The sequence below is a fragment of the Onychomys torridus genome, chromosome 14, assembly GCF_903995425.1.
Source record: "Onychomys torridus chromosome 14, mOncTor1.1, whole genome shotgun sequence".
NCBI classification, from domain to species: Eukaryota; Metazoa; Chordata; class Mammalia; order Rodentia; family Cricetidae; genus Onychomys; species Onychomys torridus.
In genome coordinates, this window is record NC_050456.1 from 76759189 (window position 1) to 76829677 (window position 70489).

A 70489-nucleotide genomic window follows, 5' to 3' on the forward strand; every position below is an offset into this window, starting at 1 on the left:
TTTCCCTTTACAGACATTTCTGTTGAGACTAAGGAATCCCAAGACTTGATCTCAGTCCCCAGCTCTAGATGACCCTAAAATGAGTCGCAGTGTGTGGCCAGCTAGGCCTTTTTTCTGGGGTTCTCTCAGGGAGGACACTAACTTCAGAAGGAAATGGGGACAAGAAGGCCAGCACTGAAGCTTGGGGAGTCTGGAAGAGGTTGGACCCTAACATCCTGCACAATCTCTCTTGGCAAAGGTCAAAAGTTAAAGATCAAAAAGGTATGGTTAGAAATCACTGGATTCTAAGCACTCAATAACCCTCTTCTTGTTTTAAGAACCACTGTCATTGTCTCAAACTGGACAATCATGAGTGCAAAGAAGGATAATCAAGTAAAGAAAGCGGGGAATTTATCAAGCTAACATGCCCAGCACACTCCCCCACCCCCAGGGAGCCGCCACCGTTCCGAGAACATCCTAGCAAGGCAGACATTTATTTCAAAGGCTTCATTGGCTCACTGTCACCTTTGCTGCTCTTCCTGCACAGGATTCAGGATTATTTCCCAGTGGTGAGCAGGAAGACATTGTTGCATGACACTGCTATTGCCAAAGCACACACTCAACTGTGCAATTAAATTAAAACAAAATTGTGAAAAGAAATATATCATCGTGTTTTTAAGGAAGTTCACAGCTTTTTGTATTGGGCCACATTCAAAACTATCCTTACTGCATGTAGCTCATGGGCTGTGGGTTGGACATAACTAGTTCTAGGCAGAGCCCCAAGGAGGCCAAGGTATCCTCTCATGAGTTACACAACCCCTGGGATGTCTGTGGGAACCCTCTCTCTCCCCCAAGGAACAGGGTAAGAGGACAGTCTAGTCTCAGCAGCCAGCCCTCGTCACCTTGGTTTCTCTGCCTCTCCCACCATATTCCTCTCCCTTCCCCTGCTTTCTTTTAGGAGGTGGGAGAAAAGAGTTTGTATGGGTCCCCTTGTCACTTCCTGAGTTCCCCAGGGGGCTCCTCCATGCAGACCTACCCAGGCTTCTCCAAAGGAGAGCCCTGGCTCCAGCTGTGGAAATAGCCAGAACTGGGCCTGGGTCTGTGCCTGCTGGGTGGGGTGTGTGTGAGGCCCTGTGGGAACCCCCAGAGCAGGGGCCAGGTTATACACTGTAGCCTTTCAGTCACAGCCCTAGTCGGGAAGGCAGAGGGTTTTGCTTGGATTTCTGGGCTGGCCACGTGGCTGTGCATTCAACACTCCACGATTGCTGTTTCTGGAGCCAGACAGAGTGAGTTAGGGCTGCAAACAGGATCTGAACGCCCCCCCCCCCCCCCGCGCGCGCTCTGGAGAGGCCCCTCTGTGTAAACAGTATGAGTTTCTGGGAAACATATAGAAGACCAGACTGTCAGGAAAGGACGTGGCCCACATTCCTGAAGCTCCCACCCAGGCAAGGGTGCCAGCTCTTCATGGACATCCCAGCCCCCAACTCAGCTCTCCCTGTCAGATAAATGACAATTTCCCACTTGTTGATTCATCCTTCCAGAGGAGCAGGGGGCTCCCACCCACCCTCAGAAGCTAGGCTGTGCCAGCTGTCTACTGGAGATCTAGTCAGAGTCACCTAGAGCATAATCCATGCACCACAGTGGGGGCACAGTCAGCTCTCCTGGCTGCAAGCATATGAGGAGAGTCACTTTCCCTGGTGCTTGTCATTTTGTCCCTGGCACCTAGAGTGATGCCAGCCTCAGTGCCTTGTATGCTTAGTACGTGCTCCTATGTTCCTTGAACTGAGTGAATGAGCCTGTACATACGGCCCCCTGGCTTTCCTCGCAAAGTCTACAGAATCCAGGGTAACTACCTGAAAACTTTTGGGGTCTCCCAGAAGCAAACAGGCCTGAGTGTGGCCAGCCTGGCTTCCCTACCCATGTGCCACCTACCTTGTGATTGGGTCTGAGATACCCCCAGCACCCAGAGAGGGACAAAATCCCCTTTCAATTAGGTAATAGGGGAGGTTTTTCAAATCTAGTTTGTCTTATTCTGTGTTCCCAGGGAATCTGCAACATGGGTGTTGATTTTCATATTTTTGCAGACACAGGAGAAGTGACCAGATGTCTCTTAGTGGATGGGTCCTCAAGAACCACCATTTCCCCACCCACCCCAGGATGTCTGCTCCCCAAAGTTCACAAAGCCAAGGACAACCTATTGGGAGCTGGTGGGAACAAGGCCAGCCTTTGGAAAGAGGCCTCTGTTTGCTTTTCTTTATCATCAAATGCACAAGGGCAGCCCCGTTTACCTAATGGCAGCTGCCTTTAAGCTCATCCTCTGCACAAACACCTAAAGGGTATGTTGAACATTTGAGCCCAGGTCTCTGAGGGCGCCACGTTTGCACAGCAAAGCCTGAGCAACTTGTTAGATGGGGGAAGAGCACAGAGCGCCACAGTGACCTTTGGTCTTATCTAGCAATCCAGGGTGGCGAGATTACCCTAAAGGAAAGAAAATGAAATTTTGGGATCGGCTGCGAAATAACCTCCAGAGAGCTGCGAAATGTACATTCAATAAGGTTCTAGCCTGGAGGGGAAGTGGGAGAGCTTCAAGTCTTTGCCACTGCCCTGGTTCCAGGATTCTTAGGGCTGATAGAAGAACAAGAGATTCATAGTCTATAGCTGCTAGCCCAAGAGCTGATGTGCCTCACAGGGGCCTGTAGTAATGATTTCAGGTGCTGCATGCTTGGGAACAAGGTGGTGTTACCAGGTAAGTGGGAGAGCTTGAGCTGTCTGCTCAGTTGGTCAGGTATTCTGAGGGATTTTCATACATTGCCCTAATGAACCTTGTGCATAACTCTGGGAAATGGGTCTTGTGATTATCCTCAGTTTTTCCATGGGGAAACAGGTATGGTGAAAGAGACACATTCAAAGCTAGGCTGCTGCACATATGCCTCCACAGCTGACTCATGAGGTTGAGGTGAGAGTCAGGTAAGGAGTTGGGGGCCAGCTGCTACATAGAGACCATATATGTGTTTATATACATGTCTACATGAATAAGTCAAAGTGTATGCTTATAAAATAAGAGCATCAATCAAGATCAAGGTTTCCTCTTCACCAACCTTCTCTGTGTCCCCCCGCTGGGGACATGTGAACACAGCTCCCTAAGTATGTTTGGTGAGTCTACATTCCTCCTCTACCTAATTGTCTTCACCAATGGCGGATTTCACTCAAAGCATAGTTACCATGAGATAGAGGCTCAGAAAAGTTCAGCAACTGGTCCACAACCACAGAGGTAGTGAGTGTCCTTTGTTCTGTGTTGTGCTCTCAAGACCTCAGGGACCAAACTTTTGGCCAATACTGCAAGACTGCTCTACCTGTGTTCAGGACTGTGGTCGGGAGTGACACTTTGCTTATCACCCCTTGAATCAGGCTATGTGACTCTTACTCTCCAATCTAGCAGCATGTCGGCTGCCCAAAGTGCCCCCTCTCCTCACACCCCGTACTGTCCTCTTTTCTCACATCCGTTGAGTGCCCTGAGCTTCTCATCTGCTTTCTGGACTCTCCTTCAGGGAGCTGGGAACTGCTGTCTAGATTGAGAGGCGAAATCAGCAGTCCAAGCAGCTGCCTGTGGGTTCTGGAATGATCCAGACCCTGTTTAGAAGGCAAGCAAGCTCTACACGAACCCTTGTGTTAGTGAGACAATCTTCGAGGCCTCATGGTAATCTAGTACCAGTGACTTCTGCAGCGTCTTGAGTGGGGTGGCAGTTTTTCAAATGTCATCAATCTTTTTGTTTAAAGAAAAAGAAAAGGGCAAACTTTCCAGTCCCGTTCTACCTAGGATACACTTTCTCCTGGGGGTGGGGGTAGGGGTGCTCCCCTGGCCTGGCTGCCCTCTGTCAACACAGAGAGAGCCACCCCCTCCCTAGCCGCAGGCAGTTGAATGAAGCAGTTCTTTGCTCCACTGAAGGAAATATTTCCATGGAGCTGGGCCAAAAAAACCCCTTGCCTGAATCTGGGGCTGGCCCCCACCCAAAGCCAGGGGGATGGGTGGGGGTAGAGCCGGCAACGTGGCTGTCTCTTCCACGTGTCAAGATGTGAATTCTAAAGCCCACCCCAAAGCAGTAGCCTGCTTGGTCTCTATTCCTGGGTTTTCTAGGTTCTTCCAGAAGAAAGGAAACTTTAGAGCCCTTCCCTAGCTTCCTAGCCACTAAGAATTCCTTTGCTGAAGAGAGAGCCCTTTTAGAAGTGGGGTGCAGCTGTGTGCTGTCTGAATACCCTGTGTCCACTGCTCATAGGGAGTGTTCCTCACAGAAAGGGCCCTATGCTATGTGGCAGTGAACTCTGAGACCTTAGATTTTGATTTACTTATTAGAAATACATTTTACTTAGAAATAGTAGGCTAGGTTCCTTTCTATGAAAGAAGTTAAAATGTTCACCAGTCTTCTTGAGCTGCTGCATGTATTTGTGTAGGATCATGTATGTTGGACATGTGCATGAGTATGTGTGCACATATGTGTACATGCTTGTGGAGGCTAGAGGCTGATATTCTGTGTTACCATGAATAATTAGCTACCTTTTTATTTTGGAGACAGGGTCTCTTACTGAACCCAGAGCTCGCCTATCTGTCCTGCCTGGCTAGCCAACAAGTCCCAGTGATCCTCCACAGAACGGAGATACAGGCATTGGCTTCATTGCCTTGGTTTCTACATGAGCACTGGGGATCCAAACACAGGGCCTCCTGCTTGGCTCAACACTTGGCTGCAAGTGTTTTATCCACCTCGCCACATTTCCTCCTCAGCCCCCCAAATGCTGCTTTTACTTTTCTTTTCTTTTTCTCTCTAACTTTCTTTCTAGATTTATTTGTTTTTATTTTATGTGTATGAGTGCTTACCTGCATGTACGTATTGCGTCTCATGGCTGCCTGATGTCTGCTGAGGCCAAAAGTAGGTGTAAGACTGCGTGGAATTGGAGTGACAGGTTGAGGGGAGCCACCATGTAGGTTCCAGGACCCAAACCCAGATCTTCTGCAAGAGAAAGTGCTTGTGACCACTGAGCCATCTCTCTTGCTTCCTCCTCCTCCTCTTTTTCTAAAAGCACATTATAAATGTAACCCATGTGAGTTGAAAAACCCTAAGAGGGAAAAAATACACCCCAAATCCATTACCCAGAACAACTGTTGGTCCCTCACCATTTGGGTAGTATTGCTCTCTAACTTTCTCTCTGTGGCCCCACTTAGGAAAATGAGTCCTGAAGAACAAAGCCCCCCTCTTTCTCTCCCACATTGTGTACCCAATCAGATAAAAAAAAAGAGAGAGAGTTATCCTCCCCAGTAAATGATGACCCCAGGGTTACTGCTGGCCTTGGCCATGGCTCAAGCTGATATAGCTCAAACAGGACATGTACACAGGCCCTGCTGTGAGGTACAGCAGTTTGTCAGGAAGTAAACTTTACTCTTGTCCTTCTGTAGAAAGCAAGGGACTGATTTTTTTTTCCTACATCTACAATCTGGCCAAATCCTCTTTGCAGGGAGCTAAGGCTGCATCTCAGATCTAAATTTCAGGGAAGCAGGGTACTTCTGAGGTTTGAGATTTGGGGCTGGTGTGCTTTCTAGAAGAGAGTTCCAGACTGCTGGAAGACCAAGCTTCTACTGATTAATATTTTCTGAGTCCTTCACTTCCTGGTGGTGCCTAGCACAGTAGGAAAAACACATGTCCCCCAACTCCAGAAGAAACCCAGCCTCCTGCAAAGACCCTCCTAAGTGCTCTACAGAGCCTCTGGCTTTGGCTGAGGTATATGTGTGATAGGAGGAGGTTCAGAAACATGTGACCCAGAGATATTTGGATATCTAGAGGGCAGTGACATTTAGGGGAAATCTGGAGGGGCTATTCTGAGCAGGCGGCACTTATATGCCATCTTACATTAGTCCTCTGCAAGGTTTCACAAGTGTGCATCATTAACCTATGCTTGGCAGAGGGAAAATGAGATCTTGTGTTCACTGCCTCGCTAAATCTGAGGATATCTGTTTACTTGAGCACAAATATGTACATGTGGATAGGAGACTGCTCACGTAGCTTTATTTTATTTTATTGTTTTTAGAGAAGGTCTTACTGTGCCTTGGCTGTCTTGAATTCTCAGATTTATCTGTCTCCACTGGGATTAAAGATGCAAGCTACCACGCCTGTCTCACATAGCTTTTGAGAGTTCCCAAATATGAATTTTTAAAAGAAGATTTATTTATTTTATGTGCATTGGTGTTTTGCCTGCACGTATATCTGTGAGGGTGTCAGATTCCCTGGAACTGGAGTTACAGACAGTTGTGAGCTGCTATGTGGATGCTGGGAAATGAACCCGGATTCTCTGGAAGAGCAGAGAGTGCTCTTACCTGCTGAGCCATCTTACCAGCCACCCCCCCCCAATATGAATTTTAAACAAATAAAAAACAAACAAAAACTGCTTGAAACCCCCAAAGCCAAGGTGGAGGAATTGCTGTAAGTTTGAAGCTAGCCTATACTATAATGAATTTGAGGTCAGTCTGGGTTCCTCTGTCTTAAGAAAAGCATTTTAAAAAGAAGAAAAAAGTATCTACAGGGAAGAAGAGGAGGAAGAGGCAGAGGCTAGCTTAGCCTCGGGTCTGGACGCTGGCTGTCATCCAGCCTGCTGGAGAGCCACGTTGCAGCTCTGAGAGAAAGTGCTGTTTTTTCAAATGTGGATCTGGCCCCTGCTTTCCTCCATAGAGACCAATCTGAGCCTTCATATATCTTTTTTGAGCAGGGGAACGTGCTAGCATTGCCCAGACGGAGGAACAGTTCCCATCCAAACATTACCATAGGTTTGGCTTCTTCCAGAATTCTCCCATTGCTTTGGACCAATAAATATTTAAAAAGTTAGGTTCTGAGCCCCAGAAAAGCCAACAAAAACATTTAAACATATGGATTTTTTTTTTTTTTAAATTGTGGTTAAACTGTGCTCAGTAGAGATTCATTTACAGCAGCGCCCCCCCCCCCCTTTCTTTTTCTTCCTTTCTTTTAGGAAGCCAGAAGGATAAACATGTTGCCATGGAGTTCTGTTTAAAATAAAATACAATGGAAAGAAAAGCCGTGTGATGAAGTAACCACATGGACAGCAGGATACACCTGATACTAATTACTGTCATGAAGAATGTTCTGGAAGACATTTGACTCGCCTGATGTATACATTCAAATCAAGCAAAACAGGACTGGAAGGCTCCTTGGGGACCCTCTTGTCCAACTCTTTCCTTTTTCCAGATGAGGAAATAGGGGCCCAGAGAGGGGAAGGGCCTGGACCTTGGCCTCCCAGCTGGGAGGGAGTGGAGCTGAGATTCCAACCACTGTGCATTCGTCAGAAACACATCGCTTCCAGGGTCTGTTACCTTGGCTTGTCAGTAAAAGCTTTGAAGCAGAGGGATGGGGTTTGCTGCCAGGAACAGGCTTAGGAGCGAGGGGCCCAGGAAAAAAATGCAGAGGCTGACTTTAGCTGCGGAGGCCCTCCTTCCCTCAAGGGCACAGGGCCTGGAGGACGGAGAATGGCCGTTCGTGTCTGAGAGTCCATCAGTGCTCACCGGCGCCTCTTACCAGGCACCAACTCACGTTCTTTTGGGGTTGCAAGGCTGACAGCCTCCAGGGACCCCAAGTACATGGCTGCTGATGCTCTCTAGCGGCCGTTGTGATCCCACGCGTGGGCCGCGAACATGAGCCCCCATGACAATGCGCACCCCTTCCTCTTCCCCCAGAGGCTAGCAACTGGGCCTTCTGGTATCTGATTGGCCACAGGGGCTTGACGACAGGGTCTTCTTGCTGATGATTGGCCCCAGCCAGCTCTGGCTGTTTCCTAGCTATTAATACTGTGGGCTAATAAATGTCTCCTGTTGACTGGGGTGTTGGGAGCCATGTTTTTTTGCAGCTTCCGTGACGTCTGTTGCTGGTGAAGGCCTTTCTGGCTTCTCAGGGGCCCTCTTTTGGGGGGCTGTCTCCATATTCAACAGGCTGAAAATGGGGTGTTTTCTTTCTCTCAGTATCTGACACATTCAGATAGCTCTTTGTGATGCTCACAAAGCCCTAAATCTTCATCTCCCCCTCCCTAAATAATGCCTCGGTTCCTACATTAACAATCCGCCCGCCCAGGAAAGGCCTGAGTCATCCTAGAGCGGATGGTCGATAACCCGGGGCTCAGCGGTGGCCCTTCTCTGTGCCTCTCTGCCCCGGTCCTGTGTCACAGTGGTGTCCTAGGATTGCTGGCCATAAGGGGCTTATGCGGAAGCAGCTGCAGAGCCCCAAATAAGGACAGGGGGCTCTTCCAACCTCATGTCCTCCATGGAGCCTCTGATTCTCCTTTTAGGGTCTTTCTTTCTCGCTCCTTCTCTGTCATCAGACATTTCTTCCTTGGCCTCCCAGTTGCCACCCACCTGTCACCCTAAGATAGATCCTTCGTCCCTTTCAACAGCATTTTGACCTTTTCGAGAGGACATTTGATTGACGTGCTGCCCACTTTGCCACTTAGGGCAGGGCAGAGCAGCCGGAGGTACCACCTGTTAAGGATTAGCTCTCCTGTGCCAAGTCGCAGAGAGTACGCAGCCAGGCAGCTATGCGCCATAGCAACATGTGTCACTGTCTGTCTGCTTGGGCTGTGGGGGTGGTGGGGGTGTGGGTGTGCGCACTTCAAAGTGTGGGGAATCAACCCGATTAGGGGGTGTACTCTAAGCATTACCATATAGGACCCCGTTTTCACTCGTGAAGTACTTTTCTTAGAGGGGCACGGTTTGCGGCTATATTCATAGGTACGCTCCGGGTTGCAAGGTACCCCCCTGAGGGGCAGAAATGAACCCCTGGAAGAGGAAGGGATATAGTGAGCTTTTCAAGTGAACAGGTTGCCAGTGTTTGAGCCCAGGACTCAAAATCAAGGTCCTTTGATCCCGAGATGCTAAGTCTCCCGTATCGAGATAGCCCATCAAAAACGGGGTGTGCTAGGTGAGGGTTACAGCCACGGCTGATATCGGGGAATCAATTATTTTATCTGGGCTCTTTATTTTCCAGAGCAATAATAATCATCATCATTAAAAAACACAGCCTCCTCTTTTCCTAAGCCCGGAGCCTCCGATTGATGTTCTGAAAAACCTACGTAATCAAGCTGCGGATCCCCAGTTCCCGGGTACCCCACCTTTATCCTTAGCCCCCTGAGTACAATCATAATTTGGGGTGATTTCCCCCCAGACTGTGTCTACAAATCGCCCTTCCATCCATGATCAGGGCTCATGTAGGGAAAAAGCATCTGCGACCACAGGGTGTTGGTCATGGCGGCCAGGAGCACTGCGGCAGATTTTTTTTTTTTTTTTCCTGCGTTCTTTGCTGCAGTCTGGGTGCGGCTACAGCAATTTGTCATAGAATCTGGGGGGCTCATTTTTCCGGCCAATCACTTTTAGAGAAATGAGCGCATTGCAGCAGAATGCGCTGACGTCAAAGACCACCCCCTCTGCGCCTTTATATAAACCCCACCCAGCCAGCCCCTAGCGCAGACAGCGAAGAGCTGGGATGGAGCTCGCCTTGGCTCTGCTGGCCTTGGCTGCAGCTCTCCCGGAGAGCGGGGCACCCAAAGGAGAATCCCTTACCTGGTGAGTGGTTGGCCATCCTTTACCCGAAAGGATGTGCAAAAATGAAGACCACATGCCCTTCTGGCTCAAGCTCTGTCCTCCTGGACATGCCAAAAGGCCGAAGCTGGGGACCTTTTCCCAAAGGCAGCCTCTTAGTAAGCCTGGTCCCCAGCATCCCACACGAAATTCTGTCAGGAAGGGAATCCTGAGGCACATTTTTCTGGGGCGGGGGCAAGGTTCTTTTCTCACTTAGTCTTGGAGGGTGGACTGTGCGGCAGAGATCCTGATTAAGAATAACAGCAGTAATCAGAGATTTTCCCGTTCAAATCCAGTGTATTGCGGTTTCTGGGGTCTAAAAATCTGATTTGGGGGGTTCAGAGCCACCTTTAGAATTGCGTTAATGGTGGGAGACATGGCGGCGACGCATTCTGCAAGCCCCATGAATTAGGGAGAGAAGGTACCTGAAGGGAAGGGTCTTGAGCCATTTTTTTCTTATAGTCTTCAGCCAGGTTCTCGGTGGATCGTGGGCGTGAGGTTTAGAGGTTCATGTTCACCAGCGATTCCAAATCCAGATACTCAGGTTTAGCGTAGACCTGACCTCAGGCAAAATACAGAGAAAAAAAAATCATAACCGTTATAATTTGCTTCTCCCTGATGGAGCCACTTTAACGGTGGAGAGAGATGGTGTCAAAGGCAAATCTGCCTGGAGACCCCTAGATCACATAGGGAAGGCGGCAGTTGGCGCTAAGGTCAAGGAATCGGGGGTGCACAGGTAGAATAGAGGCAGGAGGTGGGCTGGGGTAGAAAGAAACCCATGTCCTTGTATCTAAGAAGAAGGAAGAGAGAAATGCAGAAAAGGGGGTGTGTGGAGGTGTGTGGGGGGGGTGATCTGAGTGCTGGAAATTGGGAATTTGGGGGCAGGGTTCAGCATTGCGTATGATGGTCGATGCAAGATTCTGACATGTTGAAGGCTTTAGACTTTTGGTAAATCACCTTTTACCGTTTTCTTTGTCCCTGTCAAGCCCCCCCAGGCCGCCCCCTCCCCATCTTGCGCTTGCTAGCTGGAGGGGGGGCGCCAGAGGGCTGCTACGTGGCAGGTTTCTAGAAGGTTCTTTTGATAGCCGCAAGAGGGCGCTGGCGGCACTGCGGAATTTTGGGGGGGGGGGGGGGGGGGGGAGGGGAGGTGGCCTTTGTTCTCCTGCAGGAGGGGGTCGCGCGCGAGATTGGCTGCAGGACTGTGGGTTCATTTACCCAAGGGGAAATGTAAGGAGATTCATGGGTTCACTGAGGAGCGCCTATAGGACTTACATAGGCCAGAGATGGCGTCATCTGCAGAGGCTGCGTGATTTAGGGTGTCACATACGCAGATTAATTTATTATCAGTAATTTTTTTTTCTGAAAGGTGTGGCTTTTTGAGGAGGAAGGATTGCAAAAAATGTTGATGAGGGGTCTTGAGATTTGACGTGGTAAATGGGAGCAAGGTTTTGGGGGAAGGGTGTTGATGTTGGGGGGACGCAGAGGGGTCTGCCTTCATTATAGCTGAAGACCTAAAAAATGGGCATGCTGTGTATTGAGAACTGGGTCTTTAAATTTTAATTATCCTTAATTGGATTTACTGATGGTGGGAAGCAGCTTTCTGTTTTCACTTATCAGATGTAGAATTGTGGTCTGGGGGGAGCCCCTTACTGCAGGGTCTCCTTATTGCCATGGCTCTGGTGTGAATTGGCTCCTAGGTGAGTGTGAGTGCTGCGTCATGTCTGCAAAATGGCTGTAGCTAGTGGTAGCTTGGAGGCGATGGGGGTGCAGAGCGACCCTGAAAGATGGCTGGTGTGGGCTATGCCCCCCTTGCAGGCTGAAACCTGTTGGGCAGCGCCCCCCTTCTTTCTGCGTCAAGTCTAGCTCTAGCAGCTGCGCCCTGGCGCCAGTGGGGGCGCCGCAGGTGGTTGAGCTATTCGACTCTTGGTGCGGGCCGCGCGCCCCCTAGTGGTCTCTATGTGCAAACGGTTCTTGGCCGGTTAGCTGGGCGCTAGAGTTGCGCATGCGCACTTAGCTAACACTTGTGGCCTGTCAATCAACTCATCTGTACCCCTCCCATTTCTGTCCTCCCCTCCCATTTCCCCTCCTCCTCACCCTCCCATTTCTCCTTTCCCTCCTCCCCCTCCCATTTCATCTCTCCCTCCTCCCCCTTCCATTTCTCCTCCCTCCTCCCCCTCCCATTTCATCTCTCCCTCTTTCCCCTCCCATTTCTCCCTCTCTTCCCCCTCCCACTTCTCTCCCTCCTACCCCTCCTCCCATTTCTCCTCCCTCTTCCCTCCTCCCTCCTCCCTCCTTCTTCCCTTCTCCCCCTCCCCTACCCATTTTCCTCATTCCTCTTACCCCTCCCTTACTTCTCTCGCTTACATTTCTGCTCCTCCTTCCTGATCCCTTCACACCCCTCCCTTTCTCCTCCCCAGCCTTCCCCTCCCTTCCCTTTCCCTTCTCTTGCCCCCTCCCTCTCTGTGCTGTTCTTGTGCTGGCCGATAGAGGTCCTCAAGATGGTTTCTAACGGCACCCCTATGCCATAAGCTCTCTCTTCAGGGATGACATCATCGGCTCACCGCAGTCTTCAAGGACCACCTTCTTTGGACGTCAAGCTTTTGCTCAAGTGCCTGTGGCGATACCTGCTGAACATCTCTACCTTCTGGTACCACAGCCACTCCTTCAAGTTGCTTGCATGTTTTACACACACACACACACACACACACACACACACACACACACATATATGTGGATATATATGGATTCCCCCTGCCCATTTCTCCTTCAACAACCCCATACCCATTAGCCTTTGAAGACAATTTAAAATGTTAAATAATTAGCTGTAATTATAATTAATTAGTTTAAATTGTAATTAACACCTATATCTGGGCATTTAGTGAATTCTCTAACCTTTGGTTGTTTGTAGAGCCAAGGAGCATGGATTCCTGGAACCCACCAGCATACAGAGCAGCCCCTCGTGGACCCCGAGACCATGACATCAAGGGACAAGGGACAAAGAGGATCAGCAGTGTCCAGTTAGCCTCCCTTTGGGTTCAAGCCTTGAACCAGTGCCCTAGTGAGGGGGCACTGGTCATGACCTTCGACCTTTTTTCTGCTTGTGCCTTGATTCTGAGCCCTTCCCTGTATGTCTCTGCTTGTGTTCATCTGCCAGTGAACTGGAGTGCTTCCCTCCCCAAGGGGGTGTCGTCCCTTGTGACTGACCATGTTATCCTAACAGTATCCTGAGCAGAAGGGTCCCTTTGGGAGCCTCTCAGGAGGGGGACCTGGGCCAGGGGCCACCAGCAATATGCTGGCAACTCTGTGGGTGGGGGTGGGGTGCTTCTGGAATGAGCATGTGGCTGACCCCCAAAGGCGTGCTCCCCCCCTCCACCCACCTTTTTGGAGATGTCCCTTCCTTTTGGGTTAATGGGACATTAGGAGCAACCTCCTAGGGTTGTTGTGAGAATTAAATGAGTTAGAGCAGCCTGAGGCAGGGCTGCAGAGCCCTCAGCACATGTTTGTTGAAAGGTTTGCAGGTGGATCTGTTCCCACCCACTCACTTGTCTCATCTGCTCTCCTGCAGCCCCCCCGCAGCCCCCCTCCTGCAGCCCCCCCCCCTGCAGCCCCTGTGCACAGGGCTCTCCTTGCACCAGGTAGGGGCTCTTAAAGTCAGCAGGCCGGACCATGTGTGGCCATTTCCAGAGCACTTTCTATGTACCATGTTCATGTTGTTCCTACGTAATCTGTGTATGCAAAGGGGGGAGGCGTGGTGTCCAGAGAGGGACAAATTGGCGTTGATGTTTCATGACTTTAAAGAGGTAGGTGGGAAAGAGAACTGGGAGAACCCAGCCTCACTCGTGGGTTGGACTGAAATTTACACCAAGGACAGTGACGTATTTTGCTACATTGCTGGCAAGAGAAGGGGTCAGAGTTGGACCTGGGTACCATTGTGGCTGCCCCTGATGGTCCCCTCCTCTGTCCTCAGCCTAAAGTTCTTCTGAGAGTCCCTTTATTTCATATCAGACATTTCACAATGGGGAAAAGTCTATCTGAAATCCTAGCTTCCCAAGGGTGGTCTTGGGAGCTGCTGGGGGAGGGGGGTTGGCTCAAGTCTGGTAGCAAGGGCTGACTTCATCTCTTAGCAATGGTATGATCTTAGACAAGTCATTTAACCTCCAAGTTTCAGTTCCTTTCACACCTAAATAGGGATTAAAAAAAGAAAAAAAAGTAAAGAAAAAAAAAGAAAGAAAAAGAAAAAAGTAAAGAAAAAGAAAAATGGGGGGTGGGGGGAGAGGAAACCAGTTTATCTATTCAACAGGGTGTTTTGGAAGACCAAACGATGTAACTCACAAGAAAGTGCTTTGTAAATTGCCGTGAAATTGCAAAATACTTACTAACTAACCAATGAGGCTGGCCCTATTTCCCACTGTCCAGTCTTATTGTCTCTCACAATAATAGTGAACACCCAGTAGGTGCTGGGTGTATTTGTATTCAATAAATAAATTCTAGAATTAAAAAAAACCCATAGAATTAATTCAACAAACATTTTCTGAGATGCTGACCATGTGCCCGACGCACCAGGCTATGGCTGAGGTACAAAGATAAAGAGAATAGCCTCTTTTTGAGGCTAATTGGGGTCCTCATTTCACCAGCACTTTCTTTGGTCGCCTTTTAAACCAACCAGTTTTGTCCAGACAAGACAAAAAACACAAACACAAACAAAAACAACTGTATCGCTTTAGGGAAGCCCAGCTTGGAGTGGACAATAATGTCCAGGCCTCTGAAAAGGGCTGATTGGATTCTGAAGCAAATGGAAGCCGAAGGAGGGCTTAGAAGGTGACTAACGCAGTAGGCGGAGACCCGCTCTACATTAATTCAGGCTATTAGGAGGGACCCTTTCCATCTTCCAGAGTGGCCAGTGGCTTTCACCATCGCCCGTTCTGTCCCTAACGTTCAGCACACATGGATGCTGGAGCTACCCTTTGCTCCTCTCTTGCCACTGTCCATTCATTTGATGCTCACAACTCCCTGTCCTGATCCAGGGCCGGCCTGCCATCTCCCAGGGAAGCAGAGGTTGCCAAGTGGTTTCTCCGAATGGGGCCCCCACCCCCATATCATTCTCTTCACGACCTCTTCAGTTTTAGCAGTGGACATGTACCTGTCTCAAGCCTGCACCTCCACTTCAGTTCCCCTCTGGACTCCTGACTCTGCTGTCCCCACCTGGAGCCCCACCTCCTCCTGTCCTCCTTCCTCGCCACTCCAGTGTCTGTCTTTCCTTCACAGCCCGGCTTCTCGAGGCCTGTCTACACTCGCTGCTTTCCTTCCTCACCTCCAATTTCCCCTCCAACCCACTGCTTCCTGACTCGCTCTTCTCCATCGAACGGCCCTCGCTCAGGTAAAGACTTTTCTGTAGCTTGACCCTTGGCACGACTCCAGCCTGGCTGGACACAAGGACACATGCATCTCCATGCCTCCTGTTCCATGGCTTCATGGCTCTGGTTCCCTTCTATTTTCAAACTACTGACTTCATGGACACTACTCTCACCTTCCCTGGGAACTTGCATTCCCAAGCCTCTCAGTTTCCCAAACGTGCCTTGTGCTACCCAGTTGGCAGGGCTGCCTAGACGAGCACTCTGGGGTTGGCTGATGTGGGCTCAGGCCTTAGGTAAACCACTCCATACTAGGACCACAGTGTCAGACGGCTCTTCCAAGCTATCTTGGCTAAAACAGGGTTAATGGTCTTCACCAGGAAGGCCAGGTGAGCTCTACCAGGTAAGCTCCAGATGCCCTAGCTGAGAGACTGGAGGTAAAATCAATTAGGTATTCCTGAGCAAATGCAATTTGGGTCACAATTCAGTTTTCTTGAAGTTGAGTTCCCACAGAGAAGACCAAAGAAAATTGAAGGGGTGGGGGAGGCATTAAAGACAGTGAAGGTGAGGAGGGGGGATTTAGAAAAAGTTCAGACCTACCCAAACCTCATCTAGCAAAAGCTTTTCCTCCTAGGTTAGCCTGGGCTTAGAAGAAAAAAAAACCAGAAGGAAGCTTTTAAGTTGATTACTCAGTGACAAATCCCAGGAAACTTCCATATCACATGGCCCCATTCAAAGGTTTTGAGTTCCTCCTCTGAGGTTTAACCTCTGTACCTCCTGCCCTCTACCCGCTACCTCCCTGGACTGGTGATTAAGTCCTGAAGGTACAAGAAGGGTCTCAGGGAACAACTAGCTCACAGTGCAGAGCCACCTCTGCTCCCAGCTGTTTGTTGTTGTTTTTTTTTTTTCTTTCAGTTTTTTTCTCCTCTTTTGCCCTTTCTCCCTAATGAACACAGGGTTAATTTTGGCCTGCAGAGTAATGAGGTAGCTCCTGGACTCCAATATTTGTAAGGAGCCCTCTTTGTCTGTGAAGGAAAAACACACTGATTACCATAATGAGCTGAGCTGGTGGCTTCCGGGTAGGGGGCCTTGGGTTCTTAAGCCATACTTTAATCCTGGTGTCCGAAGATTCCCTTCATGGGAGTCTAAACCTCCATCCCAGGGCAAGACTCATTGAGTGAGGTTGCAAGTTGAAGGTGTCTGTGAGGGGCTGCACAAAGTCCACACTGACCACACTCATTACTTCTCACCCAGCCTCCTGCAAAGTTTCCTGCTCCCACCCCAGTCATCTTCAGACCTGTTGCAGGCCCCATGAAGGAGACTCCCTCCCTCCTTCCCTCAGTGGGTCCACTGGCTAAAGGCTCTGTAGCACCACGGGTTCAAATTAGGTCTTGACCTTGTATAGGAAGGAGTTGAAGCTAGAGACTAGGATGAAGGCTAAGGCCTCCAGAAAGAGCCACACACAAGCCTCCCTCACAGCATGGGGCCAGTTGGTACTGTGTCCACTGTCTCTAGGCTCCCCCTGTCTCAAATATCTGCCAGTCAGTAAAATAATAGGTCCCTGAAGCCGCTTCTGATATTCTAGGAGTCTGGGAGTATTTCAGAAGCAAGGAAACATGCTAAGGGCCTTTGCTCAGTATCTGACAGTCCTAGATGATTGAGGTTTTGTGTAAGGAACCTCCAAATTTAGCAGCCTTGAGCAACTCTCCCCCAGCTCTCCAGTTCTTAATGTTCTAGAAGGAAGGCTCCCTGTAAAGGAGGATTCAAGCTAACTGCTTCCTTGAGCGTGTTCACCCCTACTCCACTTCCTAGGACCCTCAAGGGTGCTTCTGTGCTTCAGGGGATTTAAGCTCCCCACCCCCACCCTACCCCAGCCCCCTTGCTTCCAGCCCAGGCATCCAGGCTGGCTTCAGAGTTGGCCCAGAGACCTAGAGCATCCTGGGTACTTAAGAACAATAGAGTCAGTCAGGACAGAGCAGGAAGCTATGGAGATGAGGCCAAGGAAGTGGGGGAGGTGACACGAAATGCCCTGGCCCCCAAGTCTTCTGAGAACGACTGTTTTTTCTGCCTTTACTGCCCATTCCCCTCCTCCATTCTCTGTCTCAGCCTCCCTCTGTTTGTCTCCCTCTCCCTCCCATTGGATCTGGCCCTTTTGGGGTGCCCCTAGGCCACCCCCTCCTCCTCTGGGTGTCCCAGCACCAACCCGGTAAATAGTGGGGCTCAGTAAGAGTATGTGGGATGTATAGCGGGACAGGTGGACGAATGGATGGGCTCAACTGTCACTCCAGGGCAGCTAGGGTTCAGAAGGTGTAGGGTTGGGGGTGGGGGCTCAAGGGACTTGGGAGCAGCAGCTACCTGCCCTAGTCTGGGACCCCTTTGAAGGGGTCCTGATGTTGCGCCCTGCATTCATCCGCGCGTTCACTCTGGCATCCAACAGTTGATCCTAACTGAGCGTGCCCATGGTCCTGGCCCTGGGCTTGGCACCTGCCACCTAGCTTGTCCCTTGATGGCCTCTGCTTCCCAGGGAGGGCAAGCTGGGGGGTTGTCTGGGAGCCAGAGCAGTGGTCTCTGGCTCCATAGAGGGCATTCAGAGGGCATGGGGTGGGCCTGGTTTGCCTGCCCTGCCTTCACGCAGACCTGCCCACCCCCAGGGCCTTGCCCCCCTCTCTGCCTCCCTCCACATTCATGGCTGAGTATGGGCTACTGGCCCTGCAGCTTAGGGCTGAGCCAAGCTTACAGGAACAGCTGTGATGTGCCATCGGTCCTGGCCACACAGGTCTCCCTCCCTCTTGAGCTGATGGGGGTCTGAGGCTTTTGGATCCTTCCCACAGTTTGTTCCTTCCCCTGGGATGCAGTCCAGCCTTTCCGTCCCCAACCATCAGGCTGAGGACTGTGTCCCAGCCGCCAGGAGCCTCCAGAGAGCATGTGCAGGCCCCGCCTTTGCCTGGCTGCCCACCTGCTCTTCTTTACCTGCTGGCTGGCCCCTGCTTCAACAGCGCCCGGGTTCATCACCCACTCAGCATTCTGCTTGCATAGTCTTTCCCCATGATGTCTCCCTAACACCAACCTGTGCCTCAGTCCCTGGGCTCACCCTATTCCTCCCTCTCCCTCGGGTCTCAGCCACTGGTACCTGCTTTACAGGCTGGCTTCCCTTGCTAAGCCCATACCTGTGGCTAACCTGGTCCACCTGCTGCCCTTAGCCTTGCCATCAGATCCCCAATCCCATTGTGCCCCCCAATTCAGTGTTACGTCAGTTGCCAGCAGCCTCCTGGTGCCTGTTGGACAATCCCTGGCTGGTTCTTCATCTCCGGTGGGACTGATTTCCAGGGTCTGAGTGACCAGGGGCTTAAGCCACATTTATGACTCGGCCTGCTGGCCCTGGAGACCCCTCATCATCATCATCGTCGTTCCCTGGTGGGTGTTGCCCACTTGTACCACCACTGTGTCCCTCAGAGTCCATGGCTCCACCCTCCTAGGCCCCTTGCTGACCTGATGTTGTTTTGGGGGCTACTATCCAGGCCTGTCTCGTCTTCCTGTACCATTTCCTGTTGTGCTCAGGTTCTACAAACCGCCCATCTTCACAGAAGAGCAGGTGAGGCCTCTGCGTGTCTTCATGCGTGTGAGTACAGGTGGTTTTTCTTTTTTTTCAGGTTGTTCACTTTGTAGGAATTCTAATTCTTTGCCTTTCCCCAAAGCTGGCATCGCCCACCATGCTGAAGAGCAAGCCACGGAGGATCCCACAACGCCCAGCACGAGGACCCCAGGATGCCAGCACAAGGACCCCAGAACGCCCAGCACAAGGACCCCAGGACACCCAGCGAGAGGACCCCACGACACCCAGCGCGAGGACCCATCCCTTCACTATGTGCATTGTGCCACCCTCCTGGATTTGGGTGAGTCTCTTGCGCCGACAAACACAACTTTCTTAGAATTCACTGACATCACATCTTCACAAGAAGGAGTACATTTAATCCATGGAGGGGGTACCTTAACCTGGATACCTGGATGCCTGGATGTCTGGAGCCTGGAGCCGAGATTGTCGACACGAGTTACATGTATGGGAGTCCATCCTGGCCACCGTCTAGCAGTGACCAGAGACGGTAAGTGGGGGCAGGCTACCAGTGGTCTATACTCCTGGGAATGGCCAGGCAGGACAAGGCACACAGTAGACGCACAGACAAACCACTGACCATGTTCGTGAAAAGAATCCACAGGCCTTCCTTTGGCCTTGTCCCACCACCACCTCTAACCTTTGTCGAATTCAGAGATGTGGACACAGGTAGCTATCCACCTTGAGAAGGGAGACATCCTCCCTCCACCCCAGCCATGGCAACGCTGTTTCCTGGGAGAATTGCTGCCGTGCATGCATGGGTCTTTGACAATGCCCTCTAATGAAATGTTGGTTTTGAGCGAAATTTTCTTTCTTTTCCTCACCCCCTGACACTGCAATGAAATGAGAATGTTTTTGTTTGTTTAAACAAAATCCATAACGATGGAGAAAATTCAGAAGGCTTCGTTATTTTTTTCTTTGTAGGTGCCTTACTCAAGATGTATTAGTAGAACTGTTGCAGGCTTATGTGTGTGTTTGGATGGGGGAGGGTAGGACCATATTTTACACAAAAGGCTGGAGGGTCAGGTGAGTAGGGCAGCCATCAAAGTGGGTCAGAGAGGAGGGTCCTCCTGCTTTGCCTCACATGGGGCAGTGTGGGACATTGGGGAGCATTGACTGGGTCCAGGTCTGACCTGGCCTTGTTGATATCTTCTTGATGCCTTGAAGAGAGCTCCTTGTCCCTGCCTCAATACTCCTCCCCACAGATCAGCCTGATTGTGAAGCTTGCCTTCTGCATGGAATCCCTGCTTTCCGATGATATTCTTTCCTTAAATAAGATTCCAAGATGGCGCCTCTCCAGTTCTGCCTTTCTCCCCCTGAAGTGGAAATGGGATGGGATCTTAATGATTAAGCAAAAGCTGGCAGTTTGCGAGGGAGCCTAGCACCCAGCACCCAGGTCTGGCCTTTGCCTGACTGCCTTTCCTCTCAGGAGAGCCCAGCAGGCTAGAGAGGAGGGAGTGTGTGTCTAGGGCACCAGGAAGGTTCTATCTTATGACATTTACTCCGTAGCTGGCATTTACTGAGCGACCTGCAAACACAGTGACGTGGCTGGTGAAGAGGGCTAGAAGGGGGAGGGAGCTTTGCTCAGGGCAGGATCCTAGCTCCCAGGGGCATCAAATCCTGAGCTTAGACAAAGCCATGGGGTAGCTAGTCTGAGCTTAGTCAAGGGCTTGAGGCTCTGGGCTTGTTCATTAGGGACAGCCCAAAACTTCTCTGGTGGTTGAGCCAAGGGGTTAGGATAGGTTAAGGTGACGTCAAACAGACCCAACCATGAGACCAATATGCCCCCTTATCCCCAAAGGCTGCAGACTCTGCAGCTTTACCTACCCTCCCAGAAGTCTGGAATAAACCATTTCATCAAGACCAATGTGAAGGTACACTGTGACTGACTGATGTTTCAGAGACTGTGGGAATGAGATCTCAGGCAGATGCAGCTTTTGGAGATTTTGTGTGTCATTAGGTTAAAAAATAAAAAGTAAAAGAGTGTACCAGGTTCTCAATTAATGTACTCCACCAGCCTCCCAGATTAGAGTCTTAGGAACTGCTGAAATGTTGCAGCTCTGAGAATCAAAAGAAAGGGCTTTTATCAGGAAAATTCTTTTTTGAGGCTTTGGGTAATTCCTGAGCAATAAGGGGTTGTGGGAATGAGGCCCTAGTTGCCAAGAGAGCAGCCCTTGTCATATGGTGGAAAGATGGGAGGTGGTCTCTGGTTGATCTTTGTGGTAATAGGCAGTTACCTCCCCAGAGTCCTCTCTAACTCAGTGCTCCACATGGGCAGAGTGTGGGAAAAGATAGTGGTTTCTTGTGGGAGTGCCTCTCCATCTACCCCTGGGATGTGCAGGAAGGGGAGGCCAGAGTCGAGCTGAGACTGCTTGTGGAGGGCTGCCCTCGCCTCTGCATTCCCACCTGCAAGCTGCTCACGCGATGTACTTTTCCAGGCCCCTGATACGTGTGATTCAAAGCCCAAATGTATTTGCGAGTACATTTCTAGATGATCTCAAAACCTGGCAAGACTTAAGGGCAACAGGACACATGTGTTTCTTATTCATTCATTTACATGAAGTAACTTAAATGTGTTTTTTTTATGAGCAATCTGACTTCTTAGAAAGGCTGAAAAAAAAAGCCCCCCAAAACAAAAAACAAAAAACCCACACCAACCTACCCTTCTTTTAATGAGGTGGCTAATGAAGAGGAAAGGATAAAGAGAGGGAGACAAATTAGGGTCGTCGAGAGTTAAGGGCGGTGGACGCGAAAGACAATGAAGAAGCCAAACTGCAAGAGCTGTGCCAGGGGCATTTCTTCTCAAGAGACTGGAACTGGATAGGCTGTGAATGAGTCCCAAGAGCCAGCCCCTCCTTTTCTGCTTTGAGGTCCCCCCCCTGCCGTTCCGCTCAGACAAAAGAAGAAGGAAGTGGGGCTTGGGTCCCTATTGCTGGTTAGAGAAGAAGGAAAATTCTAGGAGAATTAATTGGGTCTTTCTGAGTGGGCCTCTTCAAGTACAGGGGCTCTGAAAGAGAGAGACAGTGGGTGGCTGGGTGGCTGGGTAGGGGTAGCTTTGAGTCAACCCTGGCTGCTCATGGACACCTCAGGCTCTCTAGGCTTCTGAGAAAAGGGGTGTTGCAGAGTATGATTGCCCCTGTGGCATAGAAAAATCAGGTGGGGGTAAGGGACACCTTGTGGGAGGGCTATGAGGAACCTCTGATGGTGTTTCCTCCTGGGAAACACCTGTGTTTCTAGGTCGAAACACAGCACCAGGGCCACAGGGTAGAAAAGCAGCAGGAGAGGGGTCCTGGGCTTCCATCTGTGAGGAATGTCCAGTGTTTTCTGGGATTCTCTGGCCCTGAGGCTAATGTTTAGTGCCTGCCTCTTTCTCTGGGAGTTTGGTTGCTTTAGTCAGGCTCTCAGGCATTGTCCACCAGTTGTTTTCTCAACTCTGTTCATCCCTAAGTCCAATGTGTGTGTGTGTGTGTGTGTGTGTGTGTGTGTGTGTGTGTGTGTGTGTGTAGGGCAGGTGTCAGGTGACAGAGGCCAGTGCACCCCCCCCCCCAACTCAAGCAGGATGTGTGTGGGAGAGAAATTAATTAAGGCAAGAACAGGGGTGGAGGGTACAGTTCTTGACTTTCTTAATTGCTCTCTAGTTTCTTTGGGCTTAAGAGAAAATTGCAGATGGTGAGGTCTTCCCTCCCCTAGCCTGGGAGTGGGGCTGGAGTCTGGCTCCCCACCACCTTGAGTTGGCCTTCTCTTCTCACAGTGAATAGGGCCTTTGGCTGGGGCTTAAGGAGGAGACTCTTAGCCTGGGAGCTCCCAGGCTGCTGCAGCTGGAAACAAAAGCTCAGGCAGAAAGGAATGTGGGGGAGCCCTGTGGAGCACAGCCACCTGGGGATAATTGGGGGAGCGAGCTCCCATGAATTTCCCAGGTCCTGTGAATGCCTCCTGTCAATGGAAGGTGCCCTTTCTTCAGATGAAAAGAAGAAAACCTCAATTACCTACCCGACATGGAGTGTGTGTGTGTTCCAGGGAGAGGGGAGGGGGGTGGGCTGTGTGGGGCCCTTGGCGTGTGTGTGTGTGTGTGTGTGTGTGTGTGTGTGTGTGTGTGTGTGTGTGCATGTTGGACCAGAGAGCAGACCCCTTCTGCATAATGACCCATGTAGCCAGCCACCCACTCCCTGACCCTGGGGACCCTTGAGCTTGTCCATCTCAGGGCTAGGTTTGTCTAAGTTTCTTGGGATAGAAGGATAGGATAACTACAGGCAAGAATTTGATCACACTGGGCCTGATGCCCAAAAGATGCTTTAGAGACAGAATGGGGCCAAGGGATAGAACTCCAGAACGGAAAGTTGGGGCAAGAGGACAGTGGAAGGGCCAAAGACTGAGCACATGTCTTCGTTGGCCCCCAGGGACCACAGCTGTGTGTGTGTGTGTGTGTGTGTGTGTGTGTGTGTGTGTGTGTGTGTGTATGTGTGTTTGTTTTGTCCTCCATCACGGTCTCTAGGTTATCCTGTGTATGAGTAGACAACCCTCCCTCCAAGGCTAGGAAACCAGGGGGTAGAAGTCTGAAACTGAGTTAGAGCTTGGTAGGTGTGTACGTTTAGGGACAAGGAGAGGAAGAAATCAGAGCAACCTCACCTGCAAGGGTTGTCCCACCACTGCCCTAGACTAGCCCAAGGCAAAAGTCTCTGCTAGAAGAAGGAATCTTGGTTCTCAGTCATGGCTGGTTTCTAAGCCTCAGTTTTTCTGTCTGTAAAATGAGACCGGACCTGAGTGTACCCATTATGTAATCAACAAGTATGTGAGTAGTAGGCAGACACAGTGCCTGTTGGATCAGAGAAGGGAATGCAGTGTCTTCAGCACACTAATTGTCCCCTGCTTCAGAGATGAAGGGGCTGGAGATTACACAGGGTCGAGTCTCATTCCAACTGGCCCTGGGGTCAGGGCTGCTGACTGGTGGGTTCCTGAGTGAATGGTGTGGTCAGAGGGTCTCAGACCCTAGGTAGTTCCACACTGACAGTTATTGGAGATCACAGATCTCAGTGGAGGTCATTGCTTGGGCTGGGGGAAGGTCCCTAGGACTGCCCCACATACTGTGGTGAAGGGATTACTTGCTGCAGGGAATTATTCAAGCAAACATGCCACAGGCCAGGCTGGGAAACCCTTTTTTTTGGGGGGGGGGCGCAGAGAGCATCCCTTGTGTAGTGAGATTAGGCCCATGGCTTCTCTGCCAGGAGGGTGTGCCCCAGTGGCGCTGTCCCAAGTAGCTCATTGTGCACTCTTTGGTCAAGAGGCACTTGGCATCACCCCTGTTGGCAGCCTGGCCCACTCAGGGAAGAACTTCTTGCAGAAGCCACTGAGGTAGCTAATTGTGAAAAAGTGAGTGGTACCCACCAGCCTCCACCCCCTTGCACATTCATCTCTGTCTGTCCCTGGGCCTTGGCATGGTAATCAGCAGCTCACAGACCTCTGGCAGTCTGTACCCGTTATTACCATGGTGGACTGCAGCTTTTGTTTTGTGACCTTGGTTGCTACAATACCTGCGAGCTGAAATAAGGAATCAAAAAATTGCCAGCTTCAATTAGACTGGCAGACCGTGTTCCCAAGGCTGCCTCAGACTCTCTATCCATTAAGGGTAAACATGTACCAAATAGATCCTAATTCTCTCTAATTGCCCACTCCTGAAGCAAAGAGGTGAAATTCCAGGAAGAGGCATATATAAACATCCTCTGTAACCCGACCAACGAAAATTAGAGGGCTGATGGGGCCCCAGCGCAGAGAAGGGGACATGGTTTCAAAAGATGTCCCAATTACCTCTACCATTTTCATAAATGGGCCTGTAATGTCCAGGGCCTGGGTCTCAACAAAGGTACAGGAAATGAGCTTTGCAAAGGGCTTGCATTTGTCAGGGGAACTTGTAAGAGGGTAGTATTTTTCTCAACAGGTAGGGAGCAGGGAAGGCTGATCATTTGCGTAACTGCAGACTCTTATTTCTTGAAATCAACATTTTAGTAAAAATAGTCCTTTGACGTTTTTCTCTGTTTGAAACATCAGTAAGATATTTGTACCAAAGACAAGCTAGATCAATTAGGTCCTGTGTTCCTCTGGAAGAAAGAAACTTAAAAAAAAAAAAAAAAAAAAAATCTCAAGATGCAGAGCTAGAATGTTCTAATCCTATTAAGCCGTGGGGGCTACACTTAGTGCGCCTACCACCACTTTCCACGTGTGATGAGCTCAGTACAAGCACTTAAAAGGTCTCCGTCAAATGCTTGTGACAGTGGTTCCTGTGGACTCTATAAGGTCTTGTTTTTCCCTTTGCCTCCAGACAGTGACTCATCTTTGCAGCTTTTCTGACATTTGTTAAGATTCCAGCCCCGCACTGCGTTATTAATACATCACGGCAGACCTGGAGCTGGTACACGCAGCTTTTAAACCAAGGCACGACTTTGCCAGGGTTACATGCTAGCATAGCAGCCTGGGGTCTGCATACCGAGTTCATTAAGGACAGCCAGGCGCGCCGAGGGTCCACAGGGGCCTGGAGGGGAGGCAGGAAAAAACCCAGATGCCCTGGGCTGCTTCTGATTACTCCACTGCCATTAAAAACAAAATAGACTAAAACAGAAGGAGCAGGGTAAAGGCCCCAGTTCATGTTCTTGCAAGGAAACTGTAGAGTCTTTGGTCTTGCTGTGTGTTCTTGGTCTGGAGTCTCACTGTCACCTAGGGACCATGATTATGATGAGTGACCACCCCAGCCACTCAGGGTTTATGGGCAGAGGGGTGTTCAGTATGTAGTAGGTGGTCCGGAGCTCTTGGAGAGCCAGATAATCCCAGGGTCACCCAAAACTTGTGGTTACCTAGTGAACACTTGTTTTTAAGTCACAGAATCAAGCAGTTATGGGAAGGTTGTGTTTGGGGAGCACAGGCCAGAGAAGTAGTTTGCAGGAGTCTTTGAAATAAGAGGTGTGTCCTTGCTGTGCCCTGGCAGGGTTTGGGGTGCCTCAGCCAGAGACCTGTCTGGGAATGGAGGGTAGGGTAGGAAGTGTTTCCTCTTTTCTCAAGCCCTTGGAGGGCCAGGAGGGCAGGTATCCAGCACTAGGTGTTCCCCAGGTCCTGTGCTTCTGTGTACCTCAGTCTGTGACATCCCAGAGCCCCTGCCACACTCACATCACCTCATTGTCTTTCTAGCTCCCAGGAGCCCCCAGCCTCACCCCATTTATCCCTCTGTAGCACCTGTTTCCATGTATCTCACTTAAAGACAGTCCCCAAAGAGGTTTGGAACAGATCCATTTTCTCTCCTGCTCCTGTCCTGACCCCCACTTCCAGCCATGGCAGACGCCCTGTGGTCACATGATTTTACCTTTACCAGAATCTAGTAACACATTTTAAAAATTAACTCATTTAAAACATGTTTTATTAACAAGTCATTTTTTTTCCCCTTAAGCAGTTTTGAGTTTGTAGGAAATCAAGGCAGCAAATATGGGGGGTTGGGATGTAGCTCCATTTGTAGATCAGTATTTAAGAAGCTCCAGGGTTCAGTCCCAAGCACAGTATGAAGCCACATGTGATGGTGCATGCCTGTAATCTCAGCACTTGGAAAGTAGAGGTAGGGGGGGTCTCAGAAGTTCAAGGTCATTTTTTATAAAAATAAAATGGCAAGTTTGAGGCTGGGCTGGGCTATGTGAGAATCTATCTCAAAAATAAAATTAAAATAAAAAAATACAGAGGGAAAATACACACAGTCACCTTACCATTTCAGTAGCATCTGTGTTCACATGGTGCATTTGTTATCAGCTATGTGGCAATACTGACATGTGAGTAGTAGATAGAGTCCCTGTCATGAGGCTGGCTTTACCAAGTACTTTCCATGGGGTTTGGTAGTTGTTTAGTGACGTGAGTTTTCATTGTGTATCTCACAGTTTTACCTTGAGTTTGAGGCAAATCCTGGGCTTGTAGACTTGGTGTGCTGGCTTTCCACAGGGTTTGTTGCACTCCTGTGGCATGGTTAGTGTGGAGGTGGCTACCCAATTACCACAGAGGTCACCTGTCACCCTATGATGTGTGTGCCATGGGTTTTCAAGACACTGCCCACCAAAAACCATGCTGGGTTCCTGGCAGCATCCTCCCTTGCCTGGTTCCTAGGGCCCTCCATCCAGCCTGGCCCATAATGAGTCTTGCTGGCCCACTGCTTTCTTTCAGGGCACAACCTGTGCCCTACCTTTAGGTTGTCTTTAGTGTTCTGCCTAGCAGGGTTGAGGCTGCTGCACTTAGGCATCAGTTTGCATCTTATGGGTACAGTGACCCTAAAGCTTTGCTTTCCAAATAGCAGCCCTTAGCCCACCATGTCGTTTAGTATCAGGCTCTTGGTACCTGCCCCATCTGCACATAGGCAACTGGTATGCATAAAATGACTGGGTTGAACCAAGAGACGTTTGCTTCCATAGACTTCAAATTTGTAGAAACCAGGAGCATCCCTGCCTTAAGCCATCCTTGCATCCTGCATAGATGTCACCCTCTGCTACCCACCTTCTCGTACTTCCTGACCTGAGTGGGGTTCTAGCCTGTGACTACAAGCTTTCTGATTCTAGCCAAAGTCATCACCCAGAATCCTGCGTGGGACCCTGGACACATGGACATGGACACATGCCCCTGGGACCCTCCAACTGTAAATCGTAAGTTGCTAGAGTACGGCGAGTATACGTTGGGGTGGGGGTTCCACTCAAAGTACCCTGTCAGGCAAGCTGCAGCCCGTGCAGATGGGGGCGGGGGGCTTGCCCAGTGAGCCAAGTCGAGGGCTGACCTGGCGCTTGTGTTGTAAGATGGGAGCCTCCATCCGCCTTGTGTTCTGTCTGTCTCAAAAGAATTCTATAGGCAGCTTCAAGTGTGGGACCCCAAAAGAATTTCTTCTTTTTCACTCTTTCCAATGAATGGGCCTTTCATTGCGGCATCTCCCTCTGGCTCTTGTACTGACTAGGATGGAAGCGCCCTTGTGAGTTGGGGCCTTCAAAGGGCTGAGGATGCAGACGGAGGGACCAGCTTCTCAAATAGGCTTCAAGCCTCCATGACCTGAGCTCACCCCCTGGAAATGTCTGGAAAACATAATGGGCAGGTTTTCTGTCTTCAAAGTTTCCATCTAAACCTCTTCAAGTTCTTTATTGTTTGGGACTGAGACACTTGGGGACGGTAATGGGGACTTTCTTTTGTATCTGTCTTGAAAGGCCAAAATATTTTTATATTGCTGTAGACAAAGCCACCTATTTACAAATGAACTCTGTTCTGTCGTTTCCCACTGGGAAGACTGTACCATGTTTGTGTCTCTATGTATTCTGGGGTCTTGAAACAGGTTTCTCATGGGGATGGCCATTCACTGGGGCCCAGAGGGGCAGTCTGCCCTGCCAAGAGGGTCTGGGGAAGGAGGGGCTAGTCTTGGATCTGCCCCTTGTATGTCCAGGGGTGAGCCCTGGGAGAATCTGGTGGTGAAAGAACGTATGCTGTGTTTGCTCCACATCTTCCATTTGTGTTTGTTTCTGGGCTGCGGGTTTGCATACTCGGGTGGGTAACTTGGTGGGAGAAAGCAGGAAGGGCCAGGAGGGCACGGACGCTCGGGTTTTCTTGTCTGGAGGCCGTTTCACTGGTGTGTGTTACATCATGTAACAAATGTTTAGATGGATGAGAGAAGGAATCAGGAAGGAATAAAGAGACAAATAGAAATGAGGGAACAAGTCTGGATGGGAGCATGCAGCCGCCATTCTGTCTTTTCATGCCCAGGCAATCAATATACAAATCAATAAACTGCCAAGTCAATAGGCATATAGGGCCACATGCAAACTGGTATTGGATCATCATGGACCTAAGAAATTTTTAATTAAAGAAGGAATCCTAAATAAAAGGAAAGTAGCGGGGGAGGGGAGCTGTCTAAACCAGCCCTGAGCTTCCGAGGGCCCTTAATGTGAACAGATGGATGATGATGTGATTAAAAAGAGAAAGAAGCAGGAAAGAAAGAAAACAAACAAAAAATGATAAATCACCACAACGAAGCGAGGGGCTATGAGACAATGCAAGGAGAGCCTTCCCAGGGTAGTATGGGGTGCTGGTGAGTTAATCTCATCTGGGCACCCTCGCTCCATGGGGATGAGAGACAGCAAGAAGGCCAGGACACACAGAAAGCTGGAACATGATGGAGAGGCAGTATAGAAAGAAAAAGAAGGAAAAAAATCTATTAAGCAGACAGACAAGTAGCTTCACAGGAGGGTAAAGCTAGGATTCAAAATCTGAACACTTAATTAGTAGCAGAGGCTTAAATACTAAAAAGAAAGAAAGCAGGAAGAAAGGGTGGTAGATGTGAATGCTTGAATGAAAGAAAGAGGCAGGGAGCTGCATGGGCCGCAGAAGAATGTTTCCAGGTGACTCTCTTGTGCACTGGCCTATGCAGCTGAGCACGACAATGGGGGTGGGGAGGTGGGATGGGGAGAGGAGGAAAGCAATGTAAATTCTATCTCAGAAAGAAGAAAGGTAATAATGTGCTCACAGATAGGTAGATGAATACAGGCAGAAGACAGAGCCCTGTTAGGGACAGGACGAAAAGCTGTGCCAGCAGACTGGTTAATTCCCATCTGTGTTTCTGAGATGGACAATGACCCACCCGACCAAGAGACCTTTCAGGCAACAATATGTCGGGGAGGGCTTCAATGGGGCAGTGGAGGGGTGGCCCATTAATAGCAGATTATGATGTATCCAATTAGGTGCACCTGCCCTCTGGAAGTGCAGAAACCAGTATTGAAATGGAAAGAAAGACTGAATGGGTGCCTGAGTGCGTGAATGAATGAATGAGAGAAAAAGATTTGCATTCACTCTAAGGGGGAGGGTGCTGCAGGGGCCCAAGGGTCATCTGATCTCCCAGAGAATAAAAGGGCGAAAGAGTGGAGAAAGCAACAATAAGATGGGGGACAAATGAAAAGACGCACAGAAGATAATAAGTGGGACAATTAAGTCTAGGAGAGAGGGCTTGTTTAACACAAGTCATCCATATTCATTCAAAATTGAGGCCCTGGGCTGGGGTGGAGCTCTGGGATGGAGCTGTTGCCTAGCATGTGCCGAGCTCTGGGTTCCATCTCAGCTCTGAAAAACAAACAGAGCAAAGTTATGGCCCAGGGGTTGTCAACGATGATGATGATGATGACGGTGATGATGGTGATGATGATGATAGAGAAGGAACAAAAAGCTAGATTAATCAGAGGATGCAGAGAAGGAAAAATGTTGAAAAAAAATTTAGATGGACAGATATGTAGGAGAAAAGGCAGTGCTTACATCAGTGTTTAAATATGATGAATACATATTATCTGTTGAGTGTATTTAATAGGGGTGGGACTTATTCATAAAAGAACAAATATTGAAAAGAAACAAGTTGATGAGTGACCATGAAAACCCGAGTGAAGCACAATGACTTTAGTTAATCACTGCTGCACTCAAGCTGTGTGAGGGCTAAGAATGTGCAAAGGGATAAAGAAACGGGACGGGACAGACAGACACAATAAAAAGGTTGAGGACATAAATGAATATACATGCAGGCATGTGCCTGAGAGGGCCATACAGGGATGAGAGAGAGAGAGAGCAGCAAGAATTATGATTAATTCAAAACTGGGCTCTTGAGATAGCTAAATGTCTCCTGAACCAAAGCGCCAGCACAAGGAATTACAGAACAAAAGAGCTGCCGGCTGACCCATGTGGAGAAGGCCTGGGACACTCAGATCATGCTTAATCTAAATCTGTGCACCTGAGGTCCATAAATAAAAGAATAAATATTGAAATAAAAGAGTGACAGAAAGAATGAATGGATACGCGAATGGCTGAATTAGAAATGGAAATGCCTAGAGCAGCCAGGAAGGAGTCGCCCATGGGAGTTTTGCTCATCTTATTCTGGGCACCTGAGGTCCCGTAGTAAAAAGATGCAAGGGAGAAGAGAGAATGGGAAAAGGCACAATGAGAGAAAAGCAAAGAGGAGGAAATGAGAAGCCAGTAAGAGAGGAAGCAATATGTGGGTGCCTCATAAGAGAAAAATCTGCGAGGATTAGTGATGAGGGTCTCATTAATCCTGAAGATCGATGAGGTAATCCAGACCCAGGATCTTATGGGGAGGGAGAATAGAGAGAATTAAAAAAAAAAGATGCAAAAAGGAGAGAAAGATAATAAAACAAGCAACATGATAAATGGGTAATTAAGAGAGGCTGTCTGAACAGAAATAGTAATGAGTTCCCATGCATAGTCCTTAAATAGATAAATACATTATACCTTTCAAAGAATGCATGAAAAATCGAAGAACACCATGGCCCCCAAACAAGGAAGCACCTTCCATTGTAATAAAATACATGCAGTGGAGGGCCATAAATAACAGTAAATGCTTAAATGTAAAAGGTGAGCAGACACAGGGAAGAAGATTGCAAGCACAGATACATGAGGGAGCCAATGTTTGTTTTGCACATGGGATTTTGAATAAAACAATTATGTTCACAGGAAATTAATAGGTTAAAAACATTTCAATCCAAGACACAGGAAGGAGAAGGAAAGGAAGAGAGATTATGAGAGACAGGGTGAAGACTCAGGGCGCACTTGGCATGCCTTGTTTCATTCTGCACACCTGGGTTTATAAAAATGAGACCATAGGATCAGAAAGCTGGGGAAAAAATAGGAAATGAATGAAAACATCCTGGAAAAAAAAAGGAAGAGGGATTTGCAATGAAAGTGTTTCCAAGATCTGATGGTTATGGTTCATTTAAAGCTGTGACATTGATGTCCCCAAAGGAATCACATCTTAACGGATGCTCTTGTCAATGAGAAGATGATAAAAATATAGGCAGAAAAGAAGGGAAGGGGAGACACAGGAAGAGAGGGAGGAGGTGCATGTGCTGTTCACTGAGATTGGTAACGGATGGCTATTGCCTGACCACAGACTGCTTCTACACAGCCTAACTGGCTGGGAGCTCCTAACTGAGGAAGACTCTAGCCTTGGAGTACCATTGCCATTTCCTGGTTGTGTGGGTCATTTCATTGTCTGTCACATCCTCAGTCCAAAGACAGATCCTTGCATAGTGCCCTATCCACAGACTTGGGTAGGTGAGAAGGCTTTAGGCTTGGGTAGATGATTGAATGATAGATAAACCCAGTGGGGATCTTGACCCCTCCTGGGCCAGGATCTCTTGTGAGCCTTCCATGATGGAGCTTTGCCAACCAAGGGGCAGGAGGAGGTCAGGGGGCAGGAGGCCTTGCCTGTTGCAAACCATCTTGGGTGTGAGGTGCAGGGAAAGTGAAGGTGACCTGGAAGCCCTGAGTCCCAAGAAGCCCTAGGGTGCCTGCTTGTTCTTGCAGCTCTCTGAGATGTGCCCAAGTAGGCACTAGCCTATCTCAGCTCGGGGTTCTAAGCAGTTGTATCTCAGCCTGCACTTTCAGACATGATCCTGGGTCCCAGTCCCTAGACATGCCACCCCTGGAGCCCGTTTCAAGGCCTGTCTTCTAGAATGTTTAAAGATGTGTTCTGTAACCAGTAAAAAGCGCGTTTGTACTGTGTGTTGAAACTGTCTTTTCACATGCCCCTGTGGGCTGCGTGGGGAGACATGGAGAGTTGTTTATTCTGGTATCCCCCTGGGACTCTGCTTCTGTCCATTTTTCTTTCTCTGTTATGGACAAGATTTGTACAGCTGTGTATAGTGTGCCTGTGTCCATCCATTAAAAAGGAGTCACAGTCCCTCTTGGCTTCTCAATTTCTGTTGGGGATGTTAAAAAAAATTTTGATTCTTACCAAGTGCCCAAGCAAGAATAGAATAGCTCAGCTGGATCCAGGGAGCATGTGCAGACCTTGGTACAGGGTGGGCTGGTGGGTTATGGCAAGGGGACTCTGGTGAGAGCCATGTCCAGGCCCAACAGAAAGAAGGAGTGACAGGCAGGGTGGGTGAGGCTGCTGCTACACCTGAGTTGTGGGAGGTCTGAAATGCCAGCAAGGAAGAGGGGCCCCAGGGCGAAGAGTTTCCCTCAAGTCTTTAGGATTGCAGGCAGGGAGTGCTGGAGGAAGCTGGCTGAAGAAGGAAGATGGCCACTCCCTACGCTTCCAGCTTCAAGCTTTTTAGTGTAGGCCCTGGATAGATGGCGACAGCCTCCGATCGTGGAAGACACGCACTTCACGTGTCAGAAGGCACCTTCTGTGCCCCCAGCACCACGTGTCTGGGCCACGTGAGCAACGCCACGTGGGCCTGACGTGGAGCTGGGGCCGCAGGGGTCTGCTGGCCTCCTCTTTCCGAATCTGGGGTTCCAGGCTCTGCCTCGGCGTTTACCATCCCTGGGAACAACTGCTGACCCGGCTTCCTGAAGATTGTCCAGTCAAGCCCAAGTGACCCTTTGAGATGAGAGGGGTGGGTGGAGAAGCTCAAGAGAAGAAGACTGGGAGGGTCTTTGCATGGGACGCACATGTTAGATGCTAGAGAGTCAGGCAAGGCTGCAAGATGGCAGCCACGAGGGAGGGTTGCAGGGAGGAGGAGAAGGGCATGGCCATGTGAAGGCTATAGGTAGGAAGACAGTGACATGGGACTGCATGGGGTTGTGTCTCTAGGTGGGCCTTGATTCAACATTCATGCCACGAGCTTGGAGGGGTATCCTGGATTACTTTAGGCCAGTTGGACCCACTGCTGCCTTAGAGGGTCTGGGGGCTTGGGTAGGTGACTTTGCTGTGTCACCTTGGGACTAACGAAGGGGAGATCCTGCTGTTTTGAGTCTTTGACTCTTAATCAGATTTAGAATTCCGAGTGTCTCTAGTTCTGGGTTCTGAGAGTTAGTAGAGCTCCCTAGGATACAGTACACCTGTGAGGAGGGTGGTCTGCATGTGCTCCCAAGATGAGGTCCTAGCACCTTTGCCTGTTCAGGGCTACCTAAGTCATAGTTTTTTGTTACAATGTGATAAGACAAAGCAAATTTTGTCTTCTGATTGACCCTCATGTGCACCACTTAAAGTCCTTTCACTGATGGTATACAACTCTCCTCGGCTCCCCCCGCAACTTCCAGCCCATCCTTGGGGCAGATGGGCAAAAGCCCCTGGTGTTTCCTGAGTTAAAAGTGTCACTGTAAAGACGTGTGACTCAGAGCAGGGGGAAGCACACCCCCAATTCCGCCCTTCATGTGCTCCATCTTTCTTTCTGCTTTCCAAATTCATCTCTTATGAACACTTCTTTCCCATTTAACGAACATCCATTTTTTAAAGCCTCATTGGCATTGTTCACTTTTTGTTGTTGTCCCCTGTCTGTTGCAACAAACATCTTGTGGTCCATGTTTTCTTTGCTCCACAGTCTTTCACCTGCTTGGGGGTCCCCTGAACGGCTATGACATCATGGTCGTCTACCCATCTGACTGTTGCTGGTGCATGATCTTCTCTTTTTTTATATCACAAATGACATCACAACTAATGGCTTTGCACGACCAGCTTCTCCAGCCCTTTCAAGTACTTCCCTACATCTAGTTCTTCCCATGGCTTCTATCTTTTCATGTTGCATCCTTCTTTCTGCTAGACTGTGAGCCCACTCAGGGCAAGGATCTTGCGGAGCTGACCTCTGTATCTCTTGTAGGATGTGTATGAATGTGGGCTGGGTGTATGTGGAAGGGTAGATAGGTATGAGTGACAGAGTGATTGCGGGCTTGGCAGGCAGATGAGAGGATAGATGAATGGATGAGTGAATGAGAGAAGGAGTGAGTGGGTGAGTGAATGCATTCTCTGTGGCTGAGCTTCCTGAATGAGAGGTTATGGGTAGTTGTATGGGTGTTGATTGATTTCAGAAGGCCTACAGTATTTTATCATGTCCAATGATGTATTAGTATTTAAGGTAATGTATTAGTATTTAAGATCTGCTAATTTTTTTCTCTGTTAAAAATGCTTTCATGTGTGTTTTAAATCTTGTTCTAATTACTAATGAAGACAATACTTTCCAGCCATGTTTGTTAACATATTGTATCTTAATCTTCTGTGAACTGTTTGTCCAAGTCCAGTGGTTCATGGCTTCTTAGGGAGATCCACCAGGGGTATCCTTAGGTGAGGTGAGGGCCTTTCTCTCTGGAGGCAATCCTGTTGGGAGGGGTCTTCTGTAGACACCTACAGAGTGGTGTGAGGAGGCCCAGCTGACCTTTTAGGTCAGTTTGACTTTAGAATTTACTTTGGGAAATAGGGATGTTTATATCTTCCACCATCAGGGAGGGGACATTTTTAGGTTTGCATCTAGGTACATCATGCCTTTCCAGCTTAGGAGCTCTGATTGGTCCTGAGTGGCTCTTGTAGTTTAGCAGTCCTTTATCTTGTGCCACTGAGTGATGGACTGCCTTCCCACCTATCCTCCTATTCTGGAACCAGTTCTTATGGGAATTGGCTTCTTAGTGCTCTGTGATGTGTGCACACTTCCTTTGGCCTTGGCTATACTTGTGCCTCCATGGTAGTTGTGGACTTTCCAGAATGAATGGGAAACTTGGTTCAAGGCTGATGTGAACTGCCTCAGGTTTAGTTCTGGGAGCAAGGCCATCCTGTGGTCTCTGTTCTTCTCATGACTTTGTCACAGGGCAGTTTCTGCCATTTTGGTAGAGGACATAATCAAGGAGAGCCCATTCCTGCCTTCTGGAATACTCTCCCACCCTCTATTATAGCACTGAGCATGTCTGCCTGTGTTCAGCCCTCTCACCCCATGCTTACCTAGACATAAAGCTTGAGAAGCCAGTGGTGATTTTCAACATGACTTTAATCCATCTATCCATCCATCTAGCTGCCACCATCCATCCATCCATCCATCCATCCATCCATCCATCCATCCATCCATCCACGCATTGGGCCTCCATCTCTTGACCTGGAGCTTTGAGCCTCTCCCTCTCCTGAAAGCAAACCCTTTCACCTTGAGCAAGCTGTGTGGCACCATGGGCTGTGGTCATGAAGCAACTCCCCCATTTTGTAGCCTCCAACTACTAGGTCACTGCTCTGAGCACGTTCCAGCTGGATCCCATTACCACAGCTTTTTGTCCATGATGCTTCTCACACATTACACACCTCCACTGTGATCCAGGAGGGTCAGGCTACCAGCTTGGCCCGGGGCCGACCCTTCCCACCGTTAGCAGAGCTGCCTCCCCAGGCTTCCCCTGCCTGGTGCATGGTCCCTGTCATGAGCTTTGCCTTCAGCCTTGCAGCTTCCTCCAGCAGATGGCAGTGGTTGTAACTCGTGCGCATTTCTTCACTCCTTCATTCATTCCCGTATAGTCAGCAAGCATCTTAAACAATTAGCTAGTGCTATACTAGAGCTGGCTCACAAGAACTCATGCCCCTATTGCCCTTTGCAAGAGAAGATGGGGGCATTTGCAAGGAAGCAATGTTTGTGTGTCCAATAAAGTGAGCTCCTTGATTTCAATTCAAACTTAAGGCCTGCGTTTTGTTGCAAGCTTGATTGCGTTCTTCAACTTTGTTCCTCACAAAACTAGGTTGATTAGTAATCAGCAAACTGTGTTCCCTGGGTGTTCAGAAATCATAGCCCATATCCTTAAGAGGCCCAATGGGGAGTGGACATGTGCACTAGGCAGTTTTTCAAGACTGTGAGGCACCTCAGTCTTTTGCAAGGATGATCTGAGAGTCATTCCGGCCACTTTTGAGCTCAGCTAATGTGAGGCTCTTTTCAGAGAAAATTGCAGGAGGTGATTGCTTATACAGGTGACAAGGATTGTGCCCTAGGCAGGGGCTCTTTCTGAGCAATCTATTCGCAGACCCCGGTGGGCAAGGCACATGGCATTTTACAAACCCTGATCTCAGCCCTGTGCATTTGAGTGGGTCCCAGGATAGTGGGAACCTTTCTCCAGCTTTCTGCGGGGGAGGGGAAGAGGCACAGGTCACTTCTGACTTTGGTGCTTCGTCCTGGAAGGAGTAGGGAATTGGCAAAGCCAGGACCTGGAGCTGGACAAATTGTGTGGTGGCCCTTATCTGAGAGCTTGGGTGTCTTCTGTGGTAGGGACTGTGGCGCCCACCTCTCAGGGCTGTTGTGAGCATTGGTGTAACTGGATTTCTGACTGTGACTCTAGAAGGCATTGTATGTGTCCCTGGGGGTGTGCCAGGGCATTGGGAACTCTAGCACCAGGGGGTGGGGTGGCCTTGCATGGTGGGAAATAGTTTTGTTTTGTTTTGTTTTATCCTGATCAAAGGGTATATGCTAAATTTATGTGTTATTTTTCATATAAACTAGGGGCTTTCACAACATGGTTTGAGGGACTCTTCAGGTAGTGCCTCTGCTCTTGCTTCCCCCTTGGACACATCCATACCCACCTCTTCGAACAGTTGGGAGTGCCTTGTAGCTCTCTGACTGAGAACCATGCCTCTGAGTCAGGCCTGTATATGGCACCTAATTTCATCCCTTTCCTAAAGTCTCTTACCAGGAGAGTATTTGGCATGGTCTGGTAGATATCATTCTCCTCTTCCCAGTGTCTTCTTTCCCACCAACAGCAACAGGCCAAAGTGCCTGAAATCTGGTGCCTACCACAGTGCCTGGCCAGGGGTAGGGGCTCACTTGTCTTCTTCTATTTGGTCTGTGTAGATAGATGGGCAGCTAACCAAACTGTAACCCATCCCAGGGCAGATGTTTATAGTCTCATAGAGAGGTCTGGAGTGAATGAAGAATGTATTGGAATCTATATCTAATCATCTTATTGTGTTTCTCTCTTCCCATCTTGTGAACTAACCACTGTTGTATTGTAGTGGGCATTTGTTTTACAAGCTAAGTAAAGGAACTTTAGTTTTCAGTGAGAGTCTGTTTCTTTTAGAATTCACCTAGGTGTCACCTGTAGGAGTCTCTCTGCCTCCTTGACCCATGGTCTGCTTTTCTCTCAGGTGTGTGTCACTGGAAAGCCTATCTCAGGGCTGTTGCGAGGGTCAAGGCCTGAACCTCTAACTGTGATGTACATGCTGGTTGTCCCCAGGAATGGTGGCCTGATGGGGTGGCCTCATTAGTAGTCATTAAATAAAGAGTCAGTGTGAAAGAGTATTTCCAACAGTCAATCCAGTTTGTGAAGCCGGCTGTGAGTGGCTGACTGTGTGCTCCAGGCTACATGCTTGTGTGGTTAATGCATGTGGGCTTCTACATTCCTCTGTGGTCCTCTGCCTCTCCCTTTCCATCATGGTGGCTGATGTTGCTGGTATCCGCAGGCCAAAGCTAGCTGGGCTGTAGTGCTTTGGGGAGCTAGGAGAGGTGGTGTCTGCTGGGAGATGCTTCTGCAAGCTTGTGTTTCTCTGTGTGCATATATACCCCTGGACCAGTGGCAAGAACCAAGAGCTATAGAGGGACTCCCGAATAATGGCATCTTTGAGCTTTTTTTAATGGCCTCCCTCCACTTTTATCTAGTATTCCTGGCTGTCTATTCTCTTCACCCCCTTTCTTTTCTTGCCAGGAGATGAAAAAAATAGTTTCCCCGTATCCAGCCTTGCTTTTGGCCTAGTTTTGGTCTCTCACACACTTCACTGCTGTCCCCAGAATGATCCCATTCTGTAGATGAGCAGACTGAGAGAGTCAGGGGCAATATTCACACAGTCCTGTGTACATAACTTTCCACCCCACAAAGCAAAGCTTCACCTAGTTTCTCAGGCTTGCCCCTCCCTCACCCTGGCATGCACTCACAATGGCCTCCATTCCACTTGTATCCCGTGTTGGGTGAGACCTGAAGGGGGGAGTGAGGAGGCTACATCCCTCCAGATCTCGCAGTTCCACGATGGCCTGGTCAGCATCAGGCTGGGATCTTGGCTCACTTCCTACCACGGTCTTTCCACACCCTTGAATTCCATCTCCAGACCTTGGCCTGTGAATGTGGGGGAGTAGTATTCTATTCTCCCATCCTCACTCCCTCCCCACTCCACAGAAGCCCCATACTCTCTTAGTTTCTTTTTGCCTCTGGTCTTCCCAGCCCTGGAGTCTTAGCCCCGCCTTCCAGTATGCCCTTGATGTTGCCACTGTGTCCTCTGGGTGCAGGAACCTATGTTTTCATTGTCCCTTCTGGCCGCCATGCCTTTGCCCCATCATACTCTCTGCCAACATCCTGATTCTGCTCCATTTTGGCTGTGTTCAGGGCCCTGCAGTGTGGCATTGCTGTCCATTTCTGTCCTTGACAACTTGTTGAAAGCTTTGCTTCTGCACTCTGGGGTCCCATAATAGGGACAGGTAGATAGGGACCTTTGCTTGGGTAATTTTGAGTCTTTGTTTAGGTGCCTGGTCTCAGATGGGCCTTGAGATCCTTGCAGGGCAGGTTTATGGGTGACTCCCTTAGGTTGCTTGTGTCCCTTAGAGGTGAAAAAAGAGAAACCAGGGGTCTGTCAAACACAGTTAAATTTTGGCTAAGCTGTACTTGAACTCCAAGCTCTGGGCATGCTCCAACTCAATGTTATCCTGCTTCTTGCACTTGTGGGAGCCTAATACTTGTTCCACAATGGAGGAAGTAGGGAAGGCTAAGTGGATGTGGATGAGAGGCTGACTGGGAGGTTTTCTGTAAGGGGTCTCCTTCACAAAGTCTACAGAAGCCCTGAGGATGTTCTCTGGAATCTATCCAGTCACAATAGGGTCCCTCTTGCTGGAAACAGAGCTTTGGAGATATTTATGTCTAGAAGAAATTTTTTTGTGGGCTAAAATGTCCTCATTAGTGTTTTGGCCTTGGTGATTCTGAACAAGGTTAGTTTGGCAATTATAAATTTTATGGAGGACTTGGCTGTGCCCATATCTGCTCAGAGGTCCCCCTCTCTCTGGGTGAAAGGCATTTTACCCCTAAAGCCTTTGTCCCCACCATTGGTGACCATAAACATTGACTTGTAAGTTACATGTGAAGTTTGGGATCCAGCACCTGGCAGAGTAGGGATAGAGGAGATTTCACCCAAGACCTTGGTTTCTTATTTTCTCCAGAGTACTCCATGGGTAAGGGTGGGTTTCCAAGGGTCTTGTCCATTTAGACTTTGGACCTAGGGTCCTTTACCAGCAGTACCTTGAGCAGGTTACCTGAACCATCCTGAGCCTCAGTTTCCCCACCTGTACAACAGGGAGTCATTGGTGACTGCTTAGGGAATAGCTGCCTGTAATATGGTGACTTGTGAGAATCAAAAGTCAGGGTTTCAGTCCACTTGGCCCCTTGCTGACCACGTGACCTTGGCTGTTTGCTATAACCTAGAAATAACCAGACCAACCTGGTGTGGTTATTGGGGGATTCAGTGAGTTTCCTTATGTGACAATGAGTGTTTTGTTGCTTGGTATGCAGGTGCTCATGCCTGCCACCCTACACTGGCTGGTGTGGAGGTTGCCATGGGCACTGGGTACAGATGTACCCTGGTTTCTAAAACTTTGGGTTCATGTAAAACTCCAGCAGAGTGGAGGGCCAGAGGGTAGCATCTATCCAGCTCTAGAGAGATATAGATGGAAAGAATTTTATGATTCAGTAGTTTTGTTGGGGGGAAATTGAGAAGTGGAAGAACCTAGGAAGGATATTCAGAAGACCTTCCAAGAGGGCAAGGCCAAATTCTTTGGAAAACCACCCAAGTTTAGTAGATAGTAGGTTGGGATGGTGTGAGCAAGATGGAAAATCCTAGAATGGAACAGTGAGGGCAGGAGCTGATGGCTAGGTGCTGCCCCGCCCCCATGGCTGCCCAGAAGTTGGGACTTCTACATAGCTCAGGCTTTCTGAGCACAGGACTGGCTTGTCCCCTCCAGTCCCTTGCTTGCCTGGTGCATGAGAACTCTTGTCCGCCACGGGGATGGGTAGCAGATGGTTTTCATCTGTAGCTGTGTCTCTCTCAGCTCCCACAGCCACGGGGACGCCTTGCACATTTCCTGTGGGACATGCTGGACCCAAGACTCTGGACCCAGGCCTCCCCTTGAGTAGAGAGACCCACCTACTGACTGATGAACTGCGCTGACCTGGGGTCAGGCATGTGGACTTGATCCCTGTCTATGGACCCTGAGACTTGGGGGGGAGCGGTTGAGCCTTCACTGTTGAGTCCACAGCTATGATATGGGCTCGGATTCCTACCTCACAGGGCTGTTGTGAGGCAGCTGCAATGTGCTTAGAAGCATGGGGCCTGGTGGCTCATAGTGCTTTCAATAAATGTTTCTTGTTTTAACTAAAGCAGTGATGGGTGTGCTACTAATACAAGGAAGGGTGGGTGTCTTGCTGGGGCTTCCTTTTGCTGTGTGATGGGGTGGGGGAACTGCCTCAATCCTGTGAAGTCACCTTTGTTCACCCAGTGTGCACTCAAGAAATGGATGCACTGGGGCCTGATGAAGGGTCTGTGCTTGGTGGGTTTAGAAGAACCCTTCTCGTGTGCTCAAGATGTCAGTTTCCTTCCGGAAAGGAGGCCAAGCAGGAGGTGTGGGAGGTCTGGCTTTGGAGCCTGAGGGGCTCACAGCTCCGGTCCTTGGAGCTCCAGAGAGAATGCTGCTCCGGGGCTGAGTTCTGTGCACCCCCCTTGCCCTCCACATTCCCCAGGGCCATGCCAGGGCCCTAGCTGAGAAGTCATCATGACCTAGATGGATTGGTCCAACTGGGACTTGGGCCAACACAGCTTCTACAAAACTGCTTCCTGAGTGGGTCTCTGTGTGCTCAGACATTCCCCTGCCTGGCATCAGGTATGCTGGTTGAGCTTGGGGAGGTGAGCCCTACTCACCTTTTGGGGGTGGGGTGGGGTGGACTGTCAGGCTGCCTGAGTAGTCTGGGACTGAGAGGAGGGCGTTAGCAGCAATGGGGAGGGGGAATAGAGCTGAATGCTGGTAGATCCTGGCTCTTCTAGAGCAGACAACTTGAACATCAGACCAACTAAGAGGAAGAAGATGGCCATAACCACCACAGCTGCCACATGGCTACCACCACCAGAGTTGCCACCAAGGCCACCACTACCGCAGTTACCACATGACCAACATCTACTATGATCACTGCTGCCATTGCTACTGCCACTGCTGCCAACATCTTCCCTTCCTCTTCCCTCTTTCAATACTATCTCTTCCTTTCCTATTTATACCTCTTCTTTTCTTTCTTCCTCTGCCTCATGAATCTCTATCTCTATCTATCTGTCTGTCTGTCTGTTGTCTATCTATCTATCCATATATCCATCCATCCCTATCTATCTATCTATCTATCTATCTATCTATCTATCTATCTATCCATCCATCCATCCATATCTATCTGTCTGTCTATCTATCTTTCCTTTTTCTTCTGTTCTTTGTCTCCTTTTCCTCCTCTTCCTCCCCTTCTTGTCCTCCCTCCTTTCTCCACTTCCTCATTCTCTCAGAGAAGCATGTTGAGCTCTTCAGGCAAATGCAGCTGCAGTACACAGGACTGAGCATGGACCCTCTACTGATAGCACAACCCTGAAGAACTGGACTATGGCATGTATGGCTGATGAGTTCAGGACTCCACCTTTATCCTTTGATGATGTTCAGATGTCCAGAAAAAGGGCCTTCCATGATGTTCTAGAACCAAGATTTCACCTCCAGCCTTTTATGGCTCCAGCCTCCACTAAAACTTCATTGTCCAGAAAGAGAGTCTTCCATGATGTTCTAGACCCAGGACTCCCAGCCTTTGATGATGTCTTGATGTCCAGTGCAGTCAACAGTGAGAAGACATGCCTCCAAAGGTTGTGCCCAGCCAAGAAAGTCCAAGAGTCCAGAAGAGCTCTTCCTGGGTGTTCAGAGCCTTCCTATGAAGCTCAGGCTTCCAGAGTGAGTGCCCTGATGATGCTCTATAGAAAGGACCTCTACTTTAGCCTCTGATGGAACACAGATGTCCAGAAAAAAGCATTTCCTTGATATTTCAGAGAAAATGCCTCAGCTCCAGCTTTTGGTACAGTCAAGTTTGGTCAGTCTCCAGGTGGGAGCCGAGGTTGATAAGCTAGCCCTGAGTCCCAATCTCTAGCCTCTGATCAATTTTAGACACCCAGAATAAGGAGTCTACTGATATCCCTGTCCCAGGACCCCAACTCCAGTCTCTAGCAGATTTTGGACATCCAGAATGAGTTCTTCTTTCTGTACCTCAGAGATGAGAGCCCAGCTTTAACCTCTAATGGACTTCAAAGACCCAGAAGGAGGGACTTCCTTGATGTTCTAGAGGTGGGACTCTAATTCTAGCTCTTGTGTTCAGTAGAGCTCAGAAGTCCAGAAAGGTCTTCCTTGACACTCTAGTGCCAAGCTCCAGCTGTAACTGCTAATGAAACTCAGATATCTAAAGGACCTCTTTTGTATTCTGGAACTGAAGCCCCACTCTAGCTTCCAGTGAAGCACAAACATCTGGCAGTGAGATTGATATGATGTTCTAGAGCTGGGAATCCATCTTCAGTTTCTCATAAAGCCCAAATGTCCCAGAGAAATGAACATAATTGACAATATAGAGCCAGAACTCAAACTAATTTATGAAGAAGCTCAACTATTACTATTCTAGATCTAGGGCTCTGACTCAAGTCTCCAATGAAACTTATATGTACAGAAAGAGGGACCTCTTTGCTTTTATGGAGTCAAGACTCCATCTCTCTCCTCTGATGAAATTCAGGTATCCAGAAAGACTGACTCTCTTGACACTCTGGAGCTCAGACTCAGGCTCCAGTCTTGAGTGGTGCACAGGCATCTAGAAAGACGGACACTCTTAATTTTTAGAGAAAGAACTGCACCTTTTGTCTTTGAGACTCAGATATCCAGAAAGGGGGAAACTCCATGATGTCCTAGAACTAGGACTCCACCACCCCCAGCCTCTGATGATGTCTAGAAAGAGGGTGTTCCATGATGTTCTAGAACCAGGACTCCACCTCCCTCCTTTGATGATGTCTAGATGTCCAGAAAGAGGGTCTTCCGTGATGCTCTAGAACCAAGTCTTCACCTCCAGCTTTTTGTGGCTCCAGCTTCCAGTCTTCAGTCTAGCTTCAATGTCCAGAAAGAGAGTCTTCCATGATATTCTAGAACCATGACTCCACCTCTAGCCTTCAATGATGCCCAGATGTCCAGAAAGAGGGACCTCCATGATGTGCTAGAACCAGGGCTCCACCTCCATCCTTTGATGATGTCCAGATGTCCAGAAAGAGGGTCTTCCGTGATGCTCTAGAACCAAGTCTTCACCTCCAGCTTTTTGTGACTCCAGCCTCCAGTCTCCAGTCAAGCTTCAATGTCCAGAAAGAGAGTCTTTTTGATGTTCTAGAGCCATGACTCCACCTCTAGCCTTCAGTGATGTCCAGATGTCCAGAAAGAGGGACCTCTATGATTCTCTAAAACAAAGACTCTCTTTCCAACCTTTGATGTCTAGATGTCCAGAAAGAGGGAACTCCATGATGTGCTAGAACCAGGGCTCCACCTCCATCCTTTGATGATGTCTAGATATCCAGAAAGAGGGTCTTCCATGATGTTCTAGAACCAAGTCTTCACCCCCAGCCTTTTATGGCTCCAGTCTCCAGTCAAGCTTCAATGTCCAGAAAGAGAGTCTTTTTGATGTTTTAGAGCCACGACTCCACCTCTAGCCTTGGATGATGTTTAGATGTCCAGAAAGAGGGATCTCCATGATTTTCTAAAGAAAGACTCTTATTTCCAGCCTTTGATGTCCAGATGTCCAGAAAGAGGGACTTTCATAATGTGTTAGAACCAGAGCTCGACCATTAGCCTTTGATGATGCCCAGATGTCCAGAAAAAGAGAACATGATGTTCAAGAAGCAGAACTCCATCTTTAGCCTTTGAGGATGCCTAGATGTATCCAGAAAGGGGACCTCCACTATGTTTCAGAGTCCCGGCTCCATCTTTAGCCTTTGAAGATGTCCAATAATCCAGAAAAAGGAATCTTCATGATGTTCTAAAATAAAGACTGTACTTCTATTCTTTGAAGTCCAGAAGTCCAGAAAGGGGGTCCTCTTTAACAGTCTAGAGGTAGAATCCCAGCTCAAGGTCCTGGAACTTGGACATCCAGAAGGAGACCACCTTAGTTTTTTACAATAAGGTGTATATAACTCTAATGACTGTCAGAGGTCCAGAACTATGAATCTTTTTCATGTGCCAAAACAAAAAAATCAAGATCATTTTCAGTGAAGCATAGATAACTGGAAATAGAGACTTGATTTTCTAGATCTAGAATTTCATTTTCAATATCCAATGGAGCTCATCTGTCTAGAGAGACAGACTTCCATATTGTTCTAAAGATAGAACTCTAATATGTCCACCAAGAGACCTCTTTGATGATCTTCTAGAGTGGAGATTCTATCTTTAGCCTCTGGTGAAGTTCAAATGTCCAAAAAGAGAGACCTTTGTAATGTTCTAGAGTGGAAGAGCTAGCTTCAACCTCCAGTGAAACTTAGATATCCGGAAGGAGGGACCTCTTCAGTATTCTAGAGTTGATTGTCGAGTTCCAATTTTGGAAAAAAAATCAAGATAACCAGAATTGGAGAGAAAACTTGGAGACTATGGGCTTTCCTGGGACAGGACTGAGTGTGTTCAAAGTTTGACTTGGGACTGGAGAGGGCAGATGACAGTGCTTTCCCTGTGGTCTGCATCATTCATGACCAGTGACTCTAGCATGAAAGATGGTTCCAGGTTTGCAGAAGAAGAGATAGGAAAAAGGGACTCTAGTAACAGAACCATGTGTCTTAAGAACATGACAGCTAACATCTTAAGGAACTTTCAATGATGCCTATTCAACAGTATGTAATGCCATAGCAAAGCACCATTTTATGCCTTTCAGTTGTTCTGGACTCATGGCTGGACACACACACTAGCCTTGATCCCCACAGGAATGCCAAGTTGGCTGGACCTTGGAATGTAACCCAGGCTAGTTTCTGTGGCTTAACTCCTTTCCCAATGCAAGGTGCTAAATGCTCAATCACCAGCCTGGCATCAAGCTGCAACCTCAGGGCTGTTTAGAAAGGGCTGAATCCTTCCAACAATGCAAGTTCACTGAGTTTGAGGCTGGGGACAGGTCAAAACCACTGTGATGACTCTAAAGACTGTAAAGACTGCAGCATTCACAAAGGAGACCCCCAAATACTTGGAGGCATGGACACTGACTTCCAGATGAGGGTATGGTTGGAGCTGAAGCTTGCTTTGTGCTTCTTGGTAGCATCTCTTGTCCTCTAGCAACATGGCTGACCTCATATTGTCCACTGAGCTTGAAAGATGATAAATATGGGACAAAATAGTGACATTCAGAAACTGCAAGAGCATCATGGAGGGCTCTAGACTGTGATGAAGAATACAGCCACTTGGGGTAGAGAGCCTTGAATGTCATTCTGGATAGGCCAACTGTACAGCTCATACACTGGGGGCTAGTGAGGACTTGATCTCATCAGGTTATGGTTCCATCAGGCTATGGTTCCATCAGTTTATCTCCCAACATGACACTTTATTCAGCTGGAGTGTGGAGGAAAGGAGGCAGCTATCAAGAATTCCTGAGAAGCACCCTTATGATACCACCATCATTTTGATGATATTTCCTGGACATTCAGTTGAATTTGGACTGTGCACAAAAGAACTTCTTTGATGAGTAACTAGAACTCTAGACCAGGGATGGAGTGAAAGAACAATACCATCGTCGAGGACTGTTTCATCCTATCCCTGCTCTCATCTGGCCAAGTTAGTTTAGAAGACGTCCAAGAACAGTTGATGTTTTGGATTGCTGCTGAGTTTGTAGACGTCTCTACAACAGACTTGAAGGCTAAACGAAAGACTTGTGAGTCCAGCGCATGAGATGAAGAAATGTGTGTGTGCCTGCAGAGATGCTGCTCCTCAGCTGCACGAGCAAGACTCAGGTGGAAATGTGGTGGTGCCGAGACCAGTGCGGACTTCAAGATCATCGGGGCACAGCTTCTGACTCGAGGTAGAAGCCGGGGCAGGGGTATAGCTTCAGTGATGGGGCTTTGCCTAGCATGTTTGAGGTCCTGGGCTCTATCACCATTTCTGATCCCCAAAATGAGAGAGAGAGGGTGACAGAGAAAGAAAGAGACTATCAGAGACTAGTGCCTTTTCTTCCTGTCTAGGTACTACTGTCTATTTGCTGAGGCCCAGTTAATCTCTGACTTCCTCTCGCCTCAGTTTACCCATTACTCATTTTTTCCAGGCTGCAAAGAGTCACCTGTCTGTGTCCTCTCCATCCACCTGGTTCTGTAACCCATAGTATTCAGAGTCAGGTAGTCTGGTCCAGATGGCTAACCCCAAGGTGTGATGAGCTTCATGAATGATAGCCACTGGACAAAAGAGACAGAGGCAGGGAAGTGGATGATGACTCCAGGAGTGGAAAATCATAGTCTTTGTCCTTCTTAGGAGGAGCTGAGCTGGGTCCCAACTTCTCTGATACTCCCAACTCAGCCATGGAGGGCTTGTGGTTCAAAGATGCTTGGACCACAATTTTCTGCAGATGACTGTAATTTTCCTCTTGTCCTCTCTGGCAGCTGCCATTACAGAGGCTGAGCTGGAGCATAGCAGGGCAGGCAGGCTGTGAAGATCTTTCCCCAGTATGCTTAAGTTTTCTTATACCTTCTTTCACTATAGATGCTTCTAATTGTCTCTCTTCCCATTCTTGCATGGTACTTTGGACTCAGCCCCAGATTCCACACCCACCTCTCCCACACAGTGTCCTATTTGGTGGTGTGGAAGTCTGATGGAGACTTCTAGAAAGCCCTTTACAGAGGCTGCCCATGTGGATGGGGAGGACAGTGCATAAAAGGCAGGGTGAATTCAACAAAGGAGGGAGGCCCCTGGCTGCCCTAGAGAGACACTGGTTAGGATCATGTGCTGGTGGTAATGTCTTAGATACCCCAAGGTCTCAGAGCTGACTCTCTCACCAGCCAGATCACCTAAGACCATGAATCATCCTGGGGAAGGGGGTAGGAATTTGATGTTAGCTTAGTTCAGCCTGGCAGATAGTAACTCCTACTGTGTACAGAGTCTGTGTACAGGTGACATTCTGGAGGGTGGCTAGGTAGTAACATGGATCCATTGGGTAGGAAGAATTTAGCAGGCCTGATCAGGGGTCCTGGGAATGGAGGGGCTTTGGAGGGAGGGGGAGGGAGGGCATTGGTGGTATTCCAGATCATTGTCTATATACCTGCACTTTACAAAGCACTTTATTGTTTGCATGGTGTTGGCTGATGGGAGAAAGTGTGAGTGGAGGTGTGTGTGTGTGTGTGTGTGTGTGTGTGTGTGTGTGTGTGTATGTATGTATGTGTATGTGTGTGTATGTGTGTATGTGTATGTGTGTATGTGTGTGTGTGTGTGTATGTGTGTATGTGTGTGTGTGTGTGTGTGTGTGTGTGTGTGTGTGTGTGTATGTACATCGTAGACAGAGACCCTAGGCTCTGAGAGGGTGTCAGGGAAGACCACACATTCCCAGATGGCTCTAGTGAAAGCATGATCTTTTCACCAAGAGCTAGAGACAATCTTTCTGCTGATCTGAGACTTCAGAATAATACCCTTAAGTAGCTTCCCTCTACTTAGAATCCACTGTGATCCCTCCAAAAGGCTGGGCCTTATGGCTCACATAGCCCCATGTTCAAGGAGCCTCTTCTGGAGGGTTTTGGTACTTAGGAGCCTTGGCTGGGGGCTATCCCTACCACCCCTTTACCCAGTTCTTGGGCAGCCACAGCAGTGAATAGTGCCTGATTGGCAAGGCATAAATAAGCTCCCATGCCCAGTAGTCTGTGTGTTAGGTTCAGGTGGGCACTAGACTCCCATCAGGGACCTCAGCCTGTAGGGGCCCTAGTCTGTGTGGGTTGTAAAGATGTGTGTGTATGGCATGTTAGCTTGTGTGTCTGCCTGAGTGTGTACCTCTGTATGTGAGTGTGAGTACAGTGGATGGTGGTGAGTGGCTGGAATTGACACAAGACTGAGTGGATCTCTCCCAAATCCCAGATGCCCTAGGTGAAGATTCCAATTACACTTTGGCCCAAGTACCCCCACCCCACCTCCTAATTTTGCCCACCAGCCAATCTGTGGCTAGTGCCACTACATGACTAAGAGTGGTGGCCAGTTCCTACCACCTCCTGGCTCCCACTCCCCCTTCTTCCTGACCATATGCCTGAGATAGACCTTTACTGCACGCATGAGTGGGGTACTTCTCCCATGGACTCCATTGGCCCCTTCCATTAGTTTTTTCTTCCCTATGTAGAGGGGGCCAACTTGTCCACCCCTCAAACTCCTGCCCCCTTGCTTGGGGTTTTAATCAGCCCCTCCCAACCCCTGACTCCCACTCTCCAGTTTCTGGGATAGCTAGCTGGACAAAAATAGGCCTACTTCCTTACACCAACCTCCCCAGCCACTTCCCAGGGTGTCTATTACCCTGTGGTGCTGGCCTGGGCACCTCAGGACCAGAGGAGGCACCCTGATTGGACTTCAGCACCACGTCTTCAACAGAGTCTTGGCCACCTGCAGCCTTACCTTGAAGGTCCACCAAGATGTGATATCATCCACTTGGCTCCAGGTAAGTTCCCTGCACCCTTCATGGTGTAGGTAATGAGATTCAGAAACCATAGGGTAACATACTTGTTTTCCTGATGACTTTGAACACAGTAATTTGAACTGAAGGTCAATGATGACATCGGAGTTTTTCTGAGAAAGCATTTTGCTGGGTGATATGCCAGTAAAGTTTGGCATGGACAAACTCAGATGTAGCTGGAAAGTTCTGGCAAACCAGACACAAATTTATTGGACAATATTATGGAAGCTACATTATTGCTAACTTTTCAACTTGCCGTGGAAGTTTAGTGGCCAATTTAAAAGTGGAAAATTTAAAAGAAAAGTAAATAAGATCGATTAGATTAATGAGAAGGCTCAGCAAGTAAAAGGGCTTTCTGTGCAAGTTTGTTGACCTCAGTTCAATCCCCAGAACCCACTGGAGAAGGAAAAAGAAGGCTTTCTGACCTCCATACTGTGTACCCATTCTCTCATACACAATAATAATAATAATTTTTAAAATGGACTTGGGGAGCAGGAGAGATGTAGCTCTCTTGAATTCCACATGGGGATCTGTAAACAGAATCTGTTTACCAGGCCCTGCTCAGGGCATCTGCTGTTCCTACCTGGTATGACTCCCAGGCTCAGAAATTCTCCGAACATCATCAAGGGTTAATGATCTGCCATTTTAAATGGGCAAGGTGTGGGATCGAGCTGGACAGGTGGCACACACTGACCTTGATCTTCAGAGAGTGGTTTCCAAGTTTAGCCTTGGGTCTTGGCTTTTTCCTCCTGCCTGCTTTGTTTTGGGGGTCCATCTCATGCATGTCTATCACCATGGACTTCATCATCATGACTTTCATCACCTCTACCTGGCCTCTGTCATCATCCTGGGCACAGCATCTCATCTCTGGCCAGCCTGGCCTCCATCACCTACCTCATCTCCATCATCCTCGCTTCTGGGCTCATTCTGGCCGCCAGGGCCTTGTACATGGTAGGCTTTCATTCATTCGTTTGCACATTCGGTGAAGGTCTACTGTGTGCCAGGCCCTGTGCCAGGCATCGTGTAGATGGACGTTGCCCTTGGGAGTCCACACCTCGGGGAGATACATGCAAGCCGCTGGATGGCAAGAGAGCGTGTGTCATGGCTGCTTGGGGACGTGGATGCAGAGAGGGGTTGTGGGTGCAGGCTCTACTCAGGTATTGCCGAAAGAATCTGCAAAGAGAGGCCATATGACCCTTCTTTGCTTGCCATGGTTGGCCTGTCCCAGTAGTGGTACCAGGTGCTCAGGCCATTGGTGCTGAGACCCTCCCAGATGGCTCACTCCCAGGTTCCTGTCCCCTAGCAGCCTTATTTCCTTGTAGCCTGAACCTTGGTCTTTGAGTCAGCACCGCTGGGTGTTTGCTTGGTTGGTGGTGGTTGGGCTCTGGGCTATTATCTATGCACTTTGGGGCTCCAAAATGTTGGTAGGGTGATAAAAATTGCACTGTTACTATGAATTTTTTTAACTTGGTCACATGTTGTTAAACATCTATTTTGGAATTTCATAGGTCTGAGAAACCTGTCAATTTTCTTAAGAGGGTGGGCTTACATGTCTTAAAAATTTCTGTAAGGTTTGGCATGTGCTTAACATTGGGGTACTGTGGTGGTCTTCAGGGGCTGTTCCAGCTTTCCCAGGATTGTACTGTTGGGGGTGAACTTGTGTATACTTTACAGATCATTCCCTTGAATGTTTTCCTAGACTCTGAACTGGAATTGGGTTGGATATGTTGATGCCTTGGGACCTAGGGAGGCTGAGGTAGTTTCTGGGCCTCCCTTCAACCCAGGATACTACAGTTACTCTGGGGAGGGCAATATCTAGGTGCTCATGAAAGGGAACCCACTCTTCAGCTCACAAGTCATATGGAACCCCACCAGTGTGTGCCATTCTAAGCCCCTACCTCTCCTCATGTGTCCCACATACTCATTTCCCACCCATGTGTCCCACTGACCTCCTCACCTGCTTATGTGTCCCACAACGAGTCACCTGAAGGTTCTGTCACCTGGAAAGTTTTCCCACGTGTGGGACACATTCAGTCCCTCCTTCTACCCATGTGTGATGCTCACCCCTGTGTCACACTTAGCCTTTGTCACCTCCATGTTAAACTAGGTCCAGTAGTGAGTCCCACATCACCTGCTTCCTCTTACCACAACCTCTTACCACACCCATTCACCATACTAAATCACTCTGTCTCATAGCACGCCCACTTCCTGTGCTGACTGTCTCTCCTCAGCCTCCCATTCATGCCACACCATCTCTACTAACTGCTGTGTCACCTGTGTGTGTTAGACTGAGCCCCTCCTCCACTGGGGCATCTCATGGTGTCCTCTCCAGTCACCATATGGCCACTCTAATCTTACACCCATATGTCAAACAAAGTCCTTCTGATGTGTCCTGAGTACCTCTTCTAGTTCTGTCATCCTGGCCCTCCCACTTTATGTCCTATTAAGCCCCTCCTCCATTGAATTACCGTTTGGGTTCCCCCGCCCTCATTCCTGTGTCACACCGACTTACACGCCCCTTCAAGTATTCCACAGAGCCATCTAGTCACCTGTGAGTCTCTCCCAGTCATGGATCACAAAGGTTTTGCCCCACTGTGTGTGACATGGACCCACCCACTCCTGATAGCACCTTGAGTGCCTCACCCTGACTCCTATCAATGCGTTACATTGAGTCCCGGTGTCACCCTCACGTCACCCCAAGTTGCTCCCCACTTGAATGTCACACAGAGATCTTCCTGCATCCATAGGTCACACAGAGCTCTCCCCACTCCAGTCACATAAGTGACCCAGTAAAAGCTGTGTCTTCTACAACTTCTGTTTTCATTAGTGGTTCACACTGACCCTGCTGATGTCATTCCAAGCCCCCTCCCCTCCAAAGTGTCCCACCTAGGCTCATGCGCCCCCCCCATCTGGGCTCCTCCCCATCTCATGCCAATCAGACTCCCTCCCTCCCTCCCTTGCTGTGGTCACAGTCTTTCCACTGTTGTGCGACACACATGTCCCCCTTGATCCTTGTCACACCCTCTCCCAAGTCACTGGCAGCCCTTCTATCTGCACTTCTCTTGACAGGCTATGCACAGACTTCATCCCACCTCCCTATCAGCAAGGGACACACGTCACATCAAATTCTTCTATCCATGTGTCTCACAAGCCCCCTGTGTGTCAAATCAAACTCCTACGCCTGTGATGTATCATTCCATAGCCCCCACTCTTAAGTGACATGATCCCGCCTCCACCTGTGTTACCTGGAGTCCCTCTCCTCAGTTACACACCCACTGAGTCATGGACTCAAAGTCACATGGAGCTCCTTCTCAACCTATGTACTACACCAGGTCCTTCCCGCCTCCCCTGTCACACTGAGTCCCCCGTGTTCACACTGAGCTTCTCTCTTGTTCTTCTACACATGCTGAATCCCATCCTGGATGTGTTACCTAAAGCACAGTCCACACATTATCCTGAGGCCTACTTCTGTTCATGGGCCATGCTGACCTCGTGCTTGTGAACTACACAGCCGCCCACCCCACTTCACACCAATTCCTCCTCTGCATTTAGATCCAGGTATCACACCCCTCTTCCACCCATTTATCGTGTCAAACACTGCCTTCCTGTGTGCCATAGAGAGAGAGCTCCTCCACCCTGCAGCACATTGAACCCCTCATCCCCATTTGGCACACTGAGCTCTACCTCATGTGCCGCCAACAGAATATCCTCCACTTGCTTTCCAGCCACCTCCTCCTTCTCCTGACGGATACATGGAGTCTTTTCTCCTCAGGTCTCTCCACTCCTATATCACATGACCCCTGTGACACACTGAACCTTTCCCCTCTCCCTTGTGTTACACAGACCTCCTCCCCTTAATCACTTGTCCTATCAAGACCCTCCCTTCTCTATCAAGTCCCTCCTTTCCCCATTCCTCCGTGATCATGGAAGTCCCTTTCTGTTAATGTGTCCGCTTGCTTCACATAGCTCTGTACTTACCCATGTGCCACAGGGGGCACTCTCTTCCACCTGTGTGTGATACTTTGACACTGGGCTCCTCTAGTGTGTTGCACCAAATCCCTCTCTTACCCGCTCATGTTTCACACAGAGCCCTTCCCCTCTGTGCATCACTTGAGGTCACTCTTCCTGGGTGTCAGACTCATCTTCCCTGTGCCATCTCGAGTCTTTCCTCAGTCACGCGTCCCACAGCTCCTCACTCCTCCTTCGTCATACTAAGCCCCCCTTCTCACCAATGGCACTCAGAGCTCTCAACTCTTCACCCTCTCACAAGACACTTGTATTTCTTCCTACAGTGTTTCTCATCTAGACCCCATTATATGTCAAAACAGAACTTTCTACACCCATGTCACACACAGAATCCCTCCTATCACCCCTGAATCACAACAAGGGTCATGAGTCACTCTGAGTTTCTCCTTATGTTCATCCCCACCTCCCATTCCTGGGTCACATATTTTTACATGAAGCATCCCTGCTTGTCCCACAATGGCTATCCACTTCATCTCAGGTAGACCTCTCCCTCCATGCTGCAGTCCCAAGATCCTCTTTGTTCATGGGTTACATTGCTTCTTATGTCTCATGCCACTATCACACTGAATTCTCGCCTCCTCCTGTCATGTTATAAAGTTAAGCTATCCTCGCCAATGTGTCTTGCAGAGAAAATTCCTCCATGATGGGTCATGCTTAGCCTAGCCCCACCCATGTGTCCTGTATGGCACCTCTCCCCATACATGTAATGCTTAGCCTGGTCTCACCCATTTTTCCTATAGTATGCCTCTCCTTCCCATATGTGTAATGTTCAGCCTAGCCCTACCCATGTGACCTGTAGAACACTATTCCTCAACACGTGTCATGCTTAGCCTAACCCCTCCCATGTGACCTGTAGAATACTATTCCTCAGCATGTGTCATGCTTAGCCTAACCCCTCCCATGTACTGTAGAACACTATTCCTCAACACGTGTCCTGCTTAGCCTAACCCCTCCTATGTGTCCTGTAGAACACTATTCCTCAACACGTGTCATGCTTAGCCTACCCCTCCCATGTGTTCTGTAGAACACTATTCCTCAGCATGTGTCATGCTTAGCCTAACCCTTCCCATGTACTGTAGAACACTATTCCTCAGCATGTGTCATGCTTAGCCTAACCCTTCCCATGTACTGTAGAACACTATTCCTCAGCACGTGTCCTGCTTAGCCTAACCCCTCCCATGTGTCCTGTCGTGCCTCTCTTCTCATACGTGTCGTGGTAAGCCTAGCCCTACCCATCTGCCCTATAGAGAGAGCGCCTCTCCTCAACATGTCTCATGCTTAGCCTGGCCCCACCCATGGATCTTATAGAGTACCTCTCCTCAATGTGTGTCATGTTTAACATATACTCACCTATGTGTGAGGCTCAGTCTAGCCCCTCTCATGTGTCCTGTAGAGTACCTCTTTCCATCACCTGTCATGGTGAGCCTAGTCCCACCCATTTGTCCTGTACAACATGTATGTGCTCTCCATATGTGTTATTCTTAGCCTAGCTTCATCCATGTGTCCTGCAGAGTCCCTCTCCTGATCTTGTGTCATGCTAGCTCCACTCATGTGTCATGTTTTCTACTCAGCCTTGCCTCACTTGTGCATCACATGGAAGTCCCACTTCAGTTTTTGTGTCTCTGAATTCCTACCATACTCATGCTGTGCATGGACCTCTCATTCTGATGTCACGGTATCTGTCACCGTCATGTGGTGTAGAGGTCTTCTCCCACCCATGTGACAGGACTCACAAGTCTCCTCACCTATGTGTCATTACCCCCCCACACTCACTGACGTCTTACAGGGAACGTGGCTGTCACCATGCAGTAGTGATGTCTGTCTCACTGGGTGCTTCTGCATGTCACAGTTTCTTCCCACCTCATGCCATGTTCAGTGCCCCTTCCAGTCATCTGTTAGACTGAGCTCATCATCTCTGTGTCGCAGCAAATTCTTCTAGTGTTGTGTCAAAAGAAGTCCCTCCTCTGTGTCACGTGGGAACCCCTCACACCTGTGCTTTGTTCACACTACTTACTCCTCATTCACACAAGTAACACAGAGTCCCCCTTTTGCTCCTATCCAATGAGGACCTCCAAACCGTATGTCACAGATTTCATCCCTTCTAGTCACTACAAACTCTTCTCATGCTCCAGATGTCTTACACAAAACTTCTCTCCTCATATCATGAAGCCCCACCTCTGCATGTAACGCACTGAGACATTCATCTCCCCCATTTCGTGGATCCCGCCTCTCATGTAACACATTGGGACACTCCCCTACCTGCCATGTGTCATGGAGCCCCACCTCTGCATGTAACACACTGAGACATTCATTTCCTCAATGTCACCAGGTGGCATATATGTGCCACATTCAGTCCTTTTCTCCCATGTGTCCTGGACACTTTCCTCTACAAGTGTCACGCTGAACCCCTCTTCCTGTATTAGAGTCCTCCTTTTATATGTGCCACATTGAGCCCTTCCTCTCTTCCAGGGGTCATGGAGCCCCTTCTCGCTTACATGTGTCAAGGAGCCCCTCCTACACAAGGGTCATACTGAGTCCCCCCCTACCTCATGTGTCATGGATCCCCTCCCCCACACATCAAATTTGTATTTTTCTCTCATGTGTCATGTGTCCCTTCCCCCACAGGTGTCATTGAACTACTTCTCTCTCCCATCTACATGGAACCTTATTCCCTACAGATGCTACACTTGGTCACTTACTTTCTCCAGGACACATGGACACCCTGCTGTACATGTATCCTGTGACACCTCTGTTTCTTACATGCAACGTGAAGCCCTCATGGGACACCTCAAATACTTCACCTCTCCCACGTGTCATGGAGCCATTTCTACACATGTCACATTGAGACCCTCCTGCTTCCCATAAGTCATATAGCCTGTCCCTTACATGTGTCACGTTTGAGACCCTCTTCCCTCCCGAATGTCTGGGAACTGTGTCCCACAGGCACCATTGAATGCCTACCTATTCTTTCCCCTGTTACACAGGACCATTCCTTTCAGGGAGTCACACTGAGATTCTGCCCTCCGCCACATGCCACCAGCAGCCTCTTACCACAGTGCCAGGCTGCACGTGCCCATTCACCATTCATATGTCCCCTGCAGCCTCTCTTGTTAATCTGAGTTACAGACTCCCTCCTCTCTTATGTTGCCCTGAACCCTTCCTGGACCTGCCTTCTGGCCATCCACCCTAACTAGTTTTCCCTCCCCATACTTTCCCAAGGCACTTGGTAGCATTCTGCTATCCTAGACAGTGTTGGGACAAGCATTGGCTGACAGTGGAGGTGGGGACCTGTGAGGCAAGGCTGGCAGTGGAGAAGGAAGATGTTATAGGAGAGAAAGAACACAGGAACAGGAAAGGTTTTTTTTTTTTTGTGTGTGTGTACTTTATTCATATATATCCTGATGCACATGAGTCATTCAAGTTGGACATGGTGACACAGGCCTGTCACCTCAACACTTGGAAGCCCGAGGCAGGAAGATGGAGAATTCAAGGTCGCTCTGGGTTATACAGTGAGACCCTGTTTAAAAAACAAACAGACAGACAGATAAACAGGCAAGCAAAAGCAGTTTGTGGTTTTAGTTGTTCATAGAAGTATGTGACCAGACCCAATCTGAAGCCTTTCCCTCACCCCGCCAAAATCCAGGGAGCCTTTAGCTATGCCTGTAGCCTGTCCCTCACCATTCCAAGCAGCTGTTAACACATATGTTGCCTTTGGGGTTCCATCCGCAGCTGTATAAGCTCCTGCTGGTTCCCATGATTTCCTTCTAGGTCTCCAGAGAAGCCCATCGGACACGCGCCTGGAACGGGCTGTGACTGACAGAATGGACCTGAGCGGTGCTCTTGGCACTCCTGTGGCAGCAGACATCCTTCCCCTCCCAATCTCCTCCCTTCCCCCTCCCTCCATCACCTGCATGGGCTCCAGTCTCACATTGGACAAGGAGGGTAGATAGTCCTACAGTGCCGCAGGTGCCCTTGGGCTGGCTGCCCCTCGCTGTCCTTTCTCTAACTACTAGCTGCGCGGGCCTGTCCTACCTGCCGTCCAGCTTCCTGCACTGCTTCGTTTCAGGAGGAGGGTCGCATCTCATCGTAGTCAGAAGTTGGGGGGTGGGAACGGCGTCATGCAGGAGTTGATTGCACAGCCATTCAGCTCCTATATGATGCCTTTCTTCACCCCCTTCAACCGCGTGTGGCCTCCGGACCCTCCTCTGCACCTTGGGCTTCACTGGGATGGGATGGATATGTAGTCCAGCTTGCTACTTCCTTGCATGCTTTCTTTCTCCCCACAGCTCTCCAAGTTCCTAGAGGGGAATGCCTGGGGCTGGGCCATCTCTGAGGTCCTTCCTTGGAGGGGGAAGCTGTATCCCTGGTGGGACATTCCCTGGGGCTGGGCCAAGGGTCACCCCCTGACTCTGTGGCCAAGGGTAGACAGGTCAGAGGTCGATCCTGGGCCTACCCTGGGGCTTCTCCCACTGGGATTCCAGGAGCTGTTCTCTCTTGGACACCCTCTGAGGGGACCCAGCTCACAGGACAAAGGGGTGGATCCCAGAGAGATGGTGTCTTTGTTTCCAGGACAGGGGGCAGGGCTGGAACAGAGCAGGGCTGAGCCATACCAGTGCTCCCAGAACAGGGTCTCCTTGAGGGGCCTCTGCCTCTATCCAGGATTATTTTTTTATGACCAGGAGGCTGAGGTCCCTTACAGGCGGCCTCTTACTCTCTCCTTGAGCCCTTTTGGAGACGTCTCATCTCACTCACTGCAGACCGTGGATCCCCTGAGAGCTGTCAGAGTAACCTTGTTCTTCCTCTGGGGCACCCCTGCTGAGGCTGGGTGCCCATAGACACTTCAACAGCACGATGAACGACTGGCATAGAATCCTGTCTTCTGTACCCCAATAGCTTAGGTCATTGCATGCATAGGTGGGGTGGGGGGCGCGGCCCATCTCCATCCCCACAGCACTACAGTTATTAACTGCATGTACCAGCTATGGCAGCCAGCCCAGGCACACAGGAGTACCCTGAGTGGGGGGCCTTGAAGCCGTGAAAGGACTTGGGAGCAGGATGGGGAGGACCCGGGCCCCCACCCTCCCCTTCCCCACCCCTTTCCTCCATCTCTCCCCATTCCCTGTGCCCTTCCTCACCACCCCCTACCACCCTCCACCACCCTTCTCCTACCTGTACACCTTACCTCTTTCATGGTGTCAGGATTGGCATGCTGGCCCCCTGAACTCACACAGGTGGATGGAAGTCCAGATGAAGTTTGCTGTTCAGGTCTCAGATCATGTCTGATGGGCATAGATCATAACAAGTGGTCCCCTGCGCCCAGCAGCAGGGCTAAAGGTGGGTAGGGGCAGTTGGGGGGTTGATAGTTTCTCTGTCACCTTTCCCTTTCTTACTATGGGGCCAATCCAGATTACCTAGGTGTAGGGGGATTCCTCTGCTCCAGCCTGGTTAGGAGCTGGTAAAACTCTTGGCTCAGGGTGCTGCGTGGGGACCCCCTAATGTGACCCATGGTCACCTGTAAAAGGGAGTAGCAAATCCAGTCTTGCTGGTGAATAGCTGGAGTACATGTTGTCACCGGCTCTGGAACTGATATGCCTGGCCTGGAGCCTGCAGGGCATCTTATAAGGGGAGGACAGAGGCAAGGGAGGGGACAAGCAGGGTGGCCAAGGGAGGGCCTTGTGCTCTTCTTTGTTTCCGGATGCTCTCAGAGCACTCTGGATGGGGATTGAAGCTGGGAAGTGGGGGCACTTCCTCAGTGGGTGGAGTTTGCAGTCAGGGGCTGGTCTCTGATTTTCACCTTTACTGAGGTGGGAGTGATGTCATCAGCACCTAGCAGGAACTTTCACACCAATTTCTTACTTTGCTTTTCTCTTCCCCAGGAGAAAAAAAAAAGGTTTGTGTTGTGCTTTTTAATCTCTCTAAGTGGCTCCGCCGATAACCTGATAACTGTTTTAACTCTAGTTCTCTTTACAGCCTGGGCTGCCTTCTCCTGGAAACGGGACAAAGCCCCTGCTGCATAGATTGGCAGGCCACTGGGCCTTTATTGGTCCTTCATAGGCTGTGGCTGGGCAGGCTGTGGGTAAACACCCCCACCTTTGTGATGAGCACCACTGGCAGGCTCTCGACAGGCTCCTGAACACTGCTAAGTTTTCTTTTGAAGATTTTACTTCTGCTTCCACTTGTCAGAGAAGGCCTTGGGTCCCCTGGCCGAAACAGGGACATGAGAGGCATTTGTACACCCACTGTACCCACAGAGGGCCTCACCAAGCAGGCACAGAATGTGTTCTGTTGGACCAGCTTTATGTATGGGGTCCCCAGGAGAATTAAGTAGGGTACAAGAATGGTGTGTTTGTTCTCCCCATGAGGATCCCAGTCCAACCTTGAGGTCATAGATGCTTCTTAGGAATTCTAAGCAGAGTGTCACACTGGGCAGGGCGTACTTTAGGAACCAAAAGCCCTGATGACAGTCTTGTCTTGAAACTGACCTCCCCTCATATGTTCCCCGCTTAGGGAATAGGAAAGCAGGTCAGTGGGAAGGTAGTCACCCTGTCACTTGGAGGCTGGGACTTCTGTAAGCAGTTTACTAAGGGAATGCTGGGATTGTTGCAGCTGATCCTCTGACTTGGACCATACTGTGTCGTTTGGGGCTGTCACAGATAGACAGACAGACAAAAACAGCCTCCATCTCTGGGGGCTGTTGTGATGTCCACTGTGTATGGGTTCACGTGTTGGGCTCTGAGACCATAGGTTATGTGGATAGAAGGTCGCAAGGTGATAGGATAAAGGCCATGAAGGAGGTTCCCTTGCCTCTGACTGTAGCCTTCTGCAGGCCTCTCTGTATTCTGATTTTCTGAACAAATGATACCAGGAAGTCCCTGGATGAGATGGGAGGGTAGGAACTCTGTGTTGATTGCACTCAACACTTTGTGACCCCTTTGAAATCTTCCAGAAGCCCCCCTCCCCCATCGCTCTGTGTGATGGACAGGGAAACTGAAGGATGTGTTGTCCTGTTTACAGGGGCCTGTGGGGAGGGGCATTGGCAACTTCTTTAAGAGCAGGAGAAACTGCTGAGATGAGGCTGAGCCCCTGACCTTGAACCTGGGATCCTGCCCATGATCTCATGGTGCTGCTGTCAGGGGTACATTCCTTGTTAGAGAGGCTAGACAGTAGCCAGTCACTCTTTAGGACCCACAAAGGCACAGTGGTACTATGGGCTGGAGAGGGTATAGAGGTCTTCTGCTCTCAGGGGTATTTCTCAGTGCCCCAAGCTCAGCTGTCCTGCTACAGGTAGGATCACACTGGGTTGTCACGCTGGGTATCCAGGGCCTTGCCACATTCTCAGGACAGAGGTTAACTCGAGGTCAGATCTCCAGGCAGGATGTAAAGGGCAGAGCTAGTATCCCTTGGATATGAAGGCCCTGTGCATTGTATCTCCATACTATTCTTAAGGTCATATTGTGAGGGGTCCTTGGTTTTGTGCCCCAGCCTGTTTACAGACTTCTGGTGGAGGGGGTACTTCTGAGTAGGGTTACAGACTTTGTGAGTGAGGGCTATTCCCTCATTTCCCTATTCCCCCAGGAGTTCCTTCCTCTCCTCAGACCAATGTACCCTCAGGAAATCCATTTTTAGAGCAGGGATCTAGGCCTTCTCATTGGGGGCAACTGTGGGAATGGTTCCAAGGCAGTCCTGTAGACCCTCCTTAGCTGTGAGCATTGAGCACAGCCTGCCCACTTCTCATTTCTCATGTGACTAGAAGGCTGAGACCAGAGAAGAACTGGGATTTCTGGGCACCTTCCCTCTGCCAGATGAGCTCCTTTGTCCCTTTTCCACCTGTATCTCCCCTTGGAATGAGTCTGAGGGGATGAGAAAGAGAGAAGAAGGGAGGTTTTTTGCTATGTGTCTCCATGAGCTGTTTCAGGAAAGAGCCAAGCTCTTCTGTCCAGGCTCCTCCCACCCTTGTATATGCCCACCCTCACCCTCTGTGCATACTCCCTGCCCCCATGCTCCCTCTTCCCCAAACCTGCTATCACACCTTCCCTTTGAGGACAAACCACAAAGCCAGATAATCTTTTATTCTCTTTATTTGAGGGGCAAAAGCAGAAGCGGGATGGAAAAGTATAGGAAGGTGCTCCTTCCCATGAGAAAGAGCAGTGGCCTGCTTAGAGCACTCTGGGCTCCTTGGCACAGCAGGCTGGGTATCTGGGGCTTCACCAGTGTCCTTGGGGGCTCCCTCCTTTATGTGGGGTCTCTGGCCCCTGTACTGTCCAGCTGTCAGTCTTGGGAATGAGAGCCCCACTTGGTGCTACCACCTTTTCCGGTGGTCCCTGAGTCTCAGGGACCTTCAAGGTGGGCAAGTCTATCAGGTAAGTCACACTGGTACGTCAGATGCCCCACAGAGCAGCTCTGCTCAGGTAAGTTCAGAGTTCAGGGTCAGATTAAGTGCCATGGGCGCCAGACCAGATGGGTAGCGTGGGGTGGGCTTTGCTTGCTTGCGGGGTGGGCTGGGAGGCATGGCACCACAGTACCTCGGGAGGTTGGGAGGGGGTGGGAGTGGGGCCCAGGGGAGTTGGAGCACCGGTGTGGAGGTAGAAGTCAGTGGAGCACCCAAGGTCAGTGTCCCAGGATGCACAGGTGGCCATATGCCACTCGGGTGGGAGGGGTGGGAGGGGCTCCCTGGCATCTGCTTGCTTGGCTGTGCCTGCTGTGCCTGCTCTGCATCTGGCCTGGGGTGACAGGGTCATTGTTGCTCATCACTGCTTCCTCTCATTGACTTCACTGCCGGCTGTGGGTCTGAGGCCCATTCAGTTAGGGCAGGGTTGCACAGTCTTGGACAGTTAGGACAGAGTTGCACAGTCTTGGTTGGTTCTGGGACGCTGATAGTTGGCTAGTCCTTTAACACAGATGATGTTGCTGGTTGATGAGTTGAAGTTGTGGCCCTTCACAAATGGGTTCCCCTTGGGTCAGGAGTGGCACGAGAGGGCACCGGATTTGAGCAAAGCTAGCTGAGGCACAAGGGAGGATGGCATCAACTTTGTTGTGTTTTCAGTCAAGTTCATCATCTGATGAGTCTGGTAGTTCTTCTACCCTTGCCTCTTCCCTGGCTGGGGAAAGCAGGGCCATTCTGGAGGCCATGGTCAGGAATCGTGTAAGGGCCCGGGCCACCTCATCTCTGCTGAGCAGAGTAAGCCGGCCATCGGCACCAAGAATGTAGAGTAGGCGGTTGTTGAGGAAATCTAGGACCTCTGGGTCCATCAGATTTCGTGGGCGGAAGGTGACCGCTTCTTGGTCGCCAAGCAGGGCTTCTTGCACGTCGTTGTCCTGCGCGTCCTGCGAGGTGTCTTGCAGGCCGTCATGCAGGCCACACTGACGGTAACGTTGCAGGTCGTCTTGCAGGGCTTCTCGCAAGACGACATCTTCATCACCAACGACGTGCAGCTCCAAGTATCGTTGCTGGTGTGGGTCAGGGAAGATGTCCTCCTCGGGGTTGACTCTGACCCCGAAGAACTCACACAGGGTCAACCAGAACCCTGGGGTGAATCGCAGGCCCCGTGGGGGCTGGGAATGCAGGGCATTCCGATGCCAGCACCTGGGGCTCAGGTACAGTTCAGCCAGCTCTCGAGCTGGGAGGGTGTTGGCCCGTGCTACAGGGGGCATCTGGCTGAGCAACTGAGCGATGGCTGTGGCCATGCCCCTACCTGCAATGAGGCTTGAGTCCAGGATGAGTCGGAGTGTGTGTCGGGGCTCAGGCCTGGCCACCTCCAAAGAGGGGGCAGGCAGTGGAGAGAGGGGCTGCCTCACCCTCATCATCACCAGGAGGGATGCCACACCCAGGACACTCTTCCAGTAGAGCAGGCTACGATAGAAGTGTAGGACAACGGACCGGATCTGGACCCTGCTGAAGTGGGTCATCAAGCTGTTGAGGATCTGTTCTATTGGGATGGTAGAGAGTAGATCCTGCACCAGGGCCTGCCGATTCAACTCTGCCCATTCCTGGTCTGACTCATCATCACTGTCCTCGGACTCAGTCTCCTCAGTCTCGGTCTCGGCCTCGGACTCAGAATCAGAGAACGAGTCCCTTTGGCTTGCCCTCAGGGCAAGAAGCAGCAGTGGCCGCATGTACCTGCCTCTCATGCCTCTCTGGTTTGGATTTCTACGGGACAGAGCTCGGGGATCATCTTCATCAGGCAGCTCCATCACATCAAAATGGAAGTGAGAGAAAAAGAAGACCCAATGCCCAGGGAGAAGTACGGTGAGCCTGTCATTATTCAGAGAGGCTAGATCCTCTGTGTTGAGAAGGATCATGATGGGCTCCTCGGTGTTCTCCAGGTAGCGACACCACACTATGAAGGAAGCCCGGATTGGAAGGATCCTCATCTCCACTTGAGGGTACTCCACCTCGATTGGGGAGAGATGTCGTGAGTAGAAAGCGCAGGTAGCTTTTTTGCCAGTTTCCTCATCAGTTTGGATCAGGGAGGCATGTAGGAATGACCCAGTGACGCCTGTTTCCAAATAGAATGGGTTCTGAGGCTTGGGGTGGTACAGAATGGGCGCCTTTCGGAATGCCCTCTTCAGGCAGTCTAAGGCCTCCTGCTGCTCTTCTCCCCAGCAGTAGGGCTCTGAGCTCAGCAGCAGCCTCACCAGGGGCTCTGCAATGATAGCAAAGTGCTCCACAAAGTGGCGGTAGGGGTAGAAGAGTTCGATAACAGTTTGCAGACACTTCCTGTTGCTGGGGGCAGTACACCCCATGATGAGGTTCATGAGGGTCTTGTTCAGTTTCACCCCTTTGGGGGATAGGACGAAACCCATGATTTCTGCAGTCTGGCGATGGAACTGGCTTTTGTCCAGGGAGCAGTGGATGTTGTGACCGCGAAGGCGGAGCAGGACTTGGCGGACATGGTCAAAGTGTTCCTCCTGGCTCATTGAGTAGATCAGGACCTCTCGGCCATGGGCAATCACATAGAGTCCTAGGATGTCTTTTAGGATTAAGTGCATCTCATTATCAGAGTCGTCAGCGTATGAGTCTATTGTGAAGGGCCGGTAGCATCTCATCTGGTAAAGGCTCAAACCAAATGTTGCTCTCCATGTGTCTTCTGTGTGTGTGAGGCTGTAGTCCACCCTGGGTTCCTTAGCAACGTCTCGCAGTTCCAGTTTTGTGAACCATGTAGCTCCATGTAACTGGTCAAACAGTTCTGGTATCATCTGTATGTAGTCCTGTCTGTCAGTCAGCATGTCATATAGTATCCAGTATTGCTCTTGCTGCCTGGCTTTTTCTTGCATCCTGGCACTCACAGATTGACAAGGCCTCTTGGAAGAACTCTCATAAAGGACGTCGTTGCGATCACTGTCTCCAGCCTGCTGAAGCTCAGAGGGCTCTGATTCAGAAAGATCATCGGATCCGTCTGAGCTTGGCTGGTCGGAAGTCTCATCATCTGCTTCCTTCGGGTTAAACACGTCGGACAGGTCTGAATACAATTGTGGCAATCCGGGTAGCATGGCCATACCAATTTTCTCCAGTGCGATGCATGGTGGGGGTGGGTTGGAGCAATTCTTCAGGCAGTAGGGAGAGTGGAAGGTACAACGGCCTTTGATCCAGTCAACTTCAGGTGCATGGGTACGGAGCCACTTGATGCCGAGGACCACAGAGAAGTGGGGTGAAGGTACGATGTCAAATTCGATGTACTCATAATGATTCTGCTGGATACACATCAGGGGTTCAGTGTACAGCCAGATGGGTTCATTGCCGATCAGGGAGCCATCCACGGTTTGGACTGCCTGTGGATAGGGTCTCTCATAGAGCTCCACGTAGTGTTCTTGGGCAAACTTCTCATCCATGTAGTTCCCTTCTGCTCCTGAGTCCACCAGGGCCTGTACTGCGACACTGTGGTAGGGGTTCACCCTCACCATGAGCAGCAGGAAGAGGTGGGCACGATTGATGTCTGGATGGAATGCGTTGGGCAGCCAGCTGCTCACACTCCACTTCTCTGGGGCAGGTGAGTCAATCCAGGTCATGTTCCTTGGGCGGGCCTCAGGGGGCAGCCTGAGTATTGCCCTTCTCTCTGCCAGCTTATCTTCAATTTGCAGGACGAGCACCATCAGGTTCTCCAGGGATTCCGGCTGGGGGATTCGAAACAGATAATGCCTGATGTCTTCATTGAGCCCCTGGCACAGGTGGGCCTGCAGGACTTCATCAGGCCAGCCCAAGGTGGGTATTAGACTCTGAAATTCATTGATGTATTCGGCAACACTGCGATTCCCCTGCCTGATACTGAACATGGCATCTTCTGCCACGCGCAGCGTCTGCCGGTACTCGAACATTTCTGACATGGCTTCGATGAAGCCTGAGTAGTCGCTCAGTAGGGGGCTGTTCTGCTCTGCCAGGCCATTGGCCCATTCTAAGGCTAGGCCAGACAGATGACACATGACAAATTTCACCCGTAGCTGGTCATTGTGAAACATTGATGGGTAGTTCTGTAGGGTCATCTGACAGAGCACAATGAACTCATGGTATTCCCTCCGATCTCCAGAGAAGTGCCTGAGTTTGGGAAGCCGGCCTTCTTCGATGGCTTGCATCAAGATCTTCTCTGCTACTCCCTGTTGCTGTTCGATGTCTTGCATTCGGAGGAACACTGAAATGATGGACTCCATCGTGGCCATGACTTCTTCCGGAGAGCTCCCAGTCTGACTGTCCTCTTCGAGGTTCTCCTCATCTTCGTCTTCCAGGTCAGTCTCATCTCCTTGCTCTGTCTGGGTCTCAGATGAGTTGACGAACACTGAATTTATGCCATCAGATGAGATAGCAATCTCACTGAGTGGATCCTCCCCTTCCTCGTGTGAACTATCACATGACTCCTCCATGTCTTGGAGTAGGTCATTGGGTGGATCCTCTCGTTCCTCACATGGGCCACTGGATGGTTCCTCCAGGTCTTGGAGTGTATCAGTGGGCAGCTTCTCTTGTTCCTCACATGGGCCACTGGATGGTTCCTCCATGTCTTGGAGTGTGTCAGTGGGCAGATCCTCTCGTTCCTCACGTGGACCACTGGATGGCTCCTCCATGTCTTGGAGTAGATCAGTGGGCAGCTCCTCTCGTTCCTCACGTGGGCCACTGGTCCCCTCCAAGTCTTGGAGTAGCTCAGTGGGCAGCTTCTCTCGTTCCGCATACAGGCCACTGAACGGCTCCTCCAAGTTTTGTAATAGATCAATGGGCAGCTCTTGCATTTCCTGGGTCGAGCCACTGCGTGGCTCTTTTTCTTCCTGGGCTGGGCCACTGTCTGAGCCCGCCTCTGCCTGCGCCTGTACCTCGCTGCTGCCTGGTGTCTCCTCAACGGTGTTGGATGAGCCCTCGGAGGACTCCATTTGTTTTGATGATGGATTATTAAGCTCCATCATCGTCTCAAATGAGTCTTCAGAGGGTTCTATCATGTCGTCGGTTGGAAAGGACTCTACTCTGAAGACAGGTAAGGTTGTAATGTGTGTGGTCAGAGACCGAGACTGTGAAGGTCAGAACCTAGGGGCAGAAGGGATAAAAGCAAGAGGAAAAGTAGAAATTTAGAGTCTCTAGATGTCAGGGTCAGATTCTCAAGGACAAACCAGATGCCCAAGTAATTAGAATCAGAGAGAAACCAGAGAAATTCTCCCTGCATTCAATATAGTCTCCTCCTCTGGTCACTTGGGGCACCTCAAGGGGAGAGGCTCAACCCTTGACCTGCCTCCCAGGCAGAGTCTGATTGCCCCGCCTGCCTACTTCCTCCACTAGAATGAGAAATTCACAGTCCATAAATTTTGTGGAGCAACTGGCCCAGAGCGTCCTCCATGGCAAGTGGCACCTGGCAGGGCACACTTCTGGCCCATTTTGCCCTGGCACCCATGCCTGGTCAGTTTCCCTTCCCATCTCTAGTCACCCGAAAGTCATAAGGTCACATCTCAATGCCACTCAAAGCCACTGCTGGCAGGCTTGGTGGTCTGGAGCCAGCCCAGCATACTCGGTTGGAGGCGGGATTCCACAGTGAGATGATTGCTGTCTCCCAAACTCTGAGGAAAGGGGAGAAATCGGGCACTTGGCCACTGCCCTGCCAGTTGGGTCAGCAGCCAAAAATAGCTCTTATTTCCTCCTCCAGGCTCCAAGCTGAAATAAGTGGGAGAGAGCATGACTTTTGGTTTTAATTTTCTCCCCATAAACGTTTATAAAATGCCTACTGTGTGCTGAAAGGTTGCACTTTTGTTGCTTTATCCTTGGTCATACTTTGGGGGGTAGGATGGGGTAGATTTCATTTCTCAATTTGATCTCTATCCAAAGCCATAGTCTCTCCAGTGCTGAGATGGAGGTTTCCAAACACCCTCCCCAGCTTTTAAAAAATCTACCCTCCAGGATTGCCCTGGTCTGCAGGGCTCCTGGAGCTTCAAACATCTGGCCTCAATTCTGCTCATGCAAACATTTCTGCTTGCCTCTTGGATCCTATCTTTCTAAGTTTCCCCTCTGCTCAGACAGGGACAGGCTTCTCATTCTTGAAAGTACCCCTTCTCTCTGTCACTGTTGATTTCCTCCAGTACAGGGGTGTATCTAGCAGAGTTACAAAGCTGGGTGAGAGGAGGGCCCGAGACCTTTGAAATCTGATTGCCCTGGAATTTTTGAAAATCTGGCCATGGGAGGATTTAGTGCACGGAAATTGAATTTAAAGGGATGTATTGGTTTACAAAACAAATTAGGCTATTGAATATCCCAGCCATACGACTATTGTCTTTATAAATTCAACACCTTCTGTTACTTCTCAATTTTCTTTTAGGGTTACTAAGCTGACCTGTCAAAACACACACACACACACACACACACACACAAACACACAAACACACACACGAACAAATAACAACAACAATAAAAGCCAAAAACCAAAACCAAAACCAAAAACCCCAAAATATAATAAACAAAAATCTCCATGCTGTCCTTTATGTAAAACTACCATTGGCTCAAATCCATACCTTCCCGCAGGATAAAAAATTTGGACCTGCAGTTTCTCAGAATTAGACATACCCTTGTTAGCATGACACTTAAATTTGATCATGCAATCCCTCTGATTAAAGCCTCTCACTGTTTATTTACTGTCTGCAATATTAAATCCAAACCTTTTGTATAAACACATCTGACATGTAAACTTAACCCAAAACCATTCTCTGGCTAAAATTGAAAGGCCATAGAGTAATGCACAACTTGGACTTGTCATTCCTGGAGGTAGAGATCACAGTTTCTAAACCTGGTGTACAAATTAGGTAAAACAGATATCTCAGAAACATGCACAGCATATTGCATAAATCAACTCATTTCCTCTTCATAAAAATCCTCTATGGCATGCACTGTTATTGAAATGTAGAATTTAACTAATTCATCTACAGATTCATCTGTCCGACATAAAAATCTCAGCAGGTTTCCCACTTAACTTCATGGTTTACAGTTTAAATTTGTAGCAATCTGATTAACAAATTAGAATATTCACCTTCTTAATAACAAGTTTACACTTAAAAGATTAACAAATTCGATCATGTAAATGATTGACTTTCTGCTTTCCAGCCTTCAACTAAAACTCTCACTTTCTGAATATCTTAATAAGCCTAGATATCAGAATTTAAACTTTTAACAGAATAAACAATATTTATCTCATGATTTCCTATTTAACATACACATTTCTTCTCTATACTATGAAGTTCCAATTTCTTAGCATAAATTAATTTTTAACCATGTGGTTTAATTGGTAGCTAATCAATACAAAATTCACAGTTTCATAGCTCACCCCAGAAACCCTTGACTGCCTTCACACCAAAGATCTTACATAATAACAAAAGCTCATACTTCTTGTAACATGCATGCACTCACTTGTGTAACTTCTGCTTACAGCCTCACAAAGTCTCTGCCTTACCAATGAGATCAAGCCTTAAAGTGGTCATAAAGTCATACATTTCTCAGCAGACCGAGCCTATTCAACACACAAAGTTCATGATGTCATTCTCCTAAAATCTCATCATGGCGGGGGTCCAAATTCCTCAGCATGGCATGACAGTGTACTCCTTGCATTCCTCAAAACCGTGTCCAAACCTGACATGCTATGTAAATGTCATCTAACTTCTCAACCCATGTTGTAAGTTACCCAGCTTCTCAGCACAGAAGCCTCACTAGATGCCCTTGTGCTGAGGGGCAGTGGCCATTTACCCATGCATCGAACTGCTCATCCAACTCACACACCTTAGCATACAGCATGCTTTAAATCATCAAATTCCTTTGGAGACGAAACTCTTGACCATTTCACTCCTTAAAACCCTTTCTTGGTCAAACTCTAAGCATCCCCCTCCCCACACAAAAGGATTAAAAATGCTATCTCACCCCTCACTCAGGATACAACAGTGCCTTCGATGTGGACATGAGTCACGTCTCTAACCATGTTGTAATACCCACTTTCCTCTCTGCTGAATCCATAAACTGCAAGGAGTCACTCCCAGATTTAAAACATTGCAAAGTTTCTTTGCCGCATCAACCCCCAAATTCCTAACAGACAGTGCAGTATCTTGTCATGCCACTTACCTCCAGGCTGGTCCATTTTAAAACAAAACAAAACAAAACAAAACGAAAAACAGCCAACAAGTCTTCCCCATCACACTTTTAAGCCGTTTATTGGCTTAAATCCAAACTTATTAGAGTGATATTATAATCTGGTGTGTCATCCCTTAGAATAAAATTCACACGTCTTAGCACAGTTCATTAAATCTGAGTTTGTAACTCCACCTTAAAAACCCTGCAGTGTCTCTTAATTGTGCACAACATAAAAAGTCCAGATTCTTGGCATACAGTGAGAATTTGATTTCATAATCATGCTATGTTGTAGCTATCAAACAGAAAAAAACTCACCATGTCACTCCGTTAGAATTGGATAAATCAAATTTTTAAGCATGTGCAAAAACTTCATCACGTCAGAGTCTCTAAATAAATTCCAAATTTCTCTGCACAGTCCCCATCTTGGTCATGTAACTCCTCTAATTAAAACCTTTCTTCAGTGTCAACATTAATCATATCTTCTTGGCATGCCCTGAGAGTCAAATTTTGGCATTCCCTCAACACAGTCAGAATGTTTGGGCATGATCCTTAAATGTGTGCCTGTTAACTTTCCCATTTACGATTTCTCAGTGTTTCTTGTTGCTTGTAATAATAAAGTCCAAAGCTGTTAGCCATAAAATATATTTTATCATGCTTTCTACAAGCTTATCTCCCACAAGCAAACAATCTCACCATTAAGTTTTTTAAAGCCTTTTGGCGGAAGCCCAAAGCCCTTAGTGTGATAGAAAATTTTGATACCATCACCCCTCAATATAAAGTGCAGATTTCTACCCCAGAAACCCAACGATCAATTAATACAACTCCCACTTAAGATCTTTTCACACATTTCCAGCAATGCTAAAAAGTTCCACTGCCTTTGAGTGACA

At 49.3% G+C, this 70489-nt stretch overlaps 2 protein-coding genes across 12 annotated transcripts in view; one reads left to right on the top strand and one right to left on the bottom strand.

The window, feature by feature from the left end:
• Positions 1-9475: 9475 nt before the first annotated feature.
• On the top strand, positions 9476-40687 carry LOC118595803 (ESX-1 secretion-associated protein EspI-like). 11 transcript variants are annotated; one of them, XR_004946558.1, is made up of 8 exons: positions 9476-9583; positions 12128-12245; positions 12507-17155; positions 18193-18363; positions 18468-18541; positions 18645-18842; positions 27133-27216; positions 27519-37333. XR_004946558.1 is itself a non-coding variant. In XM_036206603.1 (8 exons), exons 3-8 carry the CDS (start codon positions 13095-13097, stop codon positions 40476-40478), a joined length of 753 nt encoding a protein of 250 aa, XP_036062496.1. In that variant the 5' UTR covers positions 9476-9583; positions 12128-12245; positions 12507-13094; the 3' UTR covers positions 40479-40687. The 11 variants fall into 11 exon arrangements, 3 of the variants coding, with proteins under 3 accessions (XP_036062496.1, XP_036062497.1, XP_036062498.1); XR_004946556.1 differs by having other exon boundaries at positions 12507-14975; positions 17056-18363; XR_004946559.1 differs by having other exon boundaries at positions 12507-14975.
• Positions 40688-61115: 20428 nt separating this feature from the next.
• The window catches only part of Rtl1 (retrotransposon Gag like 1), a 33053-nt gene continuing 23679 nt past the window's right edge, over positions 61116-70489 (bottom strand). Inside the window, exons 3-4 of the mRNA XM_036205745.1 lie at positions 66265-66533; positions 61116-66003 (exon numbers count right to left, since the gene is read on the bottom strand). Of these exons, the coding sequence (XP_036061638.1) occupies positions 62072-66003; positions 66265-66448 (4116 nt within the window). The 5' untranslated portion in view covers positions 66449-66533 and the 3' untranslated portion in view covers positions 61116-62071. The remainder of the gene's footprint in view (positions 66004-66264; positions 66534-70489) is intronic.

Excerpts from the sequence above, each read along its gene's own strand:
- LOC118595803 (XM_036206603.1), top strand. The coding sequence starts at position 13,095 with ATGTTTGTTGAAAGGTTTGCAGGTGGATCTGTTCCCACCCACTCACTT. Across the intron at positions 13,234-14,863 it reads CAGGGCTCTCCTTGCACCAG|CCCGGCTTCTCGAGGCCTGT; the intron begins GTAGGGGCTCTT and ends TTTCCTTCACAG. Across the intron at positions 27,217-40,359 it reads GGACCCTCCAACTGTAAATC|CTCCCACAGCCACGGGGACG; the intron begins GTAAGTTGCTAG and ends TGTCTCTCTCAG.